This window comes from Schistocerca cancellata, chromosome 8 (assembly GCF_023864275.1).
Source record: "Schistocerca cancellata isolate TAMUIC-IGC-003103 chromosome 8, iqSchCanc2.1, whole genome shotgun sequence".
In the NCBI taxonomy this organism is placed as follows: domain Eukaryota; kingdom Metazoa; phylum Arthropoda; class Insecta; order Orthoptera; family Acrididae; genus Schistocerca; species Schistocerca cancellata.
Window position 1 is genome coordinate 421,370,158 of NC_064633.1, and position 72,089 is coordinate 421,442,246.

A 72,089-nucleotide genomic window follows, 5' to 3' on the forward strand; every position below is an offset into this window, starting at 1 on the left:
AGACCTCGTAGCGGATTATGGTTGACAACAATCGCTTAAAATGGGGGAGGAATCACCCATGAGTTTCAAAGTACTCCCAGCAGGCCACACACCACAGTGACTGTGTATGGGAGGTTAAAAGTAATGGGGAACAGCGGTGGAGCAGCTTCTTATAAGACACATATTTCTGGAGTCGGTGCCAAGTGATGCTTGAGACAGCGAGAAGAGCAACACCACTGGACACTGGATGACTGAACACGAGTGATTTGGAGTCATGATTCGAGCTATGTTTGATTTGGTTAACCAGTAGAACATTACTTGCCATCACGTGTTTCGTCAACAGTGAAGTACCGAGGAGGTGGTATCATGTTTCTCGTGGTCAGGTCTTATTTCACTTACGAAAACACTAATATGAGGGTATAAGACTACATCTCACAGATTTGTGTCCGCGTGCAGTATCGGAACAGTTCAGAGACGGTGATTGCATCAGTATGACACTGCAGCTTGACAGAAAGTTCCAAAGGAGGCGATGGTTTTCAGACAGTAACACTCCTGAGAAGGACTGACCTGCCCAGATCCCAATCTCAGCTCAAAGAAACACCTGTGGGATCAGTTAGAATGTGGACTACACTCCAAAACCTAACATCCAATAGCACTTACTTTCTCTAGTTTCGACTCTTGAGGAATAATTTGGTGCCATTCCTCCACAGATATTCAGAAACCTTATTCCCAGTAGCGTTCAATCTGTCGTAAAGGTAAAAGTCGAGTCAACCCCTATAAATACTCACTAATAAGTGCCCAGATACTTTTGATCAGATAGCATAAATACATGTAGAACAGTTTAATGGCACAATTCTTTTTCGATGTGTGAATAGTTCTGAGAAACGACTTTGATGGTCTGAGGTGTAAAAAGTATTGATTGCTTGGAACCATCAGCTTTTCTGTCTGCGAGAAGCATCAAGACCGTAGAGCATAGCGTCAGTACCATGGGAAGAAGACGAGACGATAGAGAGTACTGAACACATTTCCCGTGGCGAAGATTGTTGAGTGAGCGGGTAATATCAGCAGCCTAGAGGACAAATTTATCACAGCAATTTACTTTGCGTGCAAATGCTTGCAGTTCCATAAGGTTAGTAGGATAGATCAGATGGTTAGTTACAATGATATGCTGCTACATAAATGTATTGCTCAATGCATTAAAAATATGCCCTCCTTTTCGCTCCAAAAAATTTGCTCTCGTTGAGGTTATACTTTTTGTCCTCCTTGCAAAATGTGAAAACGCAGTTCGCAATTTGTGCTCTCATGAGTGACAATATCGTCAGAATAACCTGCGCGTAAAGAAATAGCAGCAGCAAGTTGTTCCAAATATTGGTGGCTTGTTGGTGTACTTGGCATTACAAATGGGAGACATCAAATCAGAATAATGAAAAGCGCGTAACTACCACAATAAAAGTCTAAGTTCTTCATCTAGAGGTAATGATAAGCATTATCAGCAAAATCCACATTTGAGAAATATTTGCCATTGGTATTTTGGATAGTTTTTTTTTCCACAGTGTAGTGTAATAGGCCACAATGAACTGACCATTATTTGTAAATTCGCAGTCACCACACAAGCCCAGTGAGCATTTACATTTCTTGATTACTACTAAAAGTGTATCTCAGTTAGTCAAAGCTATGGATCGATTGGCCCTCAAAGTATGGACTGTTTCACGGCAATTGGAGTGAATTGAGTACAACAAAACTTTGGGATTGTTGATATGTAATCACGGAGGTGATTACTTACTTATGGACAGGATGATAGAACTTGTATGAGGACATGAGAGAATTGTACTAGAGAGAGCCATATGGGGCAAAATCCCTATATTGGAGTGGTAGAGAGAGATGAAACAGAAAACTTATGAGGAAAAAAATGTCATTTCTCGTTCCGTGTCAACGCTAGTCGTTAGACCAGTCGTCGAACCCCTGAATGTCTTCTTGCATTTCGTAACAGTATTACACATTACTTCCAATTTTATTTTGCTTTTGTTCTCAATAATAGTGTCTGAAGATGGCTGAAGTATAAACACGTTATGTGGAATAAGACAGCGAGAAGAATCCTGAAACAAAGGATGCAGTATTATTCATGAAGGTTAATGTGACTGCTGACCTATACCAAGAATTTACTTCCTTCATATCCGAATATACTATTGTACATGACTTGCATTCATGTTTTAGGTTTCCACACCTCAGTAGGTACAAATGGAACTCTTAGAGGATCACTTAAGCCGCGCGGGGTAGCCGTGCGGTCTGTGCACATTGCCACGGTTCGCACGGCTGCCCCCGTCGGAGGTGCGAGTCCTCCCTAGGACATAGGTGTGTGTGTTGTCCTTAGTTTAAGTTAGGTTAAGTAGTGTGTAAGCCTAGGGACTGATGACCTCAGCAGTTTGGTTCCATAGAACATACCACAAATTTCCAGTTTTTCCAGAAGATCAATTTGTTGTCCGTCCGTCCGTCTGTCTGTTCGACTATTATTTTATGCTAACCATTCTGTGAACTACAAATTCTTAGTCAGGCCCTGTGCACTCTTGACTCGTTCCATGGCACAGTAGTTTTGTTTCAGAAAAACAGATACATAAAATAAAAGTCGAATATTGTTAACAAACATAACAAGTATAAGTGAAAGACAGTTTCAGTATTGACGAGAATTGCATTTATTATGAGGATTTCAGGTTTTACATGCTGCAAAATTATATTCTCATTTCGTCGCGGTCACCGTCGCTGATAACAAACGTGTCCACAGGATACCGATCGGCGGGTTCAGTTGTATCAGCGACACACGAAGTATCAATGTGGCATGAGTCTGAAACATACAATTATTTCATCGTTATTACAAGACATCAAAGAAATCTATAGCACCAGAAAAAAAATAGAGCAGAATTTTATTGTTTTTTTTTAACTAACGTGTGAATTATCTCGAATAACACACTGTTTTCCTACTAAAGAAGTAGTTGGTGGTGAATTAACACACTGCAATGCACTCAGAGTGGATTTCTTTAGACTGAGGGTCATTTTAAATTACTAGAGTAATTATTAAATGTCATTGGCTAGCTACGACGAATTGGAATGTGTAAACCTCAGCACCAGTTTCTACACCTACATACATATCCCGGGAGCCACGATACGGTGCATGATGGAAGGTACTTTACACCACTGCTAGTCATTCCCTTCCCTGTTCCACTCTCAAATGGAGGAAGGGAAAAACGGCTATCTATATGCTTCCGCACGAATACTGAGCCCTCTTATCTCGTGTTCGCAGTCCTTGTGTGAGATGTATGTTCATGGCAGTAGGGTCATTTGGCAGTCTGTCGTAAAAGCCTGTCTCCCAAATTTTCTCAGTAGCGAAAAGAAAGTGTTCCTCCCAGGAGTTCCCATTTGAGTTCACGCAGTATTTCCGCAAAACTCACGTCTCGATCGAATATTATAAATCACCTGCAAGTAATAAACCCGGCAGGACGCCTGTGAATTGCTTCGACGTCTTTCTTTAAGCTGACCGAATAAGGTGACGCAGCGGTTAGAACACTGGACTCGCACTCGCAAGGATGACAGTTCAGGCGTCCGGCCACCCAGATTTAAGTTTCACGTGATTTTCCAAAATCGCTTAAGGCAAATGCTGGGATGCTTTCTTTGGAAGGACACGGCCGACTTCCTTCCTAATCGTTCCTTAATGCTAGCTTGTCGCGCGTCTCTAAGGACCCCCTTGTCTACGGGTCGTTAAACACTACTCTTCCTTCCCGTCTTGTCACGGCTCGCGTGGCTCCCCTCGTCGGAGGTTCGAGTCCTCCCTCGGGCATGGGTGTGTGTGTCTTGTCCTTAGTGTAAGTTAGTTTAAGTTAGATTAAGTAATGTATAAGCCTAGGGACCGATGACCTAAGCAGTTTGGTCCCACAGTCCTTACCACAAACTTCCAAACTTATGATCACATAATGCTTGAAACATTATTCGGATCTGACTCAGCACAGCCAAAAAACAATTGTATATTGAAGTTGAGTGAAAATACAAAATAAAATCGATTGATTTTTAAAAATTGTTTACAAAAAAAGGATGAATGCGGTTCAAGCTCCCAAAAATGCTTTGTGATATTATTGACCATGATGAGGATAGTGCAATACGCACAAAACTGGATACAGTGTTTTCTGTCTGGAAATTTTGATGTCAAAGAAGGACCTCAGTCTTCTCAGGAAGTCAAAAGACACATTAATGGAATCACGAGGAAAGTTGGAGAATACCCGCACATTAGCAGCTGTCGTCTGTAACAAATTGAACGTTAATCAGAAACGCTTTTATATTACAAGGGTGTGCTGAAAAGTAGTGCTCCTGCATTTTTTCATTCTGTCCGCAATGTCGGTTGAGGTATTACACGTCATGCATATTACTAGGCCGACTTTCCCGCTTCGATGACGCAAGCTGCAACCTTCTGCTACTAGAAGACTCCGAATTCTAGCGTGTGTAACGTGGCGGTGTGTGACGTAACACTGTCGGTGTGTGAGAAACAGCGTGCTCTGACCGAGTTTGTAACCGAAGAGTTCGTCCACACATGCAGTACCCTACCCTTCAGCGTGACAATGCCAGACCACACATGAGTGCTGCGACATCTGCAACAGCCCGATGTCTTAAGCTCACTGTCATCTGTCATCCACCACACAGTCCCAACTTGGCCCCATCCGATTTTCGTCTGTTTCCAAAACTTAAAGAACGCTTTGGAGCACATTGTTAGTGATGAAGCGGTGCAAGCAGAGGTGAGGTTGTGGCCGCGTCAACGAAGTCAAACATCCTACAGTGACGGTATCAACAAACTGGTCTCTCATTGTGAGAAATGTGTTCTTCACCAGGGTGGCTATGTTGATAAACAAATATGTATACGTGCAGAGAAAAGAAACAGAACGGTGATAAAGTTGGTTTTACTTGAAAAGCATTAATGGTTTTCACTTAAGAAATTCGGAGGAATTAATTTTCAGCACTCTCTCATATATAGATATGACTGCATATTAAAAACTTAATTCACAAGATCTGATGGTTGATCGCAGTTCCACCTGCGATAGATAGATGAAGCAGGAAGAATTTCCACAATTTTTTGAACTGCTAATTATGGGCGGAAAAATTTAGCCACACAAGACCTGTGTGGAGAAGTTGGTCATCGAAATAAGGTGAATCTCTGCGAACGACGTCTCGGTACATTTTTTCGTTGTGAACGCAAAGTTTTCTTTCTGAACTGTGTTGCCAAAAACCTGGAAAGTTTACACCAATCGATTCTGAGAAATAAAATATTATTCGTGGATAATAATTGTGCCACACCCTCTTCTGTCACGTCAAGCGCTACATGCACATACATCTGGTGACCCCTAACAAATCGAGAGGAATTTTTTTCAAGTCGATACCTCCAGTTGAAATTCTTCATCATCGCAATAGAAATCTCTTAGAGGTCCAACGTTGACTTTTAAACAGGCTTTTCAAAATGACATTCACAGTTCCTCCTTCTGAAATAACAGATCTAGACGACCGAATTACGTGATCGCCTGAATAACTGCAAAGTGGCATGTATTTCATTTGATAAGCGTTCTTTCAAATAGAACCTCTCTCACAAAAGTCAGCTTTATAACATGAGAAAACTGTCTTTAAAATCCGCTCAATATAATGTTTTAAACATAAAGTAGATCTACTATTCTATTAGCTTCCATTTTGTAAGGACAGATAATTTGTATATTAAGCGAAACTTCCGAGCTTGCGCCTTGAAAGTTGCAAATGTTAATCTGTAAATCTCGACTGCATCGAGATGAGCAAGCGTTTGTTCACCAATGCAAGCGTCAATGAATATCACAAGAATGAGAACGAAAGTCTTTCTGTTTCAGGGCTCTTCAGCGCGTCGATAAAGCTGAGATTAAATGATGAGGACCCGATCGGGAATCGAAACTGGAACCTTAAATCGAAAATCAGCAACGCTAACCCCCTTACTACGAACTGAAAACTTAGTTGCAAATGTTTTAGTTCTATAGAGAACTGTGGAAGATTCAAGTCATATACAACACCATCGCATAATCTTATTAGTCATAATCGATGTTTTTCGAAAACCTGCAACTCTATCATTAATGATTTAAATTTTCAAGTGCAATTATTTGTATTGGTACAAGCATTCTATACGATGTCTGCGTGTGTGTTGTTCTGTTTCTCTTGCCCTGCTGTCGTCTTTTTGTGGTTTTACTGAAACGGAAAAAATAACTTCGAATTTATTAGGCGCTATTGTGAGAAAATAGTATTTCTTGTGTATCTTCATACAGGTATTGTACCTCTATCATCGGGCAGTTATTCACGCGCATCCAAACGATCACCAGGAAACGATCACTGAAATTTATGACAGCAGACCAAAAGCATAAATGCTTAACTCCGTTTACAAATTTTTTGTTTACGAATAAAAATCCAGGCTTAATGCCCCAATTTTATTCTCGTACCACTTCAAAGATGAATGAAATAGATATTAGTGTCAACAGCGTTGAGGAACAGTTGAAATCATTAAAAATGAACAGTTCCAGGGCCTGATAGAATATGGTCCGATTCCATACTGAATTCGTGGCTGAGTTAACCCCCCCCCCCCCTCTTTTAACCATAAGATACACAAAATACCTCGCACAAAAAAATTTGTCTTGTTGTTGGAAGAAAGGACAGGCCACAATCAGCTGCAGGAAGGGCAGCGGTAGTGATCCACGTTACTGTCGTCCAGTATCCTTACCGTGCATGTATTGTAGAATCTTAGAAGATATTCTGAACTCAAGTGCAATGACATATCTCGAACAAAATGTCCTCCGCCATGCTAACCAGCATGGATTCCGAAAAAAACGATTATTTGAAGCCGGACTTGCACTTTTCCCACATGACACCCTGAAAGCCATGGGTGAAAACAGTCAGGTAGATGCAGTATTTCTTGACTTCCAAGAGGCATGTCTCAGTACCATACCTACGATTATTAGCAAAAGTATGATCGTATGGGGTATCAAGAGAAATTTTATGACTGGATTGGAGATTTCTTGGTGGGCAGGACTCAGCATTTTGCTTTGGATCGTGAATGATCGGCAGATGTTGAAGGAACTTCAGAAGTGTTTAGTTAAAGTTTTTACACAGCCAAGGGACCCTAGACCATAGTGTGTGACATAAATTTCAACTTGATATGTTTATTCATTCTTGAGAAAAGAGGGTCTTAACAGACGGACCAAAAGACAGAGCATCGGGTAACAAATGACAAAAAATTTTCCGCGTAATATAATTGTAGATTTGCAGTTTTCGGATTTTTGCTTTGGTTTCATTGTGAAACCTTGTTTTTTTGTCAAATTCTATGATTCTAGGGCAACGGGAAGAAGGATACGTTTTGATGAGTCTTTGCGAATATCAGAAGATATGGCGGAATGGCGATATCTGTCCATTGCATTGACTTTGCAGCGTCAATTTTTTATATCACCAATGGGCTGTAGACTTTCGTGTGTGTGACATAAATTTGTACTTTGTATGTGTATCTGTTCCTGAGAAAAAAGGGTTTTTAGCAGTCGAAAAGGAAGACAACGAGGTGGTCCTATAGCAGTTGCGTTTTTACCGATTGAGCTATGGCACCTTAAAAAGGAGAGGAAGTCCCTTCCTGACCAGGAAATATGTCACCAATCAGGCAACCAACTGAACCTCATTGTCCCTCAATGGCTAATTGAAGATGTAGAAGGATAAAGAATAATTACGTAGCTGGAGATGCCTGGCCACGTGGCTCACCTTTGAAGCAGCAGACTCCCGGCGCAGAGCAGCGGCCGACGCCGCCGGCGCAGCGCATCTCGGGGCTGTCCAGGGGGCAGGGCGCCGTGGAGCGGCAGACGGCGGTGTCCGCGGGGCTGGCCAGCCGGCAGCCCATGCGGGGGCCGCAGCAGATGTGTGGGCCCAGGCACACGCCCTGCCCTCCGGGGCCGCACGGCGCGCACCTCTGCAACACCAGCAGGCCACGCTGTAACCGCGCTGCAGTCAGCCCGCCAAGAGTGTGGAGGTGTACGAGTTCCCTCCTCCCAACCCGCCTGCCCCTATCTCTGCTGCAACCACTTAAGCAGCTCAGCCTGTCACGACGGAGACACAAGAGTACCTGTGGAGCGGGCAGGGTAGCCGCGTGGTCTCAGGCGCCTTGCCACGGTTCGCGCGGCTCCACCTGTCGGAGGTTCGAGTTCTCCATTGGGGAATGGGTGTGTATTCTCCTTAGCGTAATTTAGTTTAAGTTAGATTAAGTAGTGTGTAACCCCATGGACCGAGACCTTAGCAGTCCCCATAGGAACTTACCACAAATTTCCACAGAACCTGTCTACTAAAGTACAAGAAGTCAAGTTGGGTTTCCGCAATCCCGACTTTCACGGACCCCGTTCAGCGTGCCGCAGCTGCCAATAGGTTGCGCTATCAATGCAACGTGACTAGCCGGGATATGTTCGCGTAGGTAACTTCGCTGCAGCTCATTTATCATAACGGTGGGAGCAGGAATATGAACAAACCAAACTTAAAGAAGGCTGAGGAGGTAGTAAGTACAGGGAAATATATGTCAGTCACGAAGCAGGGCCCAAGTCCAGGAGGGGAAAAGTTTTCGTGCGTTTCAGCTAAATCAATATGTGTCTCGCAATGCAGATTGTGTAAAAAGTTACTTAACACGCATTCTGGAACCTCGAGTATGTTAAGCGATGTTTGTAAATTTTACCAGCACTTTCCTCACTCCATAATTATTTTGAAAGAGGAAAAGACGCAGTGGCTGACAAGCGTGTTGAAATGTATGCTAAGGTCATGAGGCCATTTAGTATTATACACGGTGATACAAAAAGGTACGGCCAAACTTTCAGGAAACATTCCTCACACACAAAGAAAGAAAATATGTTATGTGTACATGTGTCCAGAAACGCTTACTTTCCATGTTAGAGCTCATTTTATTACTTCTCTTCAAATCACATTAATCATGGAATGGAAACATACAGCAACACAACGTACCGGCGTGACTTAAAACACTTTGTTACAGGAAATGTTCAAAATGTCCTCCGTTAGCGAGGATACATGCATCCACCCTCCGTCGCATGGAATCCCTGATGCGCTGATGCAGCCCTGGAGAATGGCGTATTGTATCACAGCCGTCCACAATACGAGCACGAAGAGTCTCTACATTTGGTACCGCGGTTGCGTAGACAACAGCTTTCAAATGCCCCCATAAATGAAAGTCAAGAGGGTTGAGGTCTGGAGAGCGTGGAGGCCATGGAATTGGTCCGCCTCTACCAATCCATCAGTCACCGAATCTGTTGTTGAGAAGCATATGGACACTTCGACTGAAATGTGCAGGAGCTCCATCGTGCATGAACCACATGTTGTGTCGTACTTGTAAAGACACATGTTCTAGCAGCACAGATAGAGTATCCCGTATGAAATCATGATAACGTGCTCCATTGAGCGTAGGTGGAAGAACATGGGGCCCAATCAAGACATCACCAACAATGCCTGCCCAAACGTTCACAGAAAATCTGTGTTGATGACGTGATTGCACAATTGCGTGCGGATTCTCGTCAGCCCACACATGTTGACTGTGAAAATTTACAATTTGATCACGTTGGAATGAAGCCTCATCGGTAAAGACAACATTTGCACTGAAATGAGGATTGACACATTGTTGGATGAACCATTCGCAGAAGTGTACCCGTGGAGGCCAATCAGCTGCTGATAGTGCCTGCACACGCTGTACATGGTACGGAAACAACTGGTTCTCCCGTAGCACTTTCCACACAGTGACATGGTCAACGTTACCTTGTACAGCAGCAACTTCTCTGACGCTGACATTAGGGTTATCGTCAACTGCACGAAGAACTGCCTCGTCCATTGCAGGTGTCCTCGTCGTTCTATGTCTTCCCCAGTCGCTAGTCATAGGCTGGAATGTTCCGTGCTCCCTAAGACACCGATCAATTGCTTCGAACGTCTTCGTGTCGGGACACCTTCGTTCTGGAAATCTGTCTCGATACAAACGTATCGCGCCACGGCTATTGCCCCGTGCTAATCCATACATCAAATGGGCACCTGCCAACCCCGCATTTGTAAACATTGCACTGACTGCAAAACCACGTTCGTGATGAACACTAACCTGTCGATGCTACGTACTGATGTACTTGATGCTAGTACTGTAGAGCAATGAGTCGCATGTCAACATAAGCACCGAAGTCAACATTCCCTTCCTTCAATTGGGCCAACTGGCGGTGAATCGAGGAAGTACAGTACATACTGACGAAATGGAAATTAAGCGTTTCCGGACACATGTCCACATAACATCTTTTCTTTATTTGTGTGTGAGGAATGTTTCCTCTTAGTTTGGCCGTACCTTTTTGTAACACCCTGTATAGGCAAGCATTCATTGAAATATCAAAAATATCACTCCGTGGATATCAAAAACCACATTCTGGTGGTATGCAACGTAGAAAGAAGAAACTTTAGTATGAAAGAAAAGCTTCTTCTTTCAGATATGTAGCTTTCAAATCAACATAAAATGGAAAACGAACTCCATTTTGCTAAAATGCATTCGGGGAATTTAGAATTAACCTTTTTTCAGCGAACCCGGAATATACATTCTGGAAAAAGTAATTAAAATTGCTATAACTGGGGTTAGCCAAAGGCCTTGCCGCAGTGGTAGCTTCGGTTCCTGTCAACTGAGCGAAGTTAAGCACTCTCGAACTGGGATAGCACTTGGATGGGTGACCATCCAGTCTACTGAGCGGTGTTGGCAAGCGGGGTGCACTGAGCCCTTGTGGGGCAAACTGAGGAGCTATTTGATAGAGAAGGAGCAGCTCCGGTCTCGTAAACTGACGTACGGCCTGGAGAGCAACCCCTCTACATCCGCATCCAGTGACGCCTGTGCGCTGAGGATGACACAGCAGCCGGTCGGTACCGTTGAGTTTCAAGGCCTGTTTGGGCGGATTTATCTCTTTTTTTTTTTAGCTGGCTGAGGCACACTGAGGTCACAGAAACTAGGCTTCCAAAGCTTTACTTCATTTGGCCTACCAGTGTAATAGACATCTTCAGGTTCTTAGGAATTTCAACTTTCAGAAATGGTTCTGCTTACTACAGAAAACATGCATTAGAGATGACCAGATGATGCTTCGAATTGAGAATAGCCAGTAGAACTCGAAAGAAAGTGAAGTTTCACACATTTGTTCATTTCGAAATAAATAAATAAAGCCGAAATACGCTGAAAAGGAAGAAAAGGACAAATAAAATTCACCATTTTCTGGCTTACAATGACCCAAAATGAACATATATTTCATTGAGCGTCATGTTGTGCTAATTGGGTACGAAAAGACTTTTCTTTAATGCCGAAGTCTGCTCATAACACTGTAATGAAGGCGTACAGAATAAACTACTACGCAGCGTAGCACAGTCAGAAGATGAGCGGGCAAACTACCCGTTCTGCTGACAATGTGCAGCAACGTGCCTGCCTGGCTAATAGACAAACATGGGCAGGTTAAAAGCGGAATGTGGACACTTTTGGAAGAGTTTGAAGAGTGGGGACCGAATATTCTATCAACTGCCAGTGTGCCGGCCACACTATAAGCGTGGGTCCACGCACGCGCTTTGGCTTTTGGTCTCACATGTCGGCACTTCTGCAAGAAGAGTAGCCCACACTATAACCATGTAGCACATACACTACTGCTTTCTGCTACAGCCATTCTGTGAAGAGAGGTGGTGGGATTATTCTGCCAGCTGCAATGTGCAGGGTACAATAGTTATCTAAGTCCCAGCACAAAAAGCTCACCTCTGAATATATAATTGATCAAATTACATTAAAACTAAACTCCACTCGAACAGGCCAAGAAGGCCCAACAGTACCGACCGTCCGCCGTGACTTCCTCAGCCCACAGACGTCACTGGATGCGGATATGGAGCGGCATGTGGTCAGCACACCGCTCTACAGGTCGTATGTCAGTTTACGAGACCGAAGCCGCTACTTCTCGGTTAACTAGCTCCTCAGTCTGCCTCACAAGGGCTGAGCACCCGTCCTTGCCAACAGCGCTCGGCAGACCTGATGGTCACCCATCCAAGTCCTAACCCAGCCCCAGCGCTTACATTCGGTGATCTGAGGGGAACCGTGTTACCACAATGGCAACCTCGTTGGCTGATCATATTCCAATGTCTGACAAAAAAAAATGAGCACCCAGAAGACATGGTCAGTTGTCAGTGTAACTTCATACATGTACACACCATCATCAGGTACATAAATGATTAGAGTTGCAATTCTCTCTGACCAGTAGAACCATCGCCAGAGCACATTAGTTTTGTTCGCGTTTAGTGTTGCTGTATAAGGGACATGTTGTTGTATAAGGGACATGTTCAGAGTGGTCACGGTGACGGCCACGGAGATGCCGCGTACTCGTCTGAGACAGCATTATCAGCACCCAACATGTTTGAAAGGGGCCTCATTGTCGGTCTCCATTTGCCTGCCTGTTGCCTTATCTTAATGAGAACAATCTAAAATTAGCACTACACGCATCACATACTGACGATAGGTAAATTTCTATATATGTATATAATGCTCACTATGCAAGTTAGAATCAGACTGAAGTTTGTCATTAAGACTAGACACTTTCAGTGCGGTCTCAGTAGATCAGGCTTGAGGATGAATCAGTCGGTTCGAAATTACTCGAGAAAATATATCGGCCGCAACTGTGATAGATCTGTAATCAACTCTTCATTAAATAAAAAGTTTTCTTTAAGAGGCATTCTGCCATTGTTAGTAAGTCCAACTTTTATTGCTGAACTAGCAATCACTTAAACGTTTAAGTTCACATTATATAAATGTTCAAAATCATGATTGTATATAGAAGGAGTTATTAAACTTCTAAGCAACTATTCAAACTGGAGCCGCGTGGTTTGAGGCACCATGTCACGGAGTGCGCCCCTCCCCCCCCCCCCCCCCCCCCCCGTCAGAGATTCGAGTCGTCCCTTGGGCATGGGTGTGTATGTGTTGTTCTTTCTTACAATAATTTAGTTTATGTTAGCTTAAGCAGTGTGTACGTCTAGGGACCGATGACCTCAGCAGTTTGGTCCCTTAGGAATTCACACACACTTGAATATTTCAAACTGAAAAATATTCGTGCTTTTACTCAGCATACACTAATCACGCACATGAGACAGTACCATATTTGTACACTCGCGATTTCCACAAATTATTATAACATGATATGTATTTTCTGTTGCAATTATGAAAGACCATCAGTTGTACAATGGAATGATGCTAATAAAAATTTGTTGCCATACTGGGACTCGAACCGAGATTGCCGGATATCTTAGTATTAGGAGCACGATTTATAGATAAACCCAAACTTCCCCAACTTGTCAACCCTGTGTCTAGCCTGAGTCGTTCACGGGTAGCCTAATGGTAATCGCTCCCCGTAAGCGAGAAACCCCGATTCAAGTCCCGGTCTGGCACAATTTTTCATTGTCGTCATTCCATTATACAGCATTATACAGCTTGCCTATATTCGCAACTGCGAATGCATTTCATGTATTTCATTACGGCTGCAGTAGCTACAGTGCCTGTTCCATCAGGAACATTGCATCATAATTCTGAACGTAATTATTGTAACTTCTGGAATAGTCACTCGTGGACTGAAATATAACCACGCGATGCTCTTTTTTTTCATTCCAGACTGCAACCAGTGACATCCTACCGCTAATGTCAATGGTGTATTATGGTATCTCTCTACTGAGCCCAATGCTAACAACACAAAGGAACCTCTCACTAGCTCGTACCGCATGTCCAATTCAAGTCTCCCCATTCTACGCAGTTCACCATTGTTGCTGAGTAACAGTCACGAAGTTCGACATAGGTAAAAGCAGCAGGCGTTTCTGAGACCTGCCAGAACACCAAGATGGCGTACCTACTGAAGAAGTACACTTGGATCAGAAACTAAAGGCTATCGATATTGGTCACCCTTACAAGGCCTCCCCATACTGCTGAAGAGCACAGACTCACCAAACCCGAACAGGGGGAGATGACTTAACAATAAATATATCTTGAAGAGAATTTGGAGAGAGTTGATAAATTTTTTAACTGTGTAAATAGCGGGAAGTTTTACGGTGGAAACAGTAGACAGCGCAGCGAGTGAGAACATGGACGCCTTACGTGTTGCAGACCGGCCCTCTTGCCCCCACGAGGACAGTTGGTGATGAGACAGGCGGCCGCGATGCTGACAGCTACGGTGAGCAGTACTGCTTGCTGGAACCTCATGGCTGCTGTGAGCCGGACGAGTCGCGTCTTCCGCTTTTATACCCCCACAGCCGTCCGGGACTGGAATACTAACGATGCCCACCGTCCAGGCCATCTTGTCCTCGCTGCTTTCAACCCCCTCCCACATTCCCTGTTTCTTTTCACCTCTGGACTGCAATACAACCACTCATGCTCCAACGCTCTTCATCCTTTCATCTGTCCCTTAGTTTCTTTGCTGCTAAGCATCTTTCTGCCACACACACACACGCGCGCGAGCGCGCGCGCGTATGTGTGTATGTGTGTGTGTGTGTGTGTGTGTGTGTGTGTGTATGTGTGTGTGTAAAAGTAGAATGATGCTTAGAAGCAAAGAGACTAAGCGGCAGAAGACCCCAATTACCCTATTAAACAAAAAGAAACAATAAAAGAGCTCGGCATAATCTTTGATGGGCACTTAAATTGAGAAAAACAAAATCTTGCAAAACGCAAGAAATCGCTCTGTAGCCTGCATATAACCGAAAAATATATGAAAGCTATTGTCTCCCGAAAGTTAACGGACGTTATTCCAATCTCTAGTCTGCCAGATCTTTACTACAGCACTGAAGTTCTCAAGGCGCAAATAGTGAAAACTCGAGACGATTCTAGTTAACTATGAATACTTACATAAGACCTTAGCGTAACATTGAGTTGTTGGATGATAGTCCAATGGAGGGGAGTGCAATCTGGGTACAGCCATTTTATTCGTTACTGAATTCTCTCGAATTTGTAGCAGTCAATGTCCGCGACTCCATTGAACTGCAGATTTATCATTGCTGACTTTTATGAGAAAAACTGCTATTCTATCTAAATCTGCATAGATACTCCGCAAGCCACCAAACGGTGCCTGGCGGAGGGTACTCTGTATTATCACTAGTCGTTTCCCTTCCTGTACCACCCGCAGATGGAGCTAGGTAAGAACGATTGTTTATTTCCAGCCGAACGAGCCCGGCCTTGTCGTATTTTATCTTCGTCGTCCGTTCGCTAAAAATATGTTGGCGCCAGCAGCATCGTTCTGGAGTCAGTTTCAAATGCTGCTTCTATAAATTTTCTCAGTAGTGCTGCCTGAGAAGCACGTCGCCTTCTGTCCAGGGATTGCCATTTAAGTTCCCGAAGCATCTCCGTAACACTTGCGTGTTGCTGGAACCTACCGGTAACAAGTCTAGCAGCCCGCCTCTGAATTGCTTCGGTGCCGTCCTTTAACCTGACCTAGTGCGAATTCCAAACACTCGTGCAGTACTGAAGAATAGGTCGCACTAGCGTGCTATATGCGGCCCCCTTTGCGGTTGAACTATACTTTCCTAAATTTCTCCCAACGAAAACAAAGTTGACCATTCACATTCCCTACCGCAAACACTGTGTGTCTTGGGTATCGTTAGAGGACACTGTCTTCATAGGAAATTAGAGCGAATTCTTGGTGCAGCTGAAGTTTCGGCATTGATCAGCAGTCAAGGTAAACGCGAGCTGTACAAAACCGTGCCGAAATTATTATATATCTTCAGTCATTTTCCGTTGTTTCTCGTTAGCCTTACCGAGCTGAAGAAAGCAGCCTGTCTAACACCTTAGCGCACACATTCCATCACCAGTTTTCAACACGTAAACATGGCAGTAATATAGGTGCGTCATCCGTTCGCAATACCCGTTAAGGACGGCCCTCCCTTTAATGCACAACGGAATCACGATAGTAGTTTACCATTTCTCCAGGTGCAAAACAGCAACACATGCAGTCACAGAGCTAGGAATTCGGCATTTCAGTTGGCGCTCTGCACAGTAATGTGATGTACTGGAGACACGAGGAATCTCTTGGTGCAGTCCTAGGCCGCTGAAAGATGATTCCACCCACGAATTTGAGGAAGGTGTTGAGAGTTTTCGCACATTTATCCAGCTGTAATGTGGCCCGAGAATAGGCTTTGCCTATCCAACCGAAAAAAAGTAGCTTTCAAAACACATTTTGTTCAGCTTCAGTCGATAGTAATGAAACAGAAACTACAAAAGTAAACAATAAAACCATTAGCTTTGACAGCTCCGAAGCTTTGCAAGCTATACTATCCATCAGAGTTGAATTATCCTTTTTGAAGTTTATTTCATGTTTCTCCACTTTGAGGGGCGTTAATTTGGCTTTTTTGTTGAAAACCAGCAGTATTTTCTAAGTCATTCTGATCTTTATTCCTGCTTCAGGTTTTCAATTTTGCTTCTCATTGCATGCAGGCAGAATCAGCTTTCATCGCTGAAAAGCACGGAGTGCCATTCCATCTTCTAGGTGATCCATTCACGACGCCAGTCGAGGCGTGCACGTTGATGCCGTGGTGTGAGTAGGTCTAGAGGTATACGTGGCCGAAATCCCTCTGCTTAAAACCGGTTCGCAACAGCTGGTGTTGACACGTCTGCGGTCACAAGCCCTTCTATCCGTGCTGTGGTAGCTGTATGATCTGGCACTGCTGCCCTATACGACGATCCTAGCGGGCGTCTACGCTGCGTAGACGTCCAGTACCTCCAGAACCTCCTCTAATGACCACTGACACCAGCATCGTTGCAGTACGTCCAGGTTGTGTGGCAGTTCTGCGAAAGAACCATCCCGCCACTCAGAAGCCCACAGTTTGATCCCTTTCAAACTTGCTCAGTTGCAAGGAGCACGAATGCGTCTCCGTGGCATGGTGGCCTGGCTTGCTTGAAACGTTTGCATTACACTGAGCCTTCTGGCTGTGAACATTCCCTATTAAAGGCTAGATACAGATGGTGCTCTGGTAGCTATGCCACTACACCATCTATTGGCGGGTGACGTTGAAACCATTATCAGTACATCCACTACCCCCAAGGTGGCATACACCGTCATTGGGTAAAAATCGGCGTCGTCTTTCCAAATGTACTAAATTTTTTCCAGCATTGTATTTTGGCATTTGAAAGAAGAAGTTTATCATCCTGTAAGAAGTTTTCGCCGCAACGAGAAAAGCCTTTCATTTAATGATTGCCACCAGAGCTTGCTTATCATATCCGTGCCACTCCCTCCCTTATTTCTTGATAATGCAAAACGAGTTGTCCTTCCTCACTGTCCGACTCCGTCGCTCAGTGGTCAGTGTGGCTGACTGCTATGGGGAGGTCCTGTCTTCAGTTGCCGGTGCGGCCAGGTAATGTTCCTTGGTGGCAGAACTGGAATGGGTCGCTCTCCGCCTCGTGATGCTATTTGAGGAGCTACTTGAGCGAGTACTAGCGGCTCCTAGGTCTGGGAACCCGACAACGGCCGGGACAGCGGTGTGCTGACCCCATGGCACTCAATATTGAATTCTAATGACGTCATACGGCGTAGTGTGACACGGCAGTCCGGCGGTGCTGAATGAACCAAGAAGACCAATACGTGGAGCTTAAGATTTAAGTGCCGCGCTAACTTAAATTTAATACGAAGGGCCTTCAATAAATGATACAACACATTTTCTTTTTGAAAGCAGGTTGGATTTATAAAATGGTTCAAATGGCTCTGAGCACTGTGGGACTCAACTGCTGTGGTCATAAGTCCCCTAGAACTTAGAACTACTTAAACCTAACTAACCTAAGGACATCACACACATCCATGCCCGAGGCAGGAATCGAATCCGCGACCGTAGCGGTCGTGCGGTTCCAGACTGTAGCCCCTTTAACCGCTCGGCCACTCCGGCCGGCGTTTGGATTTATACAGGATTCCAATATACCATATTGTAAGTAGGCTGTTTAGGTTTCTATGTTGGTAACGCCATGTAGCGCTCTGTATGAAAATCACTGGCTGTGCTTGGTGCAGTCTGTGGCTGGTTGGCATTGTTGTAATATTCGCAATTGTAGTGTTGGGCAACTGGATGTGAACAGCGCGTAGCGTTGCGCAGTTGCGCAGTGGTGGATGTGGGGAGGCAGATGGCAGAGTTTTGAGAGCATATGATCTGGACGTGTGTCCATCTGAGACAGAAAATTTGTAAGACTGGATGTCAAAATGGCTCTGAGCACTATGGGACTTAACATCTGTGGTCATCAGTCCCTTAGAACTTAGAACTACTTAAACCTAACTAACCTAAGGACATCACACACTTCCATGCCCGAGGCAGTATTCGAACCTGCGGCCGTAGCAGTCGCGCGGTTCCGGACTGAGCGCCTAGAACCGCTAGACCACTGCGGCCGGCTACTGGATGTCATGAACTTATATATATATTATGACTTTGTACACTATTAAGGTAAATACATTGTTTTTCTCTATAAAAGTCTTTCATTTGTAAAGTATGCCTATCAGTAGTTAGTGCCTTCAGTAGTTAGAATCTTTTATTTAGCTGGCAGTATTGGTGCTCGCTGTATTGCAGTAGTTCTAGTAACGAAGATTTTTGTGAGGTAACTGATTCATGAAAGGTATAGATTATTGTTAGTCACGGTCATTCTTTTGTAGAGATTATTGAAAGTAAGATTGCGTTGCTCTAAAAATATTGTGTGTCAGTTTAGTGTTGATCAGAATAAGTAAAGAGCGAAATGTCTGAGTACGTTCAGTTCAGCTCAGCTGTCTGAAAATCAAATAACGTAAGGGATTTATCAGCACAATCATTCATAAATGTTTCTAAGGAAACGTTTCATAATATTATTCCCCGCTCTTTTGCTTTTTTTAATTCATCGGTCTTCTGACTGGTTTGATCCATTTCACCACGAATTCCTCTCCTGTGGTAACCTCTTCATCTCAGATTAACACTAGCAACCTACGTCCTAAATTATTTGCTTGATATATTCCAATCTCTCTCTTCTTCCACAGTTTTTACCCTCTGCAGCTCCCCCTAGTACCATGGAAATTATTCTCTGATGTCTTAACAGATGTCCTGTTGCCTTGACCGTTCTTATTGTCAGTATTTTCTACATATTTTTATCGCCTCCGTCTCTGTGCAGAAACTCCTCGTTCCTTACCTTATCCGTCCACCTAATTTTCCAACACCTGTAGCAGTAAGGCGTACTAACGATAATTTACATGAAAGGAGCAGGTTAGAAGAGTCGGAAGAAAGAGACTTGGCAGAATCAGGGAAAGGCTATGCAGGCTAAAGAGGACGGGGAATAGAGGAGAAAGTACTAGTAGAGTACAGATGGAAATGTGGATGAGAAATGCAGAGAGCATTTCGTGACGGTACAGAACTATACGCACTATCCTGACGGCGATACTTCGCAACACCCGAAAATGTGGGTGGCTATGTTTCATGATTCTTTATCGACTCCTTGGGGGCACAAGCTAAGAGCTATGTTTGTGAGTATTTATTTACGCGATGAAGCCCGTGCTGTAATGCAAGAAAAGATAGACAGATGCGTCACTTTCGAGGAATTTTAGAGGCTGTTTCTTGAGGAGCACTGGTCAAGCTCGATACAGAGCAGGCAAACTAAATATTCTGATGATGCCCCACATCAGCGGGTGCAATGACAAGGATTCGGTGCGCTATTTCAGCGAGATGCTGAAGGAAGGAATTCCTGCAATTGCTTAAGGAGCTGAATAGAGAAAGTAATTATGGTAACGATCAAGAGGAACAGTTGAATAATACGCGAAATAGTAATGAGAGAAACGATAGTAATCGGAATGGGTATCGCAGAAGCTATGGGGGGGAGGTACCAGAGTAATGTCAGTTGACATCAAGGAAACAGTGGAAGTGGACGGTACAGGACATATAATAATGGTGGTGAACGACGGCAATACAACGATAGTAGAGGTAATGGTGGTGGAAATGATGGGAGGCCGGCCACGGAGTAGAAGCGAACAGAGGTAACGAGGACAGGAGAAACAGAATTTGACAACTATACGACGGGGCCGTCAACGACAGAAATGTGGTATAGAATAGTTTTATAACAGACTGCGGCGAAATTAGGGAGACGTTACTGGAATGGAATGACGCAAAAGAAAACACGAAACAGACGATCATTAGCATAGAAATTAATAATGTGATAATTCCGTTTGTAGTGGACTCGTGGAGTCTGACGAGCGCAATGAAATAAGATGTATTTATAGCGTGCAGCGCAACCAAAGCGAGGCCATTGTTACCACTACAAAAGACCATAGTGAGAGGGGCTATGGGACACAAGTGTGTGGAGGTAAAAAGGCAGGCACGGATAGTGTTCGAATACGTGGGACAGACGTTCCATGTTGTGGTATTGATAATTCCCACATTATCGCTTGAGGGAATCCTGGGGATGGATTTTTTTTTAGTAGACACAAGGTGCACATAGGCATTGAAAGGAATAGAGTAACTTTACAAAATCAAGACATAGAAGTTCAGATACCTTTCGATGAATGTAAAGAGGTAGGGCTTTGCTTCACAATAAGAGGGTTGGAGATGAGAAGAGATGGGAAAATGTGGTCCTAGGATAAACACAAAGATAAAGTAAATAGCAGTTTACGGATTGAGGATATAAGAGAAGAAGAGATAGATGTCAAAATCGTTCACGTGAAGGGGACCTTGGAGTACAGAGAGCTTAGGGAAATTCTTAGAAAACGCTCCAGGATCTTTCAGCAAACAACTTGGAACATACGTGGTTTCGTGTATAAATTCAGCGTGAGACACTTTAAGGCGCAGGTATATTCAATTCCACTGGTGTACAAAGAGCGTGTGGAAAAGAGATTAAAAACATGCTGGAACAGGAGATAATCGAACCAGCGGTTAGTCCGTACAACAGTCCTCTTGTATGTATTCAGAAAAACGACAAGAGCATCCGGTTGGCGCTGGATTCACGTAGGATTAACAAAATCATAGTATCGGAAATAGACCGGCCAGGAACACTTGAGGAGTTGTTGCAGCGTTCCCACCGGAAAAGCGTGTCGATTTGCGGAGCAGCTTCTGGCAGGTGAAGTTGAACCCCGCACCGCATATCGTAAGTATACGGCATTCTTGTGCTATGGAAAGTGCTTCCAATTCCGCCAGCTTCCGTTCGACCTGAACGTATCGTCAGCAGCATTCATTAGGGCACTAGACACGGTGATTCCGGAACAGACTAGACACAAAGTAACGATATACATCGATGATGTACTTATAGCGGAGAAGAATTGGGTCGAACATAACAGAACGCTGGAAATTTTATTAGATGCTTTTGCTAAGTCTGGAGTCACTGTGAGCCTGCGTAAGTCAGAGTTTGGCAAGAAGCAGATACATTCCTTAGAGCACGTCATATCTCCAGAGGGGATTAGGCCGAACCCGGGTAAATTATACGCGATAACTTTCCGGTACCGAAGACAAAGCGACAATTACGTGGTTATCTGGGTTTAATCAATTTCTACAAGCGGTTTATTCAAATAAAAGGAATGACAACGCCCGACTATACTACTTGAGTGGAAAGAAGGCTTTTTGGTCCTGGGATGCTGTGGCGCAGGGCGAATTTGATTCATTACAAATTGCACTGTTAGAGGCTTCTCTACTAGGACATCCTTATTTGGATAAGGAGTTCTGTTTGGCGACCGATAGCTCACGTTGCGGGCTGGGAGTGACCCTGTTCCAAGAAATCGAGCGAGGAGAAACTATCATACAGCAACCAATTGCTTTTGCCAATCGATTACCGAGCAAAGCTGAGAAAAACTATTCGGTTACTGCGCTTGAGGCTTTGGCGATCGTGTGGCGATCTAGTAAGTTCCGGTACTACTTGTACGGGCGGCTTACTAAGATGTACACTGATCATAAAGCGGTCGTGTTTCTGTCGTCCGCCAAACTGACACACAGACGATTGATGAGATGGGCACCGTACCTGCAGGATTTCGTATTACATATATCTGGTAAGGAAAATGTAGTGGCAGATGCTCTGTCTCGCAACCCATTAGGGAACCACAAGACCGAGGATACAGACTTTAGGGAAAGCTGGATTGATTTAATGTATATGCGTGAAGTGCCATTTGAAAATTGTATTAGAGATGCTATAGGGGAAATAAGAATTTTCCAACTGAGAGACTTTGTTTGGAGGATGGTTTGAGATAAGCTAGTTCCTCAAAATTACCAAAAGCTCGATCAACTTTACAGAATAAAGGACAATATTTTGTTTTCTAGAAGAGACCGTTAACAGTGTCAACGAAACGTCCCATCCTTCCAGTCGCACCGAGTAGATTGAGAGATCTAGCAGCGACGAAGACGAACGTTTTTGGGCCACTGCCTATGTCGAAAGAAGGTCTTAGGTACGTGCTAGTAACGATTGAGCTAGCGTCAAAGTATGTCACATTGACGCCATTAAAGAGGGCCACGGCAAGAACTGTAGCTATTGGAGTAGAAAGAGATTTCATCAATAAAGTAGGAGGGGGGGGGGTCGAAAAAATGATCTCTGATGATGGACCTCAGTATAGATCTATAGTTTAGCAGACAATGTGTGGAGGCGAAGGATTAAACCAATTTCATATCACGCTATCACACGGCGAGCAATCCATGTGAACGTGTTATTAAGGAGTTACGGCAGTTGTGCAGGATTTACTGTAATCGAAATCACAAGACCTGGAGTGTCTATTTAAGAGAGTTTGAAGAGATTTTGAAAGAGATGCCAAGTGGTGTAACAGTGATGGCGCCAGTTACTGTCATGTATAATCAAGCAGCACCAGATGTTTTTAGAGATATTGTAAGGTACCTAGAAGGCACAATTACCAGGCATAGGGAAATAGTTAGACGCGCTATTGAAGGGATTAAAAAAAGGGCTGAAGAAAGAGAAAAGAGGCAAAAGGGAAAATTAGAGAAATAGAGTTATCGAGGGGAGATAATGTGTTAATTACAGCGCACAGATTGTCGAAGAAACATCGGTTTCAAACAAACAAATTCTTTAACCTGTTTTGCGGGCCATTTCGAGTAAGGTGAGTTATCCATAAGAATGCAGTGGAAGTTGAAACTTTAAGAAGTACACAATCAAGGGGAACACACCATATATGTAATGTAAAAATATGCAACAGTTAGTGAAATATAGAACTAAGAGAAGAACAGACTGACAATAGTAATTATGGCTGAGTTGAATTAATGTAAAATATAAAGCGAAGTATGTAGGCCAAAGGACGACTAATCGTGTATCAAGTGAGCTGTAAATACAGGTGATGGTATGTTGTAGGACTGAAATAAAGATATTTTTGATGGGAATAAATCGTGTTAATTTTATATGTTTCATTTTGATGCCGCGATGATGCGAGTCTTTGAGGATACGTTTTGAGGCCGCGATAAGGAGAGCTTTATTATACTGTGTATGTGCAAGTTGGTGTAGGCTATACGTTTATTGGAATGTAGAGTCACCTGGGGAGATTTTCTGAATAATTAAAAATGTAAAGTGGGGAAAGAGATTAGTAAACTGATAACGTAACCACGAATTTCTGTTGCAACAAAGTAAGTAGTTCATCCTGAGTGTGTGTATTTTGTGTGTGTAATTTTGGAAGGGTTTTCGTATTTCAAAGGGTGAATTTGTGTCGGGAGTAGGCAGCAGTACAGTAGTGGCTATCAAAGTGAATGGTCAAATAGGCGCGGAAGTTATATATAATAATTTTGGTTTTCGGTGGAATAATTTTGATTAGAGATAGCTACTGCTTCGTGACAATCGGAACTGCGAACGACTCGATCCTTGCCTTTCTCCTGTGCGTATGTTGGTGCAGTAATTGTGTGTGCATGTTGATTAATGGGCACAGTTGTGGAATATCCTTTTCTTCCGATCCAAAAGTGGTCACCTGTGTTATTAAGAGATACCATCCTGTAGGGGACCTTAGTTTTAGTAAAAAGTCAGATGCGTTAACGATAAATAAAGATACAAAGTCAGATGCGTTAAATTTTACATTGTTAATAACACCGTCAGATGCGTTTAAATTACATTGGGGAATCTGATGCAAATTTCATGCTGTGTAAAGATCAGCCGCGTTAATATTTTTTTTAAAGAAGTGAATTTCTTTGTTCTTATAAATAACTGAAATGCTCAATGAATAAACCAATTTGTTCTATAAAAATTCAAATTCGAGTCGGAACATTCTTTCTATAAGAATAGACAAAACTTTCACTATTTTTTTATTATCTGTTGAAAAAGAAATTTTATTTAATAATTTTACTAAATGGTTGAATGTCAATCATTGGGCCAAGCAGAATTCACATAGCTTTCAAATTTGGGCATTTATGCAAAGGTCCTGATAATAAATCGATTGCACATAGTGTTAAACTGAAGCAGCAGTGGGTACCTTGCAAATGTAATCAGACAGTGTTTAATAAGAATTTATGAGTCGAAGCTCTCATATTATAAGAAGGCACTTGAAACAAAGAAACCTTTTGTAGACTTTCTTTCATGTAATCAGACTTTACCAACACGGTGGGAGCTAACAAAGTCATCAAGGTCTTTTAGCATCACGTCTCCTAATCTAATTATATCAGCAATGCCTGATTTAATTCAGCTACTCTCCATTACCTTTGTTTTAATTTTCTTGATCTTTATCTTATCACCTCTTTTCGACACACTGTCCATTCTATTCAACTGCTCTTGTGACTCTTTTACAACCTCGAATAAGTTTCGACTACAATACGTTATCACACTGTTGCCCACCTTGTACAATTCTTATCAACTGTGTTTGCTTCTAATTCATGTTATGTTACTGTTCCGACAGAACACACAAAACACTATCTCTATTGATTCATAGCTACTTCTCTGTTGTTTCTTACAAGATTTACGTGTATGATCTACTGGCGTTAGTCTGGCTATTGTTAAAGTCAGTTGTAATATACAAAAACAGAAAGTTGAATGCTGCCAATGCCGTGCTAAGGTCAGCAACAACATACAAGTCATTGATGAAAGCAAAACATTCGAATCCAAGTCTCTAGCAATATACACCTTTAAATTGTTCCTTAAACAGGTTGACTCAGAAGAGAACCGTATGAGGAACGCAAGAGCTTCGTGGTAGGCACAAGCCACTGCTGACGCTGCTCTGTGGCTAGCATTTACAGTACACAGTAAAGGATGGGCCCAGAAGATATGTCGATCACTACAGTGTTCGTGGCTAACGTAAACCATGTTCCAACCATAGTTTCCCCCTGGTGAAAGAGCAACTTGAGCAAGGGGGAGGGGGCAGTGGGTGGCCAATGTCAGGGTATGAGGCACTGTGGGGACAGCACATCCGTTGGTACTCTCGACATACCACATGAATGGCAACTCCGCCTCATGGATATTAACTATGGGCAGCCCTCCCAAAAGCATTTTAGAGACCGAGGACGAAAACTGATAACAGAGACAGAGTGGGGTGGTTTCAATACCCGATGCAGAATTGCAGCACCATCCAGAGTTGGTGCATGTGAACTATTTTGACTTGATTTCTTCCACTCACCAATGTAGAACAGTAAAGAATTAGAAACGGCGTTAAAGTTGACTCTGTAGACACCTCGCCTGTTAGCATTGAACATTTGCTGTTTGAAAGCCAAGATCACTCGTCCCTCCTCACTACTATAATTTAAGTGGGGAGGCACGACATCGATTTGTACTAGGATTCTGGGAGATATATTGTGCTCTAAAATTACGACATACTTCGAAGAAAACGATCTATTGTCAAGTATCAAGCACGGATTTAGATTATTTTTTTCATACTACTGACTTTTTATTCACGCTAATTAAGTCGACAGGGGATTCATGTTGATTCCATATTTCTAGATTTTCAGAAGGCTGCTGGCACAATCCCTCAGAAGTAATATCTAATAAAAAAAAATTCTGTCAGACTGGATTCTTAATTTTTTCTCATACAGTTCACAGTTCGTAGCAATTGACAGGAAGTCATCTAATGACACCGAAGTGATAACTGAGGTTCCTCAAGGAAGTGCCCTAGGCCCTCTGTTGTTCTTAATTTGTGTAACCTATTTAGGAAACCTATTTAGATTGTTTGCAGATGAGTCTGTTGTTTACACTCTTGCAGATTCCTCAGAAGGGCAAAGGAATAGCAAAATGATTTAGACAATGTACCTGTGTGTTGCAATAAAGTGTCATTTAACCGGAAATAAAAGAAGGTGTGGGATTCTCCACAAGAATAATAAGCATTAGATTTTGCTTAGGTGATGAATAACATACATTTAGAAGTTGTAGATTCAATAAGTACCTTGGGATCACTATTACAAACAAAATCGAGCCATCATATAGAAAATGTGCGGACCAAAGACGGCTTTATTTGGTAGAACACCTAGGAACTGAAACAAGTCTACTTAAGGCACTGCTTACACAATCCTTGTCCCTCGTCTTCTGGAGTACTGCTGTGTACTATGAGCTCCCTAACAGAAAGAACCATCGGACGACAACGATATGGTTCAAATAAGGTTTAATGATATATATATATATATATATATATATATATATATATGTGTGTGTGTGTGTGTATATATGTATGTATATATATGTATATACACTCCTGGAAATTGAAATAAGAACACCGTGAATTCATTGTCCCAGGAAGGGGAAACTTTATTGACACATTCCTGGGGTCAGATACATCACATGATCACACTGACAGAACCACAGGCACATAGACACAGGCAACAGAGCATGCACAATGTCGGCACTAGTACAGTGTATATCCACCTTTCGCAGCAATGCAGGCTGCTATTCTCCCATGGAGACGATCGTAGAGATGCTGGATGTAGTCCTGTGGAACGGCTTGCCATGCCATTTCCACCTGGCGCCTCAGTTGGACCAGCGTTCGTGCTGGACGTGCAGACCGCGTGAGACGACGCTTCATCCAGTCCCAAACATGCTCAATGGGGGACAGATCCGGAGATCTTGCTGGCCAGGGTAGTTGACTTACACCTTCTAGAGCACGTTGGGTGGCACGGGATACATGCGGACGTGCATTGTCCTGTTGGAACAGCAAGTTCCCTTGCCGGTCTAGGAATGGTAGAACGATGGGTTCGATGACGGTTTGGATGTACCGTGCACTATTCAGTGTCCCCTCGACGATCACCAGTGGTGTACGGCCAGTGTAGGAGATCGCTCCCCACACCATGATGCCGGGTGTTGGCCCTGTGTGCCTCGGTCATATGCAGTCCTGATTGTGGCGCTCACCTGCACGGCGCCAAACACGCATACGACCATCATTGGCACCAAGGCAGAAGCGACTCTCATCGCTGAAGACGACACGTCTCCATTCGTCCCTCCATTCACGCCTGTCGCGACACCACTGGAGGCGGGCTGCACGATGTTGGGGCGTGAGCGGAAGACGGCCTAACGGTGTGCGGGACCGTAGCCCAGCTTCATGGAGACGGTTGCGAATGGTCCTCGCCGATACCCCAGGAGCAACAGTGTCCCTAATTTGCTGGGAAGTGGCGGTGCGGTCCCCTACGGCACTGCGTAGGATCCTACGGTCTTGGCGTGCATCCGTGCGTCGCTGCGGTCTGGTCCCAGGTCGACGGGCACGTGCACCTTCCGCCGACCACAGGCGACAACATCGATGTACTGTGGAGACCTCACGCCCCACGTGTTGAGCAATTCGGCGGTACGTCCACCCGGCCTCCCACATGCCCACTATACGCCCTCGCTCAAAGTCCGTCAACTGCACATACGGTTCACGTCCACGCTGTCGCGGCATGCTACCAGTGTTAAAGACTGCGATGGAGCTCCGTATGCCACGGCAAACTGGCTGACACTGACAGCGGCGGTGCACAAATGCTGCGCAGCTAGCGCCATTCGACGGCCAACACCGCGGCTCCTGGTGTGTCCGCTGTGCCGTGCGTGTGATCATTGCTTGTACAGCCCTCTCGCAGTGTCCGGAGCAAGTATGGTGGGTCTGACACACCGGTGTCAATGTGTTCTTTTTTCTTCTTATTTCAATTTCCAGGAGTATATATATATATATATATATATATATATATATATATATATATATATATATATATATATATATATATATATATGAATGGATGGAAATGGGGATGAAATGGCTTTAAATATTTCTGTTATTTACTCTTTCAGTACGAACTTTGTTGTAGAACCCCTTATTTACGTGTGGTAATAAAAATTCATTTAGACAGAATTAAGCACATTTAAAATTACGTGAACCTTAGCAACCCTCTCATGCTGATAAATTCATACTAACTGAATAATAACATTTATGACTTTGAAAATTGTATAAATTAAATTTTTTCACGTATTTCGGCCTTGGCACACATTTTCTGAATGCAGTGGTTTTTTAAATATTTACTGTATTCTTTCCCGGCGTTAGCTATGGAACACAAGACTGTCTCTGTTAGCATAAAATGGTTAAATATTGCCAAGCCGACCTGAACGTTTAATTATCATTGACAAAACACACTTCACTACACGTTTAAGTTATTTGCTTTAGAAATTGAAAGAACCAACAGATTAACAACTTCAACGTTAATTATCCGCCTATGAATGCACAAATGTAAAACCAGTAATAAATTCCGTCAGTCTCAGGATCGCTGTAAAAGAAAAATATTTCGTAATTCACTGCTAATTTTACCTGCTCCCGATTTACGGGTTCGGTTAATTTTATAGCGGAACAATTTTTTAAATGTGCCGCCGCTGCAAATCGTTCGGTCGCGGCACAGCCCAGCAGCACCAACGATAATCGCTAAAAGTGCTGAAAATTCTTTAAAGAAATATTATAAATGACATGGGCATGCTAATTTACATTAGTAACACACAATTTCGATAAATTATAATGTATTTAGACCATAACAATAATTAAAATTACACACCTTTATAATTTCTCCTCTAATGGCGGCTAAAGATAGATACAGACAAAAGAAGTCTACTCATTCATATAATGCTACGTCACAGGTTCCTCTCTCTCTCAGCTCTCGACAAATAATGCACATTATGTAGTGCTTTTTATGCTACTGCTGATTTTCAATATCTCTTTGTAATCTTACAACATTATTTTCCTCTGTGGCTATATTTCACATTTTTTCATCGCAGATATTAACATATTTCGTAATTACATTATGAGTATAGAAATATTACAATCATAAATACATCTAGAATATTATTACAGAAAATATTACAATAATAACGAACGTCCTATATACAAAATTAAATAATATTTTTTGTTTAACAATTACAGTACATACGAATTGCTTCATAGCGGCGTACATAGTACAATTAAACGTCATTTCATTTTATTAATAGTGTGTGTGCTGCCAGGGAACGTTACAAAGGGCAGCTCGCTTCGCACTATCGGGAAATAGGGAATGTGTCACAGATTATGATACACGAGTTGGTGTGGGAATCGTTAAAAACAAAGGCATTTCTCGCTGCAGGAAGATGTTTTTATACGTTTCAATCACTAACTTTCTCCTCCGAATGCGAAAACATTTTATTGACCCTCACGGATACAGGGAGTAAAGAGTAAGAGAAATCAGAGCTTCCACGAAACAAATTATTTTACTTAGAACGAAGTTTAGCTCTTCAGTGAAGTGCCATGCTTTTACACTTGAGGGAGCTAGTTACATTTACGTAAAGCTAGACACTGAAATATGTCATCTATGACAAAGCTTTTAGTAATTTTAGATTTGTATAATGTCTAACCGTGATCCACAATTGTTTGGACTATTATTTAGGCAATCGTATTATTTCGAACAGTTTAGTAGCTGCTTAAATGGGTCTTTTTCCTAACCACTTTTGACATACACTGCATGTCTTGTCTTAGGTGTTGCTGCAATGACTTCGAAACATCCAACAAACCACAGTGCGTGTCTTCAGTAGTAGGAGCAGGAATTGTATAACCTTATCTTTTGATTTTGTCAACTGAAAAAAAACATACTATTTGCTAAAGAACATGATCGATAGTCCTGAGTGACAAAAGGTGAGAGTTGTTTCTATATATACATTTAAAAACATTAACAAGGATATTCCTGAAATTTAATTTCTTGACTTCAATGAAAAAATGAATCAAGCAAACACAGTTTCCTACAACTCAAATTAACCACGAATTACGGCAAAGCGATTATCTCAGTAGATGAACAAAACTTAAGAAACTAAATAATCACTTTTCTATAGGCTGAAGGCATTTCCTCTGCCTCTTCTTTTACGTCACATTAATATTGCTAAACAAACATTTATACTGCCAATAATAATTTTTTATTCAACAACATGACTATGCATAATTACTTGAAAAAAAGGAACTAATTAGCTTCAAGTAATACGAACACATGTTATTACAAATCATCTTGACAGGAATATTGTCCATAACCTTGTGGTGCAGGCAGTTATGACATAGATCTGGACTCGAAAAACTCGTGCATCGTGCATCCACGGCAGGTACATATCTGAGACGACTTACTTTTGTGAATGCAACAACTCGATGTCTCCATATTTTACTGCACAAAATTAACTGCTTATCGTGCACACTAGCCGTTAACTGCACTGCATCACTGAAGACTGACTGCTTGTCTCTTCGTGTGCTGGGCGCCAGGAACCAAAGTAAAACACGTAGGACATCCCCTTACGAATGCACCGGCAGCTCAGTTTTACATGCTGCTATCGGTGTGAATAACGCACTACCTAATTTGTTGGCTTGACTCGTTGTGATATCTCAGGGGCTGATGGTGCACCGTCGTTTTAAAACCAGATCGTGTAACATAGAAATAATTCCTAAACAATTTTTAGTAAAGAAAAATGTTAGCGAAAAATGTAAGTAAATAACAAAACGACTGGATAAGTCCCGTAAGATTAATGATGCTGTTGAAGTCAGATAGTTATAGTTTAAACCAAATAAACGTTTACAACGTACTATTCACAGGTATGTGAATTGTGGCTCACATGAACTGCAGATTCAAAATGAAAACAAGCAATATTTAATTATGAAGTTTGAGCAGAGCATTAAGTAGAGAAACACTAGCGAGCAAAGTTCTTTAAACTGTACAGTAATTTACGATAATTAACAGAATAGATTCAGAGTTAGAATTCAAAGTTTGTCACTATCAGTTGTGACAAGAATCGAAGTTCGTTCTCCTGAATAACCACTGTCAAAAAGTACAAGTCCTCAACAAAAGAATACAAATATCAACTGCAACAAACAGTTATAATCCACTGAAGTACTAAAGTCTATGGCTCGCAGCTGCTGTAACCAAACTATTGTTATTTGGGGAGACAGTGAAATTTTGCTGCGGCGAAAATTTTCAACATCGAAAAGCGATTATTTGATTTAAACAAAAAACCTCAATAATTTGTTGTTATTCTTGTGTTCCATAGACATCAAGAATCGTGTGATCATGGGGGTGTTTCTTACTGATCACATTGGCCTCCACTACTCAAAGAATTACTTTTAGAGTAATGCAAATGTTTACTGCTAGAACAGTTTGCACTTTAGTAATTAGTTCTGCAGTGACACTTATATAGTTCAGTTGATTTCTTATACGTATCGTAGTTCGGTGTAACTCGGAGTAATCTGCTTCGTGTTGCTGCTGCTGCTGAAATAGTCGTTGCCTCGGTCCATTTCTACTGCTAACTGTATCAAGTTCCGTGAATTCCACGAAATACGAGGGTTGTTTTTTAAGTAACGGCCGTCCGCGCGTATACTCCCGTAGTTCGCGCGGATGCCGCAACAAGCCACAGCGCCACTTGCCAGCATCCTTCCCGTTCACACTGATGCAAGTTGCAGCTCTGTAGCTGACGTGTACGCATCGCTGTGCTACTTTATAATACAGTTGGGCATCACGATTCTTTTTCCCGATTCGATTCCTACGATTCAATCTCACATTGCGAATCGATTCCTACGATTCGTTCACGATTCTTTCACGATTCATTCTAGTCTGCGATGGCACGATTCTTACGGAATGCAAAAAGTTCTACATCTTACTCACAGATGGCAGGACATGTCTGAAATTGTCAATGAGGTTAGAATCGGACTGTGTCATGATAACATATGCCAGAAATAGTTTATTTCTGAGTAAACATGCATATGACGTTACAAGTGTGATTCTCGATTTATACGTGTAATGCCTTAATTGATGAAATGTCACGTCTGATTTGATTGCATCTACTGTTTTATTTCAGTATGCCAGGAAAGAGGAATCGATTTTATGCGAAAGGTGGTGCAAAATTACGTGGTATGCCAGTTTGGTTGTGTGGCTTGAACGTATCTAACTACAGACGTCTGTTTTGTAGTAACAAAATCTAGCAGTGAGGCAGACGTGATTTGGCTCATTTCATCCTAAGTTTTTCTGTGCTAAGATGCCTTTCCAAGTCCACATCACCCTTGTAATTCATAACGCAGCTGACAGCCCTCCCACACAGCAAATTTAGCTTAACTTTCATTTCTTCTAAATACAAAGCATAGTTATTTTGCTTTTAATTTGTCTGAGAACTTGCCTGTCATTACTATTTACCTGAGAAGACGACATACTTCTAAACAGTAGGATTCAATCGTATACAACAACATTACTTCACTAAAATTTAATATGAATCTGAACAGGATAACATTCGAAACTCGAACTTGAAATTATTCATTAAAAAGCTTTTGTTTAAAGACGGTATTACACGGCGATACGCCAAGAAAGGTATTGGATAGAGAGCCTATATTCTCTCTATATAGGCTCTGTAATATTAGTCTAGTGCGACAGCCATTTAGTGGCAGCACTGGTTGAACTAACAGAATTAGCAAATTAGCAGTGAAGTAATTTCGCTGTATACGATTGTATCCTACACTTTAGAAGTATGTCGTCTTCTCACATAAATAGTAGTGGCAGAAGCAAGTTCTCAGACAAATTAAAAGCAAAATACCTATGCTTTGTATTTCGACGAAACAAAAGTTAAGCTAAATTTGCAGTGTGTGAGGGCTGACAGCTGCTTTATTATGAAATATAAGGTGCTGTGGAATTGGAAAGAGCACAGAAAAACGTAGGATGATACGAATCCGCGCATGTGCACTATATAGGAATAACTCGAACATGCGCACAAGGGGGTACTGCAGTCAGCTTTCTGCTTATTTGTTTATGGTTTACTGTTGCTATTAACCTCTGTGTCCAGATCCCAACTTCAAGTTTTTATATTGAAGATTTTGTCCATTCTTCAAATTTTTATAAATATAACAACTAAACAATTTTTTTTCAGCAGACTTTCTTTACTCAAGCTATTTTCGAAAGAGATTCTTTGTACTTTGATTGCTTCTTATTCTAGAAATAGAATGGATCAAACAAGCATTAATCGTCTTAATTCAGCCATATTGCGAGGAAAGGTGTTTGTATTCCTCCCACGACCCACTGTATCGTGATAAGATACGCCACCAATCGTTTATTTCTGAGTAATCATGCATATGACTTTACAAGTGTCATTTTCGATTTGTATGGGTAATGTGTTAAAATTGACGAAAGGTCACGTCTGATTTGATTGCATATTTTGCTTTATTTTAGTACGCCAGGAAAGAGAAACTGACAGAAGTCGGTGAGATGGTCCGATCACGACATGAATGAATAAACTGTGTGGACTTAACTTCTTCATTGATAGTATGATATGAGTCACATCACGTCTGCCTTTGTCCCTTCTTCCCAGTCATGGTTTTAACCCAACAACGTCTGGCTTTTCGTCGACGTCATCCTGCCCTAATCTTAAGGGTTACAGGCCAGCATCTCGAATATCAATGCGTCCTCCATGGGCGAAATGCTGTATAAATGTAAATTTCGATAAATATAAGCTTGTGCAACTTAAGTGCCATAAAATAAAACGAATAGTTGAGACCATAAGACAGAACACTAATACTGTAGCATAATTCGGTGATAGCTATATGAGAGAACAATTACTCAATAAAAAATGACAATAAAAATATAACGACTACTTAATAAATATGAACTTTAAGCTCTCAGAAAATTTAATTAAAATGAACGGTTTCACAAGAAATCAGATGGTTCCCTAAGAGTTTCGCATGGTGTTGTCATCTGCACGTATTCGCGTGAGGACTATCATCCGTGCATCGTCTGATCGGGCAACGTGAACTGGTCTGCAGTTTCCGATGTTTACGTTTAGGGAGCTGATGCGTAGGTGAACGCGATAGGCGTATCGTGCGACGTGCAATACGGTCTTAAGAGCGCGAAAGAGACAGTGGTAGACATATTACAATATCTCAAACAGCGATATCTTAACCTCGACTATGAATGAAAGATTTATCCAGGCACACCATTGGTAGCGAATCTCATGAAAAACATGCAACCAAGAGTTTGCAATCTATACCTCAATTCAATTACGCTATACTTAACTTCGTTACATGATTAAATACATCTTTGTTTCCACAAAGGAGGATATTTCTAAAAAACAAAAACTCCGCCGAACATTAAAAAAGGAACAAAAAAGTCGAACATGTTCGGAAAAAGCCGGACGGTTGGTAACGCTGTAAACGCGTAATGATTTAATGGCAAGGTGTTACAACTTTACTGAGTTCATAACAATCGACATTTATCCTAGGGTTGGATCAAATAAATTATACATGATTTTAAAAGTGCTGCAAATAATTGGAAACTACTGTAAACATACTATAATTCGTTGAAAAAGAAAATATTTGCGTAAGGACTGAAAGAATATAAGTTACATGTTCTTTATTTTTCTTCGTTTGTTGGCTCTCCCGAAAAGGGCAGAAAACAGGAATGTTTATATACTTTCATCTCTTGAGTTACTTGCGTCGTCGTAAACAGAAGTGATTGTCGTCTTCTTTGTATATGTGCATGTTAAAGTGTTAGTGTTTGTCACTAAAATGGATCGTGATAAGCGAAAAAAAAGTGTTATCTGGAAATATTTTCTAGAAATTAACCCTGGTCGTGCTAAATGCGAAATATGTTCTAGTATTTATTCCTTCAAAGCTGGAACGACTTCCAATTTAGCAAGACACTTGAGAACACAGCATCCTACTGCTGTTCTCACACCCGAAGGTCCTCAGTTGGTTATTGAAGACGAAGTGGAGAGTGTTACTGAAATAAGAACATCATTATTTTCAACGTCTGCCATAGTGCCCTCAACATCGTATTCTATACCCTCGACGTCGACCAAAGAACCGATTCAGCCACCAACCAAAAAACAGAGAACAGGACAGAGCACAATCAGTGATTTCGTCACGAGACCCCTACCAGTGTCGAAGGTCAAAATTTTGGACGGAATTGTTCTGAAATTAATTGTGAAGCAGTTTCACCCATTCAGAATAGTTGAACAGCTAGAATTTAGAGAACTGATACACAATCTAAATCCAAATTATGTATTACCTTCGAGAAAGACTCTCTCGAACGCACTGTTGGATTCAATGTACAATAGCATGAAAGAGAAAGTAAAAGCAAACATGTCTCAAGCTGTTGCGTGTTGTGTTACTACAGACAGTTGGACTTCGGCTGCTGGCGAAAATTATGTCGCAATAACTGTGCACTATTTAGATGAAACCCCTAAATTATGCAGCACGTTACTTGATTGTTTTGCGTTCAATGAAAAACACACTGCCGAAAATATCTCCCACGAAATAAGGAGGGTTTGTCACGAGTGGGAAATTGACAATAAAATTGTCGCAATTGTGACTGACAATGCCACTAATATGATTTCAGCTGCGAGATATTTGCAGTGGCAAAGTATTCCATGTTTCGCTCACACCCTAAATCTGGTTGTGCAAAATGCAATAGCTGAAATAAAAGAGCTGCAAATAAAAGTGAAAACAGCAGTGGAATATTTTAAACGCAGTCCCCATGCACTTTCAAAATTAAAGGAAGTACAAAAACAAATGGGTCTTCCAGAGCAGACTGTAAAACAAGACGTTCCAACAAGGTGGAATTCAACCCTGGCAATGTTTGGAAGTGTAGTGAAGAGCAGGGATGCTATTGTTGCAACTTTAGCAATAATGAATCCTGCAATAGTAATTGCTAAGGAAGACTTTGAAATGCTCGAAGAAATGTGCAAAATTTTAAAGCCTTTTTTACATATCACTGAGGATGTGAGTTCTGAAAAACAAGTAACAATATCTAAACTAATTCTATTTTCTCAGTGCTTGAGAAAACATTTTGAGAAATACGATACTGCCAACAAACCTAGACAGGTATTATCTGTTATTAGAAAAATCAAGGACGAACTTGACAGACGTTTCAAAGATACTGAAGATAGAGCTATGTTGGCCGAAGCTACCTTGCTTGATCCCAGATTTAAAAAGCAAGCGTTTCTGTCAACAAATTCGTACAACAAAGCAAAACAGTCTGTTATACAAAAAGCTGCAGTATTAAGAATATCCAGCGATGATGAGGCAAAACAGCCTGAGGAACAGGAACAATCAGCAGACACAGAGGAAGATTTATTTTGGGAAGATTTTGACTCCAGTGTTCAACGCTCTTCGAGTCAAACTATTACACCCATGACGTCTACAATAATACAATTCGACAAGTATATCGAAATTCAGCCTTTAGGAAGAAAGGCAGATCCTTTTAGATGGTGGAGTGAACATAAGATATACTACCCGAGACTCTACCAGCTCATGTTAAGACGCTTGTGTGTGGTGGGAAGCTCTGTTCCGTGTGAGCGTGTTTTTTCAAGGGCTGAAAATACTCTCACTGACTTACGACGACGTCTAACTTCGAGGAAATTAAGAAAGATAATGTTTTTGAACTATAATTTATAAACTGCGTGTGTGTAGAACTTTTACGCGAACTGAGCCTGAACTGTATATGTTTGTGACAATACTTGCTTTGAACTGTGTTTAGACAAGAAACATAGATACAGTTACGCAAGTAATCAGTAATCCAATGCTGTAATGTGCATATAACTCTTGTTATTACCATAATGTGTGGAAGACCGAGCTTAGCTCTGTTTCTTTTTGTGTAAAATCGAGTTTTTTCGGGAAACACACCAATATAGATAAACTTGAAAATCAAAATCCATATCAAAATATAAAATTTTATCCAAACTGTTAAAGCCGTTCCCAAGAATCACGAAATTCGCGTTTTTAGTTAAAAAAATTCTTTTGTGTAAAATCGCGTGGTATAAGGAAAGACACCTATATACAGATAAACATAAAAACCAAAACCCTAGCTACATTCAATACGTACTAACAAAGTTTTACGAATGGAACTATGTGGGATATATATATTGTAAAATTGACTTTTTACGAAAGAATGGAACTATGCAAGTGAACTCAAAAAGCAAAAACCAGTCTAAATACAAAATTTCATTCAAATCGTTAGGGCCGTTTTCGAGATACGCGAAATGTAATACATAATCCAAGTGCTATTGCTCGTGTGTAAAGAAGGTGTGTGTGTTTTGCATTGCATCTGCAACAAATAAGAGGTACGTATTTATTCATCATACTTGGATTTTTTTTATTTTAATCGTTTGTATTGGGAGCTGTGTACTCGCTGTATATCGTTTCTGTCACCTCTAGCTCGTGTATTACTCGCGCAAACTAAGCTGACGTCGGCGCGGTGGCTGATGGTAGCGATAGTAAATGGGAAATGCCTTTACGCTCGTTCCCGTCAGCCACCGCCAAGTGTCAGCTTGGTTTTCACGAGTAATATTACGGCCCACGAACTTCGTTTGTTCGTTCCGAGGTTCCTTTGTTAGACGCATCGTCCTCTTGACTGCCATCTGGCGGTCGTAATCATTCGGCACGACTCGGCATGATTCGGAAGTTGCCTTCGAATCATACCGTGCTAAGAATCGATGAATCGTTGGAACTTGGAATCGTCACGACTCGGAAACACGCAATCGTTCTTACGATTCTTTTGAACGACGATTCGTCCGTATCACGATTCGATTCTTACGATTCTTTATTTAGAGTCGTTCAAATGAACGACTCATTCACGAATCGCCACAACTCTACTTTATAATGTTTACGATTATTGAATCGCCCGCCGCGTGTGAGATACGGTCAGTGATACGTTTTTTGACCGCGAGAAGCCTAGCACCTGCAGAAATTCCTCGTCAGTTAACAGAAGTTTATGGCTTGAATGCAATGAGTTAAGGTAAAGTGCGTCAATGGGTTAGAGAGTTTAAAAATGGCCGTCAAAACGTCCATGACGAAGAACGCTCAGGCCGGCCCTCTGTGATCACTGATGATTTGGTGGCTGCAGTCGAGACAAAGATTCGTGAGGACAGAAGATTCACAATTTCCACTCTTTCTTTGAAATTTCCACAATTTTCAAGATCGGTTTTGTACAAAATTGTGTCTGAAAACCTAAACTTTAAGAAACTGTGTTCTCGGTGGGTACCCAGACTCCTCACAGAGGACCACAAAGAGAAGAGATTTGCCACTTCATTGGACTTTTTGATTCGTTACGAGGAAGAAGGGGATGACATGTTAAGTCAAATTGTCACTGGAGATGAAACATGGGTTTCCCATATCACTCCCGAAAGCAAGCGACAATCGATGGAATGGCGACACACAACCTCACCCGCCAAGGTCAAAGCCAAACAGACGCTGTCAAAGCGCAAGATTATGGCAACTGTGTTCTGCGACCGGAGCGGTGTTTTGCTCGTGGACTTTATGCCACGAGGAACGATAATCAACTCAGATGCCTACTGTTCAACTCTAAAGAAGCTCCGCAGAGCAATTCAAAACAAAAGGCACGGCATACTGACAAAAGGAGTTTTGCTCCTGCACGATAACGCTAGGCCTCACACCTCTCAAAAGACTCGGGATTTGATTGATTCTTTTGGCTGGGAAGTTTTGGACCATGCACCATACAGCCCTGACCTTGCTCCTAGCGATTTTCACCTTTTCCGGTACCTGAAACACCATCTTGGCTGGCAGCGCATCAATGACGACGATGAAGTGAAAGCGGCCGTGAACTCTTGGCTGCCGGAGCAGGCGGCCGAATTCTTTGAAGAGGGAATTAAAAACTTAGTTGTACGGTATGACAAGTGCTTAAATAAACAAGGCAACTATGTAGAAAAATAGGTAAAAGGGTGTAGAATCAGAAAATAAAAGTTCTTTTAAAAAAGTATTTGTATCCTTTTTTTAAATAAAAATGGCCCTTACTTAAAAAACAACCCTCGTAATAAAGGTACCAAGTCGTTTTATAGAGATTTATTTATGACACGCTGCACCATTTCTTCTTAGTGGGAGCTCACTCCACATAACAGGCTACATAGACGAAAGACTGCATTACGTAATTACATTATTGCTTAGAAGTGCGACAGTGGTTGCATCTCAAAGCTGTCTCCAACTGTCCATTCTTGAGCCTAATGCTCCTCCTATTTATACGTTTTTTTGACAATCAAGTCAACCAAACTACAGTACAAATTTATTAAATTAACAATTCAAAGTTTAACATTTTTATGATTAACTATCCACAAAACCTTGCTTATCTTATGCTGAAACTGGCGTATACAATAAAAAAGACTTTTACATAGGATGTACATCATAATATATAAAATACTGAAAGATAACAATGCTCAATGCTAACCTAAGTTTTCTTAATTATGGCATCATTTGTGAATGCAAAATGTTGCGAACATATATTGGACAATCGTGACCTACTACTAACCATATGGAATAACAAAGCTTATGATATTTAATGTATTACGCGAATTTACTTATTAGATACCATTCGAATTACGGAACTTTCAGAACAGGAATGCAAAATAAAAAGTTTGTTTTATTTCACTGCTCAGCCACAAAGTCTCCTCATCAGATTCACCAGTACTGACCTCTGACAAAAGGCTCCGAAAGACAGACACCGACAAAGGCCTTCTGACGACATATCCCACAACTCGCTCTTAAATAGTTTCTGTGACATAACACGCTACTGAATTCAAGACAGACATTCCAATAATGACCACTGTTCAAATTTAAAGCTAAGTACACATATGCATAAAATACTAAATTACAGAGAAAACTATTGCACTTATTTTGCAACCTCTCATTGAAATATCCAAATAATATTAATCAAGTTATTAACGAAGTTTACGTACCATACCTACATTTACAACATGACAATACATACATAAAACTATAGATATATATGAAACAGCAAATTGTGAACACTCATCGATAAGGAATATTACGTAACTTTCCGGTACACTCAAGCCGCCTCTAGATTACATATAACTATGGGGGATTTATAGAACTGCGCGTTAACTTTTAAACCTTCTCTGTATAACGAATAACCACTCCGGAGTTACAACTTTTTTTTTATTCACTCGATGAATAGTTTCGGGCGAGACCAATTTTTGAATCATCGTAACACAGTCAAAAACGAAATTTGCGAAGACTTGAAAACCATGTGAAAAATATTCCACGTTCAGTTACAGTGCATACAGTTGCAAATTTTCTGGTGTATTGATTTCTCTGTATCATGTTTGTACGGTCTGTAACGTAATTTCGACCAAATATTTCATAATTATCTTTAGTTAATCTGTAGTTAATAGTTTCAAAGGATAAGACATAAAAATACGTTAGATACAGATTAATCATGTAGATCTAGGTGTGGTGGAAACTTGTGAGCTGTAAACGGTGGATCGCTGTACGTGACTGAGGCCGGGATCTTAATTAAAGCGTTAACGGTTGCTTCTGCGGAGTTAGGTTGCATATTATTAATACAGGGAAAATTGAACAATGCATCCACCACAACCAATCGAATGGATTTCACAAAATGGTCAACGAAATCCCAGTGAATTCGTTCTCATGTTCGTTTTGGGGTTGTTCATGGTGAGAATGTAGCTCTGGTGCTGCCATATACTACACACATGACTAGTTGCTAGGCATCTACTGCCGTATTTGGAAAACACACGTTTCTGGTCTAGGTTCTTCGTCTGGGTCATTCCCCAAAGACTTACGTACCGCATCTCCGCATCTTAAGAATCTCCAGTTGCAGAGTTTGGTGGATGATCGTATAGTATTGATCGCTATTGATGCTCAGAAGCGAAAGTTCACCCACAGCTGAAAACAAGTGGTATTGTTTGAGAAATGTCCAGATTGGCGCCTTTTTTGTTGTTGTAATGTTTCGTGATTAGCTATGGTGAGTAGCTTCATCTGTGGTCCAAGCGGTGACTGTAGAATTATGGTAGCCAACAGATAGTTATCCAGTTGAAAACACATTATTTCTACTTTGAGGAATCGTGGGTCTATCACTATTTATCAACGTAACAAGGTACTTGCATTGGTTTATTTCCCAACGTGCTCAAAATGGAATGGTAAGTGGCCTGGTTAGCGATAGCAAAGTTTGCTAAACGATCATAACTTAAAGTACATGGCTGAAGCTTCATCGCGGGCTGCTCCTTTCTGTTGTACTTATAACCGCTGAATTGTTCCAACACCGTAAGAAAGATTGTCACATAGAGAGGGAATGCTACAACACCAGTTACAGTCTTGGTAATATCAACCCTATTCAGAAAACTCTTTCACAGGACTGTATAGTTCACGCGCTATTGTCGTGGATAATTCGGACTCACTTTCACAGTCAAATAAGTCTATCAAGCGCTTTCTCGAGCGCAATACCAATTTATTCCTATTGCGACAGCCTCTTAATTAGTTTTAAATATCACAATGATACGATCATCGTTAGTGTGTATTATACAGTACGATATTTTCACAGCCGATTCTCTTAATAGAAATTATAATTGGATCAAGACCCTACGCTGTCGCCGGCTGCGGTGGCCGAGCGGTTCTCGGCTCTTCAGTCCGGAACCGCGGGACTGCTACGGTCGCAGTTCGAATCCTGCCTCGGGCATGGATGTGTGTGATATCCTTAGGTTAATTAGGTTTAAGTAGTTCTAAGTTCTAGGGGACTGATGACATCAGATGTTAAGTCCCATATTGCTCAGAGCCATTTGAACCCTACGCTGTCGACAGGCGTTGATATACATCAACGAAGACAGTTGAAAATGTGTGCCCAAACCGGGACTCGAACCCAGGATGTCCTGCTTACGTGGCAGACGCTCTATCCATCTGAGTCACCGAGGGCACAGAGGATAGTGCGACTGCAGGAACTTATCCCTTACACGCTCCTATGAGACCCACATTCCCAACTTAAGTCCACACACTACGTTCGTAGTGCCCCTACCCATTACACTCATTACTAGCGGCAGGCAATCTGACCGAGTCCTGTAAGAGATCGAGCAATACGTGTGCTTCCGCACAGAAGGAGAAGTTCATTGGCCGGTTAGCCTTAACTATATGAAGATGGTATCTGTTCTTTCGGACATGTTCGAAAGAATAGATACCATATTCATCTAATAATAGAGTCTTCTGTTCAAACACATGGCCCAGTCAGCGCGGCGTGGCAGATATATACGAATATGTTACTACACGCGCTAAACGTTGCACTAAAACGTATTGTTCCAACTATTACGTAGCACATACGTACACACACTACAAATATTATTACCTATTATTACCTTTTTACTTTTAAATAAAGCTTTTAAAATGACGTTCTGACCAATACTCCCAACGAGCGAGCCAGGTTTCACAGTGTCTATCTCGAGGGAAACAAGCAGTCTCTGGATTTTCTCGGTAACCGCCATCTATCGCATGCCGAAGGCACAAAGACGACGCCATCGGCGGATTGTCGATATCAACGTGCAACGATGTGTCACTTATAAAATGAAACCAAGAATGAAACCCGTGTTACAGTCTATCAAATGCTTTGACAGAGGTGCTCAAGCAAGGACCAAGTTATTCCATGTGGTTGGTGATAGGCTGAAACTTATTTCCATGAAGGCTGAGTAATAGTATCCGGACACCCCGAAGTAACGCGAAGTTGACCACTACGCGTCACGGGAGACGGACCTACCAGTATTAAAAGAGATGGGGTGGGGGTGGCAAGTGTTGTTAGCAGAGAAGCAGAACCAACAGAACAGGTCGGTCAGGACTAGTGATTGGATGTCACCTAGGTAACAGATCCAACAGAGACACCTCAATCCATCTAAGAGTGCCCAAGCCGATTGTTGGTGATGTGAAGGAGCAGCCTGAGGTAAAACAAGACTAGATACCATGTTCTGACCGTCGAGCATTCATAGCGGATGATGATCGTCAACAATCGCTTTAAATGAGGGAAGGAATCACTCATGAGTTCCAAAATGCTCCCAGCAGTTCAATGACTGTGCGTAGGAAGTTAAAAGTAATGGGGTACAGCGGTCGAGCAGCTGCTTATAAGACCTCCTTTTTTGGAGTCGCTGCCAAGTGACGCTTAAGACGATGTAAAGAGCAACGCCACTGGACACTGGATGGCTGAAAACAAGTGATTTGGAGTCATGATTCGTGATATGTTCGGTTTGGCGATACAGTAGAACATCACTTGCCATCACGTGTTGCGTCAGCAGTGAAGTACCGAGGAGGTAGTATCTTGTTTTTCGTGGTCAGGCTGTGGTCCTCTTTTTTCTCTTAAGAAAACACTAAATATGTAAGTATAAGGCTATTTTTCATAGCTTTCTGTCAGCGTGCAGTGGAGGAACAGTTCAGAGTCGCTGATCGCATCAGTATGACAATGCAGCTTGCCAGAAAGTACCAAGTGAGGTGAACGTTTGCTGACAGTAACACTCCTGAGATGGACTAACCTGCCCAGAGTCCCAAACTCAGCTCAAAGTAACACCTATGGGATCAGCTAGAACGTGGACTCCGCTCCAATCCCTAACATCCAATAGGACATACTTTCTCTAGTTTCGGCTCTCGAGGAATAATGTGTTGTCATTCCTCCACAGGTATTCAGACACCTTATTCCCAGTAGCCTTCAAGCTGTCATAAAGGCAAAGGTTCGAGTCATCCCCTATAAACATTCACTAATAAGTGTCCAGATACTTTTGATGAGATAGCATAAATATATGTAGAACATTTTAATGGCACAATGTGTGAATAGTGAATAATTCCGAAAAATGGTTGTGATGGTCTGAGATGTAAAAACTATTGATTGCTTGGAATCATCTGCCTTTCTGTCTGCAAGAACTTCATCAAGACCGTACAGAATAGCTTCAGTACCATGGGAAGAGGACGAGACGAGGGAGAGTACTGAACACACTTGCCGTGGCGAAGATTGTTGAGTGAGTGGCTAATGTCATCAGCCTAGAGAACAAATTTATCACAGCAATTTACTTCGCTTGCAAATGCTTGCAGTTCCATGAGGTTACCAGGATAGATCAGATGGTCAGTTAAAATGATTTGCTGCTACATAAATGTATTGCTCAATGCATTCAAAATATGCCCTCCTTTTGCTCAAAAAATTTGCTCTTGTTGAGGTTATACTTCAGTCCTTTTTGAACGTGAAAACACAGTTTGCAAATTATGCTCTCATAAGTGACAATATCGTCAGGATAATCTACGCGTAAAGAAATAGCAGCAGCTAGTTGTCTCAAATATCGGAGGACGACGGTTCAATCCCGCTTCCGGCCATCCTGATTTAGGTTTTCTGTGATTTCCCTAAATCGCTCCAGGCAAATGCCGGGATGGTTCCTTTCAAAGGGCACGGCCGACTTCCTTCCCCGTCCTTCCCTCATCCGATGAGACCGATGACCTCGCTGTCTGGTCTCCTTCCCCAAACCAACCAACCAACCAACCAACCAAATATCGGAGGCTTGTTCGAGTACTTGGCATTACAAATGCCAAACTGAGCAATATTTGTAAATTCGCAATCACCACAGAAGCCCAGTGAGCATTTACATTTCTTGATTACTACTAAAAGTGTATCTCATTATTCAAAGCTATGGAACGATTGGCCCTCAAAGTATGGACTCGATCCAGCTAGTATTTCACAGCTGTTTCACTGCAATGGGAGTGATTTCAGTACACCAAAACTTTGGAATTGTTGATATGTAATCACTGAGGTGGATCTCTTCGCTTACTTATGGACAGGATGATAGAACATGTATGAGAACATGAGATAGTCATAAAGGGCAAAATCCTAATATTGGAGTGGTAGAGAGAGTCGCTGCGTCGCCCATCAGATGAAACAGAAAACGTATGAGCAAAAAACTGGCATTTCTCGTTCAGTGTCAACGCTAGTCATTAGATCAGTCATCGAACCTCAGCATGTCTTCTTGCATTTCGTTAGGGTATTACACATTTCTTCTCATTTTATGTTCCTTTGTTCTCAATAATAGTGTCGGAGAAGGCTGTAATATAAGCACGTTACGTGGAATAACACATGAACAAGTATTCTTAAACAAACGATGCAGAATTATTCATGAAGGTTAATATGATTGTTGACTTATACCAAGAATATACTTCCTTCATATCCGAATATACTATTGTACATTACTTGCATTCATGTTTTAGGTTTTCAAACCTCCGTCGGTACAAATGGAACTCAGACGATCTCTTTGTTGTCCGTCCGTCTATCCGTTCGACTGTTATTTTCTTAAGCATTCTTTGAACTACAAATTTTTAGTCTGTGCCCTGTTCACTCTTGACTCATTCCATGGCACAGTACTTATGTTTCAGAAAAACAAATACATAAACTAAAAGTCGAATATTGACAAAAAACATAACAAGTATAAATAAAAGACACTTTCAAAGTTTATCAGAATTGCATTTATTATCAGAATTTCAAATTTTACATGCTGCATAATTATACTCTCATCTCGACACGGTCACCGTCGCTGATAACAAACGTGTCCACAATATACCGATCGGCGGATTCAGTCGTGTCAGCGACACACGAAGTATCAATGTGGCATGAGTCTGAAACATACAATTATTTCATCGTTATTACAAGACATCAAAGAAATCTATAGCACCAGAAAAAACAAATAGAGCAGAATTTTATTGTTTTTTTTTTAACGAACGGCTGAATTATCTTCAATAACACGCTTTTTCCTAGTGAACAAGGTTGGTGGTGAATTAACACACTGTAATGCATTGTAGGTGGATTTCTTTAAATTGAGGGTCATTTTAAATTATTGGAGTAATTGTAAAGTGGCATCGACCAGCTATCATGAACTGGCATGTGTAAAACTCAGCACAAACACCTACATACATATCCCAGGAGCCACCATACGGTGCATGATGGACGGTACCTTACACCACTGCTAGTCATTCCCTTCCCTGTTCCACTCTCAAATGGAGGAAGGGAAAAACGACTATCTATATGCTTCCGCACGAATACTGAGACATCTTATCTCGTGTTCGCAGTCCTTGTGTGAGATGTATCTTCGTGCCAGTAGCATCGTTCTGCATTCTGTCATATATGCCTGTCTCCTAAATTTTCTAAGTAGTGAAAATAAAGTCTTCCTCTCAGGAGTTCCTATTTGAGTTCACGGAGCATTTCCGCAAAACTCACGTCTCGATCGAATGTAATAAATTACCTACAGGTAATAAATCCGGCAGCATGCCTGTGAATTGCTTCGACGTCTTTCTTTAAGCTGGCCGAGTGAGGTGACGCAGCGGTTAGAACACTGGACTCGCATTCGCAAGGATGACAGTTCAGATCTGCGTCCAGCCACCCAGATTTAAGTTTCACGTCATTTTCCTAAATCGCTTAAGACAAATGCTGGGATGGTTTCTTTGAAAGGACACGACCGACTTCCTTCCTAATCCTTCCTTAATGCAAGCTTGTCCTCCGTCTCTAGGGACCTCCTTGTCGACGGGTTGTTAAAAACTACTCTTCATTCTTTTACTTCCTTTCACATATTGAAACGTTGATGTGAATGTCGAAATCTGCAGTAGCTGATTTTATGATCACATAATTCTGGAAGCATTATTCGGATCTGACACAGCACAGCCAAAAAACGGTTGTATATTGAATATGAGTAAAAAATACAAGAGAAAATCGACACATTTTAAAATTGTTTTCAAAAATGGATGAATGCGGTTCAAGCTGCAAAAAATACTTTGTGATATTATTGACCATGATGAGGGGCAGTACTATAAGCACAAAACTGTTTACAGTGTTTTCTGTCTGGAAATTTTGATGTCAAAGAAGGACCTCATGCTTCTCAAGACGTCACAAGACACATTAATGGAATCACGAGAAAAGTTGAACAATACCAGCACATTAGCAGCTGTGACGTCTGTAACAAACTGAATGTTAATCACGAAACGCTTCTACATTGCATGACACCCCGAATGACAATGGATCAAAACAGTCAGGTAGAAGCAGTATTTCTTGACTTCCAAAATGCATTTGCCTCAGTACCACACCTATGCTTATTATCAAAAGTATGATCGTATGGGGTATCAAGCAAACTTTGTGACTGGATTGGAGATTTCTTTGTGGGCAAGACTCAGCACAATACGTTGGATCGTGAATCATCGGCAGATGTTGAAGGAAAGTCAGAAGTGCTCCGAAGAACGGTGTCGGGATTCTTGCTGTTTATATTGAATATTAATGACCTTGCAGACAATGACGCTAACGTCAGACTTTTCGGTGACAATGCCGTTATTTGTAATGAGGTACTGTCTGAAAGAAGCTGCGTAGATATTCAATCACATATTGATATGATTTCAAAGTGGTGCAAAGATAGGAAACTTGGTTTAAATGTTCAGAAATGTAAAACTGTACACTTCACAAAGCGAATAAACGTACTATTCTATGACAATAGTATCAGTGAGACACAGTTGGAATCAGTCAACTCATACAAATCCTTGGGGGTAACACTTTATAGCGATACGAAATGTAATGAGACATAGGCTCAATCGTGGGTAAAGGAGGCGATACAATACTGGCGAAATGCAATCAGTTTGCATAGGAGATTGCTTACAAATCATTTGTGGGACCCATTCGAGTATATTGATCAAGCGTGTTGGACCCTTACTAAATAGGACTAACGGGGGATATCGAACGTATGCAGAGAAAGACAGGACGGATGGTCACAGCCTTGTTTGATCGTTGAGAGAGCTTCACAGAGGTCCTGAAGGAACTGGACTGATATAGTATCGAAGGTAGACGTAAACTATCGCGAGAAGGCCTATATACAAAGTTTCAAAACTGGCTATAAATGATAACTCTAGGAATGTGCTACAGTCCCCTGCGTATCGCTCACATAGGAATCTTGAGAACAAGATGAGACTAATTACAGCATGTAGGGAGTCGTTTCAACAATCATTCTTCCCCTGCTCCATATGCGAAGGGAACTGGAAGAAACCCTAAAAGCTGTAACAATGGGACGTTCCCTCGGCCACGCACTTCACAGTGTTTTGCAGGGTGTAGATGCAGATGTAAAATTAAATTTTCTCTCCCGCTTAGCTATAAAAATTCTTATTTTTTTCTTCCGAATCGAAATTATGCCCTAAAATTGTTCAATGGGTTTATTTCACTAAATTGGTATGCGTATTTGATTTTAAACTAATTTCTAATAACGGTACTAACAAAGCAAATAGGTTGCTGAATTTTTACTTATTTTTTTAAACACCTCTGAAATATTAGATCCACAAAGCATTCAGTATTAGGTACTGAAAGGTTACCGATCCCTGCTCTAAAAAAAATAGGCAGGTGCAAGTAGAACTGGAGCCCTGACGGTTCCGTATGTGTATACAGACAGCTTACCCGTTCCGCAAATCGAGAATCTCGACCATTTTTGAATGTTATCGACACTGATACGTGCAAGATATCTATCCCAGGGACTCCAAGACTTTAGAGAATGTTTTAATTTCAAATCTGACGTCGGGTAACAAATGTCAAAAAGACATATTTTTTCATTTGATATAATTACAAATCATCAATTTTCGGGCGTTTTCCTTTTCTTTTACTGTGAAATCTTACTTCTCCAAGAACTTCATGATTCTAGGTAAATGGGAAGTACCTAATAGGCTCTGATGAGTAAGGCTGCGAGTATCAAAATATGAGACATACATGGCTTTATCTTTTGATTGTGTTTCAACTTTTGACACTGCCTAGGGACCGTAGTCTCTATCATATGACATAAATATCAGCGAGATGCGTCTAAACTTTCCTAATAAAAAGGAGTCTCAACAGAGGGACGGACGGACAGACAGATAACAAATGAGAAAAACATTTCGTGTGACGTGACTACAAATTTACAGTTTTCAGTTTCTTCCATCGGTTGGCACTTCGGAAGCTTCCTTTTTTGCCATATTTCATGACTCTAGACCAACAGCAAGTACTGGTGAGTGACTTCCCGAGTGTGAAAATATGTGACATAAATGGCCGTATTTTTTAGTAGCGTTGACTTAGAAGCTTAAATGTTTTACACTGAGAAGGGACCGTAGACCTTAATGTGTGACATAAATTTCAACGTGATACGTGTATTCATTCCTGAGAAAAGAGGGTCTTAACAGACGGAAGAACAGACAGAGAGGCAGACAGCAAATGACAAAAAATGTTTTCCGTGTAATATAATTGGAGATTTGCAGTTTTTGGTTTTTTGTTTTGGTTTTATTGTGGAACCCTGCTTTTTTGTCAAATTTTATGATTCTAGGTCAACGGGAAGGAGGATAGGTTTTGATGAGTGAGTTTGCGATTATCAGAATATGTGACATAAATGGCGATATCTGTCCATTGCATTGAATTTGCAGCGTCAATTTTTTATATCGCCAAGGAACTGTAGACCTTCGTGTGTGACATAAATTTGAACCTTATATGTTTATCCGTTCCTGAGAAAAAAGAGCATGTAACAGTCGAACAGGAAGACAGATAGGCTGGCAACGAAGTTATCTTGTAACAGTTGCGTTTTTCCTGATTGAAGTATGGCACCTTAGAAAGGAGAGGACATCACTTCATGACCAGGAAATACGTCACTATTTTAGCGAATTCCATGACACCAGTCAAGCGACAAGCTGAACCTCATTGTCCCTCAACGGCTAATTTAAGATGTAGAAAGATAAATAATTACTTAGCTGGAGGTGCCTGGCCACGTGGCTCACCTTTGAAGCAGCAGACTCCCGGCGCAGAGCAGCGGCCGACGCCGCCGGCGCAGCGCATCTCGGGGCTGTCCAGGGGGCAGGGCGCCGTGGAGCGGCAGACGGCGGTGTCCGCGGGGCTGGCCAGCCGGCAGCCCATGCGGGGGCCGCAGCAGATGTGTGGGCCCAGGCACACGCCCTGCCCTCCGGGGCCGCACGGCGCGCACCTCTGCAACACCAGCAGGCCAGGCTGTAACCGCGCTGCAGCCAGCCCGCCAAGAGTGTGGAGGTGTACAAGTTCCCTCCTTCCAGCCCGCCTGCCCCTATCTTCGCTGCAACCACTTAAGCAGCTCAACTTGTCGCGACGAAGACACAAGAGTATCTGTGGACCTCTCGGGGTAGGCGCGCGGTATGGGGCGCCTTGCCACGGTTCGCGCGGCTCCACCTGTCGTAGGTTCGAGTTCTCCATTGGGGAATGGGTGTGTATTCTCCTTAGCTTAATTTAGTTTAAGTTAGATGAAGTAGTGTGTAAGCCTAGGGACCGATGACCTCAGCAGTTTGGTCCCATAAGGTCTTACCACAAATTTCCAGAGTACCTGTGTACTGAAGCACAGCAGGTGAACTTGGGTTTCAGCAAGCCCGAGCTTCACGGACCCCGTTCAGCCTGCTGCAGCTGACAACAGGTTGCACTGTCAGTGCAACTTGACTAGCCGGGATATGTTTGCGTAGGTAACTTCAGAAATGGTTCAAACTGTTCTGGGCTCAATGGGGCTTAAAATCTAAGGTCAACAGTCCCCTAGAACTTACAATAATTTAAACCTAACTAACCTAAGGACGTCACACACATCCATTCCCGAGGCAGGATTCGAACCTGCGACCGTAGCAGTCGCGCGGTTCCGAACCGAAGCGCCTAGAAACGCTCGGTCACAGCGGCCGGCAGTAGGTAACTTCGCTACAGATCATTTATCACAACGGTGGGAGCAGGAAAAGGAACAAACCAAACTTAAAGAAGGCTGAGAAGAAATTTAGAGTTGGGAAATACATAACAGTCAAGAAGCAGAGCTCAAGTCCAGGAGGTGAAAAGCTTTCGTGCGTTTATGCAGCAGTTTCAACTTAATCAGTAAATTTTACCAGCAGTTTCCTCACTCCATAAATATTGTGAAAGAGGACAAAGACGCAGCGGCTGACAAGTGGGTAGAAATGTATGCTAAGGGCATGAGGCCATTCAGTAGTATATAGGCAAGTATTGATTGAAATATCACTCCGTGGATATCAAAAAACACATTCTGGTGGTATGCAACGTAGTGCGAAGAAAGTTTAGTATGAAAGAAAAGCTTCTTCTTTCAGATACGTAGCTTTCAAATCAACATCAAATGAGAAACGAACTCCGTGTTTGCTAAAATGCATTCGGGGAATTTAGAATGAACTGTTTTTCAGCGTACCCGGAATATACATTATGGAAAAAGTAATTAAAATTGCTGTAACTGAGGTTAGCCAATGGCCCTGCCGCAGTGTTAGCTGCGGTTCCAGTCAACTCACCGAAGATAGGCGCTCTCGAACTGGGATAGCACTTGGATGAGTGACCATCCGGTCTGCTCAGCGCTGTTGGCATGCGGGATGCACTCAGCCCTTGTGAGGCAAACTGAGGAACTATTTCATAGAGAAGGAGCGGCTCCAGTCTCGTAAAATGACGTACGGCCAGGAGATCGGTGTGCGGACCACATACCCCTCCACATACGCATCCAGTGACGCCTGTGGGCTGAGGATGACACAGCAGCCGGTCGGTACCGTTGGGTCTTCAAGATCTGTTCGGCTGAAACACACTATGGTTACAGAAACTAGACTTCCAGAACTTTACTTCAGTTGGTCTTCCAGTGTAATAGACATCTTCAGGTTCTTGGGAGCAAGGAATTTCGACTTTCAGAGATGGTTCTGCTTACTACAGAAAACATGCATTATAAATTACCTGATGATGGTTCGAATTGAGAATAGCCAGTAGTACTCGAAAAAGAGCGAAGTTTCAGAGATTTGCTCATATCGAAATAAATAAATAACCCCGAAATACGTCGAAAAGGAAGAAAACGAGAAATTAAATTCACCATTATCTGGCCTACTATGACCCAAAATGAACATATATTTCATTGAGCTTCATCTTGTGCTAATCGAGTACGAAAAGACTTTTTATTAATGCCGAATTCTGCAACAGTAGTCTACGTCCCAGCACAAAAACCTCATCTCTGAACATATAACTGACCGTACTACACTAAACTGCACCCGATCAGACCAAGAAGGCGTAACAGCACCGACCGGGCGCCGTGTCATCCTCAGCCCACAGACGTAACTGGTTGCAGATATGGAGGGGCATGTGGACAGCACATTGCTCTTCCAGCCATATGTCAGTTTATGAGACCAGAGCCGCTACTTCTCAACCAAGTAGCTCCTCAGTTTGCCTCACCATGGCTGAGCACCCCACTTGCCAACAGCGCTTGGCAGACCGGATGGTCACCCATCCAAGCGCTATCCCAGACCGACAGCGCTTAACTTCGGTGATCTGAGAGGAAACAGTGTTACCACAACGGCAACGCCGTTGGCTGATCATATTACACTGTCTGACACAGAAGACATGGTCAGTTGTCAGTGTGACTTCATACATGTACACACCATCACTGGGTATATAAATGATTAGAGTTACAATTCTCTCCGAGCAGTAGAATGCTCACCCGAGTAAATTAGCGTCGTTCGCGTTTTTGTGTTGTTGCAGGGTCTGACAGGGTGTATAAGGGGCGTGAACATTTTCAGAGTGATCACAGTGACGGACACGGAGATGCTGCGCGCTCATGTGAGACAGCGTTATCATCACCCGACAAGTTTGAAAGGGACCTATTTGTCGGTCTCCATTTGCCTGCCTGATGCCTTATCTTAGTGACAACCATCTAAAAATTAGCAGCACACGCATCAGGTAGTGATAATGCTCACTGTACAAGTCAGAATCAGGCTGAAGTTTGTCATTAAGACTGGACACTTTCAGTGCGATCTCAGTAGGTCAGGCTCGAGGATGAATCAGTCGGTTCGAAATTACTCGACAAAATATATGTGCTACAACTGTGATAGATTTGTAATACACGCTTCTTTAAATAAAATGGTTGCTTGTCCTACACCAAGAAAATTTTGAAATTGTAAAATTGTGACATTTGTCGGTTATATCCTTTTGCACTTTCGCAAATTTTCTGAAAGAACTATTCCTCGCCAAGCTATCGATTCTTATCCAGTTGCTAAACTCAAACTGTGTTCAAAATGTCCAAATTGAATTTTATTTCCTAGTGGCGAGGTCTTTTAAAATTATAAGTCACTTAAAACAGATGGTTTATTAATATTTCTTCTGAGCAAGCTAAGTGTCCCCTAAGAGGCATTCTACCATTGTTAGTAAGTCCAACTTTCATTGCTGGACTAGCAATCACTTGAGCGCTTAAGTTCATATTACATAAATGTCCAAAATCACGATCGTATATAGAAGGAGTCATTAAACTTCTAAGCAACTTTTCAAACTGGAGCCACGCTTAGTGGCCGCGCGGTTTGGGGCGCCATGCACGGATTGCGTGGACCCTCCCGCCGGAGATCCGAGTCCTCCCTCAGTTATTGGTGTGTGTATTGTCCTTAGCATAATTTAGTTTAAGTTAGCTTAAGTAGTGTGTAAGTCTAGGGACGATGATCCCAGCAGTTTGGTCACTTAGGAATTCACGTACATTTGAACATTTGAAACTGGAAAATATTCGTGCTTTTACTCAGCATGCTGTAATAACACACATGAGACACTATCACTTTAGCACACTAGCGATTTCGACAAATTATTATAACATGATATGATTTCGCTGCTGCGATTACGAACGACCATCAGTAGTACAACGGAATGATGCCAGTGAAAATTTGTTCCATATTGGGACTCGAACCCGGATTGGCAGTTTATCTTACCATTAGGGAATCCGAGCACGATTTATAGATAAACCCAAACTTCCCCATGTTGTCAACCCTGAGTCTAGCCGTGAGTCGTTAACGGGGTGCCTAATGGTAAGACAGTCGCTCCCCATAAGCGAGAAATCCGAATTCGAGTCCCAATCCGGCACAATTTTTCATTGTCGTCATCATACAGGTGATGGTTGCCCTTATTCGCAACTGCGAATACATTTCGTGTATTTCATAACAGTTGCAGTCGCTCCACTGTCTGTTCCATCAGGAACATTGCATCGTACTTCTGAACAACACAGGCACTGCAATAACGTAATTATTGTTAACTTCTGAAGTAGTCTCTCGTGGACTGCAATACAACAACCCGATGCTCTTTTTTTACATTCCAGACTGCAACTAGCGACGCCCTGCCGCTAATGTCAGTGGTGTATTTAGGTATCTCTCTACTGAGCCCAATGCTAACAACACAAAGGAACCTCTCACTAGCTCGTATCGCATGTCCAATTCAAGTCTCCCCATTCTACGCAGTTCCCCATTGTTGCTGAGTAACAGTCACGAAGTTCGACATAGGTAAAAGCAGCAGGCGTTTCTGAGACCTGCCAGAGCTCCAAGATAGCGTACCTATACTGGAGAAGTACACTTGGACCAGAAACTAAAGTCTATTGATGTCGTTAACCTTTACAATACCTTCCATATTGCTGAAGAGGACAGACTTACCAAACCCAGAGGGAGATGACTTAACAGAACGTGAAAATAATTTAGCGATAGTTGATAAATCTGTTAATTGTGTAAATAGCGGTAAGTTTTAAGGTGGAAGCAGTAGACGGCGCAGCGAGTGAGAACACGGACGCCTTACGTGTTGCAGACCGGCCCTCTTGCCCCCACGGGGACAGTTGGTGATGAGACAGGCGGCCGCGATGCTGACAGCTACGGTGAGCAGTACTGCCTGCTGGAACCTCATGGCTGCTGTGTGCCGGTCGAGTCGCGTCCTCCGCTTTTATACCCCACAGCCGTCCGGGACTGGAATACTAACGATGCCCACCGTCCAGGCCATCTTGTTCTCACTGCTTCCAATCCCCTCCCACATCCCCTGTTTCTTTTCACCTCTGGCCTGCAATACAACCACTCATGCTCCAACCCTCTTCATCCTTTCATCTGTCCCTTAATCTCTTTGCTTCTAAGCATCTTTCTACCACACACACACACACACACACACACACACACACACACACACGCACGTGTTTGTATGTGTGTGTGTGTGTGTGTGTGTGTGTGTGTTTGCGTGTGCGTGTGCGTAAATGCAGAATAATGCTTAGAAGCAAAGGAACTAAGCGGCAGCTGACACCCAATTACCCTATTAAAAAAAGAAACAGTAAAAGAGCTCGTCATAATCTTTAATGGTCATTTAAATCGAAAAAAAGCTCTTGCAGAACGCGAGAAATCGTTCTGTTGCTTAAATGTAACCCAAACAAATATGAAATCTATTTGCTTCCGAAAGTAAACGGACATTAGTCCAGTCTCTAGTCCTGCCAGATCGTTAACACAGCAGTGCAGTTCTCGAGCCGCAAAAAGTGAAAACTAGACGACTCTAGCTAACTGTGAATGCTTACGTAACACCTTAGAGTAACATTCAGTTGTTGGATGATGTCAGTCCTTCATGTATTCAGTTAAGGATTTTTTTCAAGTACTGTTTTCTTCACCGGTGTCATAGTCCAAACGAGGACAATCAGGGTACAGCCACTTCGTTACTGAATTCTCTCGAATTTGTAGCAGTCAATGTCCGCGATTCCAATGAACTGCAGACTTCTATGAGAAAAACTGCAATTCTATCTAAATCTACATATCTACATACATACTCCACAGGTCACCTAACGGTGGGTGGCGGAGGGTACTCTGTATCATTAATAGTCGTTTCCCTTCTTGTTCCACTCGCAGATAGAGCTAGGGAAAACTGATTGTTTATATCCAGCCGTATGAGCCCTAATTTTTGGTATTTTATCTTTGTGGTCCTTTCGCTAAAAGTATATTGGCGGCAGCAGCATCGTTCTGGAGTCAGTTTCAAATGCTGCTTCTCTAAATTTTCTCAGTAGTGTTGCCTGAGAAGAACGTCGCCTTCCGTCCAGGTATTGCCATTTGAGTTCCCGAAGCATCTCCGTAACACTTGCGTGTTGCTGGAACCTACCGGTAACAAGTCTAGCAGCCCGCCTCTGAATTGCTTCGGTGTCGTCCTTTAACCTGACCTAGTGCGAATTCCAAACACTCGTTCGGTACTGAAAAATAGGTCGCGCTAGCATGTTATATGCGGCCTCCCTTGCAGATAAACTATACTTTACTAAATTTCTCCGTACAAAATGAAGTTGGCCATTCGCTTTCCCTACCGCAGTCACTGTATTCATTGGGTCTTCTTAGAGGACACTATCTTCGTGTGAAATTAGAGCGAATTCTTGGTGCAGCTGAAGCAGTCATGATAAACGCGACCTTTACAAAACCATGCCGAAATAATGTCTTCAGCTTTTTCCGTTGTTTTCTCGTCAGCCTTGCCGAGCTGCAGAAAGAAACCTGTCTAACACCGTAGCGCATAGATTCTGTCGCCAATATTCATCACGTAAACATGGCAGTAATAAGTGCGTCATCCGTCCACAATTCCCATTAAGGACGCCCCCTCTCCTTGATACACAACGGAATCACAATAGTAGTTTACCATTTATCCAGGTGCAACACAGCAACACATGCAGTCACAAAGCTAGGTATTCGGCATTCCAGTGGGCACTCTGCACAGTAATGTGGTGCACTAGAGACACGAAGAATATCTTGGTTCAGTCCTCGGCTGCAAAAAGCTGATTCCACCCACGAATTTCGAATGTGAGGAAGGTGTTGAGAGGTTTCGCACATTTATCCAGCTGTAATGTGGCCCTAGAATAGGCTTTATCTATCCAACCGAAAAAATGTAGTTATTTTGCTCAGCTTCAGTCGATAGTAATGAAACAGAAACTACAAAAGTAAACAATAGATCCATTAGCTTTGACAGCTCCGAAGCTTTGCAAGCTATACTATCCATCAGAGTTGAATTAGCCTTTTTGAAGTTTATTTCATGTTTCTCCACTTTGAGGGGCGTTAATTTGGCTTTTTTGTTGAAAACCAGCAGTATTTTCTAAGTCATTCTGATCTTTATTCCTGCTTCAGGTTTTCTATTTTGCTTCTCCTTGCATGCAGGCAGATCAGCTTTCATCGCTGAAAACCACGGAGTGCCATTCCATCTTCTAGGTGATCCATTCACGACGCCAGTCGAGGCGTGCACGTTGATGCCGTGGTGTGAGTAGGTCTAGAGGTATACGTGGCCGAAATCCCTCTGCTTAAAACCGGTTCGCAACAGCTGGTGTTGACACGTCTGCGGTCACAAGCCCTTCTATCCGTGCTGTGGTAGCTGTATGATCTGGCACTGCTGCCCTATACGACGATCCTAGCGGGCGTCTACGCTGCGTAGACGTCCAGTACCTCCAGAACCTCCTCTAATGACCACTGACACCAGCATCGTTGCAGTACGTCCAGGTTGTGTGGCAGTTCTGCGAAAGAACCATCCCGCCACTCAGAAGCCCACAGTTTGATCCCTTTCAAACTTGCTCAGTTGCAAGGAGCACGAATGCGTCACCGTGGTTTGCTGGCCTGGCTTGCTTGAAACGTTTGCATTACACTGAGCCTTCTGGCTGTGAAAATTCCCTATTAAAGGCTAGATACAGATGATGCTCTTGTAGCTATGCCACTACACCATCTAGTGGCGGATGACATTGAAACCATTATCAGTACATCCACTACCCCCAAGGTGGCATACACCGTCACTGGATCAAAATCGACGTCTTCTTCCCAAGTATACTCATTTTCTTCCGGCATTGTATTTTGGCATTTGAAAGAGGAAGTTGGTCATCCTGTAAACAGATTTCGCCGCAACGAGAAACGTCTTTCATTTAATGATTGCCACTCCAGCTTGCTTATCATATCCGTGCCACTCCCTCCCTTATTTCTTGATAATTCAAAACGAGTTGTCCTTCCTCACTGTCCGACTCCGTCGCTCAGTGGTCAGTGTGGCTGACTGCTATGGGGAGGTCCTGCCTTCAGTTGCCGGTGCAGCCAGGTAATGTTCCTTGGTGGCAGGACTGGAATGGGTCGCTCTCCGCCTCGTGATGCTATTTGAGGAGCTACTTGAGCGAGTACTAGCGGCTCCTAGGTCTGGGAACACGACAACGGCCGGGACAGCGGTGTGCTGACCCCATGGCACTCCATATTGCATTCCAATGACGTTATATGGCAGAGTATGACACGGCAGCCCCTTGGTACTGAAAGAACCAAGGAGACCAATAGGTGGAGCTTAATATTTAAGTGCCGCACTAACTTAAAATTAATTCGAAGTCCCTTCAATAAATGATACAACACATTTTCTTTTTGAAAGCAGGTTGGATTTATTCAGGATTCCAATATACCATATTATTCCCCGCTCTTTTGCCTTTTTGAAGTCATCAGTCTTCTGACTGGTTTGATCAGGGCTACCACGAATCCCTCTCATGTGACAACCTCTTCATCTCAGAGTAGTACTTGCAACCTACGTCCTAAATTATTTGCCTGATGTATTCCAAAAAATGGTCCAAATGGCTCTGAGCACTATGGGACTCAACTGCTGTGGTCATAAGTCCCCTAGAACTTAGAACTACTTAAACCTAACTAACCTAAGGACAGCACACAACAACCAGCCATCACGAGGCAGAGAAAATCCCTGACCCCGCCGGGAATCGAACCCGGGAACCCAGGCGTGGGAAGCGAGAACGCTACCGCACGACCACGAGATGCGGGCTGATGTATTCCAATCTCTCTATTCTTTCACAGTTTTTACCCTCCGCAGCCCCCCTAGTACCATGGAAATTATTCCCTGATGTCTTAACAGGTGTCCTGTCACCCTGACCGTTCTTATTGTCAGTATTTTCTACATATTCTTATCCCCTCCGTCTCTGTGCAGAAACTCCTCGTTCCTTACCTTATCCGTCCACCTAATTTTGCAACACCTGTAGCAGTAAGGCGTACTAACGACAATTTACATGAAAGGAGCACGTTAGAAGAGTCGGAAGAAAGAGACTTGGCAGAATTAGGGGAGAGGCTATGCAGGCTAAAGAGCATGGGCTATAGAGGAGAAAGTACTAGCAGAGTACAGATGGGCAATGTGGATGAGAAATGCAGAAAGCCTTTCGTGACGGTACAGAACTATACGCACTATTCTGACGCCGATGCTTCGCAACACCCAAAAATGTGTGTGGCTACATTTCATGATTCTTTATCGACTTCTTGGGGGCACAAGCTAAGACTTAAGTTTGTGTGTAATTATTTACGCGATTAGACCCGTGCTATAATGCAAGAAAAGATAGACAGATGCGTCACTTTCGAGGAATTTTGTAGGCTGTTTCTTGAGGATCACTGGTCAAGCTCGATACAGAGCCAGGCAAACTAAATATCCTGATGATGCCCCACATCAGTGAGTGCAATGACACTATTCCAGCGAGATGCTGAAGAGAAGCAGATACTTATATACTCCAAATGAGGCCCCGGAATTAATTAGAATATGCTTAACGCAATTGCCTGGGAGAATAAGGCGTGACGTAGTAATTACCGGCAGAGGGATGCAGAATTCGACGGAATTCCTGCAATTGCTTAAGGAGCTGAATAGAGAAAGTACTTATGGTAACAATCAAGGGGAACAGTTGAGTAATAGGCGAAATATTAATGAGAGAAACGATAGTAATCGGAATGGGTATCGCAGAAACGATGGGGGGGAGTTACCAGAGTAATAGCAGTTGGCATCATGAAAACAATGGGAGTGGACGGTACAGGACATATAATAATGGTGGTGAATGACGGCAATACAACGATAGTAGAGGTAATGGTGGTGGAAATGACGGGAGGCCAGCCAGGGAATAGAAGCGAACAGAGGTAATGAGGGCAGGAGAAACAGAATTTGCCAATTATGCGACGGGGCTGTCAACGACAGAAATGAGGTATGGAATAGTTTTATAATAGACTACGGCGAAATTAGGGAGACGTTGCTGGAATAGAATGACGCAAAAGAAAACGCGAGACAGACGATCATTAGCATAGAAATTAATAATGTGATAATTCCGTTTGTAGTGGACTCGTGGAGTCAGACGAGCGCAATGAAAGAAGATGTATTTATAGCGTGCAGCGCAACCAAAACGTGGCCAATGTTACCACTACAAAACACTATAGTGAGCGGGGCTATGTGACACAAGTGTGTGGAGGTAAAAAGGCAAGCACAGATAGAGTTCGAATATGTGGGACAGACGTTCAATGTTGTGGTATTGATAATTCCCACATTATCTCTTGAGGGAATCCTGGGGATCGATTTTTTTAGTAGACATAAGGTGCACATAGACACATGGACGGAATAGAGTAACTTCATAAAATCAAGTCATAGACGTTCAGATATCATTCGATGAATGTAAAGGGGTAGGGCTTTGCTTCACAATAAGTTTAGGGTTCGAGATGAGAAGATATGGGAAAATGTGGTCCTAGGACAACCATGAAGAGAAAGTAAATAGCAGTTTACGGATTGAGGATATATGAGAAGAAAAGATAGATGTCAAAGCTGTTCACATGAAGGGGACCTTGGAGTACAGAGAGCTTAGGGAAATTCTTAGAAGACGCTCCAGGATCTTTCAGCAAACAACTTGGAACATACCTGGGTTCGTGTATAAATTCACCGTGAAACCGCACCAGCACTTTAAGACGCAGGTATATTCAATTCCACTGTTGCACAAAGAGCTGGTGGAAAAGAGTCCTCTTGTATGTATTGAGAAAAACGTCAAGAGCATCCGGTTGGTGTTGGATTCACGTAGGGTTAACAAAATCATAGTATCGGAAATAGATCGGCCAGGAACACTTGAGGAGTTGTTACAGCGTTTCCATCGGATAAGCGTGCTAAGCTCTGTCGATTGGCGGAGCAGCTTCTGGCAGGTGAAGTTGGACCCCGCACCGCATATCGTAAGTATACGGAATTCTTGTGCTATGGAAAGTGCTTCCAATTCCGCCAGCTTCCGTTCGACTGGAACGTATCGTCAGCGGCACTCATTAGGGCACTAGACACGGTAATTCCGGAACAGATTAGACACAAAGTAACGTCATACATCGATGATGTACTCATAGCGGAAAAGAATTGGGTCGAATATAACAGAACGCTGGAAATTTTATTAGATGTTTTTGCTAAGTCTGGAGTCACTGTGAGCCTGCGTAAGTCAGAGTTTGGCAAGAATCAGTCATATATCTTAGGGCATGTCATACCTCCAGAGGGGTTTAGGCCGAACCCGGATAAATTATACGCGATTGGGGATTTTCCGGTACCGAAGACAAAGCGATAAATACGTGGTTATCTGGGTTTATTCCATTTCTACAAACGGTTTATTCAAATAAAAGGAATGACTACGCCACGACTGTACTACTTGAGTGGAAAGAAGGCTTTTTCGTCCTGGGATGCTGTGACGCAGGACGAATTTGATTTTCATTACAAATGTCACTGTTAGAGGCTTCTCTACTAGGACATCCATATTTGGATAATGAGTTCTGTTTGGCGACCGATAGCTCACGTTGCGAGCTGGGTGTGACCCTATTCCAAGAAATCGAACGAGGAGGAACTATCATACAGCAACCAATTGCCTTTGGCGGCCGAGTACCGAGCAAAGCTGAAAAAACTATTCGGTTACTGCGCTTGAGGCTTCGGCGATCGTATGGGGATTTATTAAGTTCCGGTACTACTTGTACGGGCGGCTTACTAAGATCTACACTGATCATAAAGCGGTCGTGTTCCTGTCGCCGCCAAACTGACACACAGACGGTTGATGAGATGGGCACCGTACCTGCAGGATTTCGTAGTACATATACCTGGTAAGGAAAATGTAGTGGCAGATGCTCTGTCTCGCAACCCATTAGGGAACCACAAGACTGAGGATACAGACATTAGGGAAAACTGGATTGAATTAATGTATATGCGTGAAGTGCCATTTGAAAATTGTATTAGAGACGCTATAGGGGAAATAGGAATTTTCCAACTGAGAGACTTTGTTTGGAGGATGGTTAGAGATAATCTAGTGCAGAAAAATAACCAAAAGCTCGATCAATTTTACAGGATAAAGGACAATTTTTTTTTTAGAAGAGAAAAGTCAGACATTTGGGTCATTTGTGTACCAGATGTACTTGTAAACAAGGTAATATGGAACGTGCGCTTTTGCTACGGACATTACGGATCTAGAAAATGTATTTTACGTCTTAGGGACTCGTTGTATTTCATGAACATGGAGAGGAGACTTAGACTGGTTCTTAAGAAGTGTGTTACTTGCCAGAAAGCAAAACCGTTAACAGTCTCAACGAAACCTCCCATCCACCCAGTCGTAAAGAATAGATTGAGAGAACTAGCAGCGACGAACATTTTTGGGCCACTGCCTATGTCGATAGAAGGGTTGAGGTACGTGCTAGTAACGATTGAGATAGTGTAAAAGTATGTCACATTACGCCATTAAAGAAGGCCACGGTAAGAATTGTAGCTATGGGAGTAGAAAGAGATTTCATCAATAAAGAAGGGGGGGGGTTGAAAAACGATCTCTGATAATGGACCTCAGTAGAGATCTATAGTTTAGCAGAGAATGTGCGGAGGCAAAGGATCAGACCAATTTCATATCACGCTATCACCCGGCGAGCAATCCATGTGTACGGATTATTAAGGAGTTAGGGCAGTTGTGCAGGATTTACTGTAATCGAAATCACAGGACCTGGAGTGTCTATTTAAGAGAGTTTGAGGAGATTTTGAAAGAGATGCCAAGTGGTCCAACAGTGATGGCGCCAGTTACTGTCATGTATATTCAAGCAGCACCAGATGTTTCTAGAGATATTGTACCTAGAAAGCACAATTACAAGGCATAGTGAAATAGTTAGACGCTCTATTGAAGGGATTAAAAAAAGGGCTGAAGAAAGAGAAAAGGGGCAAATGGGAAAATTAGAGAAATAGAGTTGTCGAGGGAAGATAATGCGTTAATTACAGCGCACAGATTGTCGAAGAAACATCGGTTTCAAACAAACAAATTCTTTAACCTGTTTTGCGGGCCATTTCGAGTAAGGAGAGTTTCCATAAGAATGCAGTGGAAGTTGAAACTTTAAGAAGTAGACGTTCAAGGCGAACTCACCATATGTATAACAGTTAGTGAAATATAGCACTAAGAGAAGAACAGACTGACAATAGTAATTATGGCTGAGGTGAATTAATGTAAAAAATAAAGCGAAGTATGTAGGCCAAAGGACGACTAATCGTGAATCAAGTCAGCTGAAAATACATGTGATGGTTAGTTGTAGGATTGAAATAATGATATTTTTATGTGAATTAATCGTGCTAATTTTATATGTATTATTTTGATGCCTCGATGATGCGAGTCTTTGAGGATAAGTTTTGAGGCCGCGTTGAGACGAGCTTTATTATATTGTGTATGTGCAAGTTGGTGTAGGCAATACTGAGCCGTTAGGTAGTTTTATGGTGTTGCTATGAGCATGTTAGATTTTGTTAGTAATGAATATGGCAGAACGGAACCAAACGGACAGTGAACGAGAGGAGTGAAAAGTAATAATGAGGTCTACATATGACGGGAGATAGAGAACGGAAAAGCGGAGGCAATGAAAGACTAAAACTGAAGAATTCTTGAGTCAGTCGTAAAAATGATTAATTAAAAACATACAGAAAAAGGAGACAACATGTTGCAATATTTGAATGTTTGTATTAATTATTTTGTTTCTACACGTATGTTCCAGGAGGTAGAGATGTTTATGTGTACAGAAACTTGAGGTCTACAAGTAATAAAGAAGGAAGACATCGAGAAGAGCGATCCATATAGGTTGAGTGAAATGAATATTAGAAGGTGCCAAGTTATAAGAGCACAGGTGGTATAATTTTTTTGTTATTTGTGCAAATGAGGAGTGAGAACAGTCTAATGCTGTGAATCTGTGTGAACAACTGCGTACAACATATGTGAGTGATCTCGAATGGCTACATGATAGCAGAGAATGTGACTGGGAATCTTGGAATTATGAGGCCAAACAAGTAGATAGATGACTGTATACATGATGCACAAATGCTGAGTAATGTGTGAACCAGGAGATTAGCTTGAATCCCCTAACCTGAACATTAAATCCTTGACCCAACCTGAACGTAAGTGACAGATTCAAAGTGACAGGAATATTTTCCGTGTGGTATTATCATCTACATTAATAGAGTGACAACAGTGACATGTCACTGAAGATGTTCTTTTGTTGGTCACATAAAACTTTGTAGTGTTAGAACTTTTGGGGGCCGATGTGTAAGATAGGGAGACGTCACTGTGGATAATTTTAGTTATATGTAAACTTGTGATTTAAACTGAAAGAAACATTTACTATGTAGTATTACATGAATGTCACTGAAGATGTTTTTTTGTCACATAAAAACTTGTAGTATTAAAAATTTTATAGGTTGATGTGTAAGATAGGGGAGAAGTCACTGAGGATAATTTTAGGCACATGCAAATTTGTGATTTAAACTGAAAGAAATATTCACTGTGTGGTATTGCATGAATGGGATGACAACAGTGACAAGTCACTGAAGATTTTTTTGTCATGTAAAAACTTGTGGTATTAAACATTTTGGGGGTTGATGTATAAGATAAGGAGAAGTCGTTGATGATAATTTTTAGTCACGTGTAAATTTGTTATTTAAACAGAAAGAAATATTTACTGTGAGGTATTGCATTAACGTTGTGACAACAGTGACAAGTCACTAGAGAAGTTTTTTGTCACGAAAAAAATTTGTAGTAATAGAACTTTTGGGGGTTAAGGTGTAAATTGATAATTATGGGCTTCTTAGTGCGTAAGTAAGACTGTAAGATAGGGAGAATACTAAGAATTGTCGGCTTGTGCAGATAACAGAGAAATGTCACAACCGGAGGTAAACTTGGGGTGTGCCATGGCACAGACAGTGACGGTGCGTGGCAGTACAACAGGAGGCACAAGCGAGCGTGGCAGAGCAAGGACAATGGGCGCTTACTGCCATAATACACACGTCAAAGCTCAGCAGCATCACAGAGACACGTGGAGTATTTAGATGGAACTATAGTAACTAGTGGATAGAGTGTTTTGTGTGGAGATCAAGACTGAGTGCAAAATAAGAAAAAACATAGACGCCAAGGTGGGTCGGAACTTTAGGGAAACAGTAGGATGCATGTGAAAATGTTCTGTTGAGAGTGATTATATATAAATGTTTGCTAAGTGTAGCGATGGACAAACTATCAATTCAGGACTTGAAGTCTGCGATGTCAACGAAATAATTCCTTGTACGTTTTCAGTATTTTGATGTTATTTTGAATTGAGGGTTGTATTTTGGAGTAAGAGGCGTATTTTGGATTAAGGGGAATACAAAGAGTGGTGGACATCTCACTAAAGTCAATCTTCATAAAGTGTTTTGTTTTTCTGAATTTTGTTGAAGTGAGATGTCATGCGAAGTTACAGTGGGCTATACAAAGTGAGAGATGTTTAGTGGAGTGTACATGTATAAATGTTAAGAATTAGGAGTTGAAAGAGTAAATGCAATATGACACTAAAAGGACACTCAACTAGTGCGAGTGTACATGAAAATAATGTTTTTCAATATGCATTGTGTTTTGGGTTAGAAATTCGTAAGAGCAAATGCAATATGACACTAAAAGGACATTCAACTGGAGCCAGTGTACATGAAAATAATATTTTTCAATAAGTATTTTGTTTTGTGTTAGAAATTCGTAATAGTAAAAGCAATATGACATTGTAAGGGTCACTCAACTATTACCAGTGCACATAAAAATAATGCGGTGTAACATATCCTTTGTGTAATTAACCTTCTAATTTGTCATAACTGTTAAGAGCTGTAATTATTTTTCTGACATTGTGGAAACATCCATATGAGTGAGATGGACAGTTAATCTCAGGCAGCAATTAGGTAACTTCTGATAATATGGGTTGACGGACAAGCTTATAACGTCCTTTACGTCGACAACCTTGTATTCAATTATTATTTTTATATTTTGTTAACAATTTAAACAGTGGGCCAGCACAAAGATTAGGGTCTTCTCTGTGCTATGTCATATATAACAAATTTTCACATCATATTTTTAAAAAATGTGCAAGAATGCTCTCGCATGGCAAGTCCATTCCCTGGCCCTTTTTGTTAACGGAAGTGGTTGGTGATGAGGGGTGGCTGTTGTCTTTGTCAATGGCAACTCTTATTTAGATTTCTAACAATCTAACAATACATAATGCAATTGATCGTCGTGTTCTTCTGAGAACACGAGTTTGATTGAAATAACATCATTTTTAGGTCGTAATAATATCATTTAATTTACTAAGCACAGACTTACTGTCGGTGTCTGTAAACCAACACCAAGTTATAAAAGAATGAGTGCCCACTGTTTCCTATATTTCCTTATCCTACTGAGTCCACAGCAGGAGGGAGAAAGTAATGAAAGGATGAAAATATCTGCAGGAAGAATGTTTGCGGAGATAATACGGTTCGAACGAAATTTGGGTGTACGATATGGAACAACTAGTCAATAGGTAGCGATTATAGAAGCTCTGGAACTTCAGCCTTTGGCCGTAGCGAGGTGTAGGATGGTTGGATAGTCTGCATAACTTACGTTTCAGTCTTTGGGAGGAAAAGCGCAGGATCTTTCTCATTGTGTAGAAGGGAGGTTTTACCGGCAACTTTAAAGTGGGGAAATTCTGAGTCGCTGATTGGTTGGGAGCCGGCCCCACCATGAGCGGTCAGGCGAGCAGAATGGTAGCGTGGGTCCGAGTCGTGGGATGCTGCTGAAGACTTGAACGAGAGGACGCTTTTCTTAGATGGGTCGAGCCATGCTGGATTTAAGTGTGGGAAATGTGCCTCATTTATGATAAACGGTTTCGCAGAAGGTAAACAACCTTCTTTTGCAACTAGACATAAAGTAATATTAATATTTTGGGGGGACGATTATACTTAGGTAGATAATGTGCAGTAGTAGGTGACGTAAAATTGTTGATTCCCTTTGTGATAGTAATTTGCAACTTTGGGGTTTCATAACAATTTTACGGTGAATAATTTAATCTAATTTGTTTGAGCAAGCAAGTTAATAGGAAAAATTAAATATTTAAGTGTGTGGGGCAATTTATTTAGTATTGCACCTGGCACTCACCATGTGGGGCTGATCAACAATTTTATAACTAGTGGATGCACGAGTGCTAGGGACCTATAGCACGTAAGTTGGAAGTGTGCTATTACCGGAAATATGCGTGTGAAATTAAGTACTGTTATAAATTTTCATTTTTCTTTCTTATCTGCAATCTTGAAAGATTTTAGTAACGTGAATCCTTTGTTAAGGACACGTGGTATCTCGTGTGAAAGCGTGTGTCGAAATTTAGCAAACCAACAGAAGATAGTGCTTGCTTATTAATGCTTATTGGAATGTAGAGTCACGTGGAGAGATTTTCTGAGTAAACCGGGGAAAGAGATTAGTAAACTGACAACGCTGCCACGAATTTTTGTTGCTACAAAGTAAGTAGTTCATCCTGAGTGTGTGTAAATTTGGAAGGGTTTTCGTATTTCATAGGGTGAATTTGTGTCGGGAGTAGGCAAAAGTACAGTAGTGGCTATCAAAGTGAATCATCAAATAGGCGCAGAAGTTATATATAATAATTCTGGTTTTCGGTGGAATAATTTTGAGTAGAGATAGTTACTGCTTCGTGACAATCGGAACTGCTAACGACTGGATCCTTGCCTTTCTCCTGTGCATACGTTGGTGCAGTAATTGTGTGTTCATGTTGATTAAAGGGTACAGTTGTGGAATATCCTTTTCTTCCGATTCAAAAGTGGGCACCTGTGTTATTAAGAGATACCATCCTGTACGGGACCTTAGTTTTACTAAAAAGTCAGATGCGTTAACGATAAATAAACATACAAAGTCAGATGCGTTAAATTTTACATTGTCAATAAGAAAGTCAGATGCGTTTAAATTACATTGGGGAATCTGATGCAAATTTCATGCTATGTGAAGATCAGCTGCGTTAATATTTCTTTAAAGAAGTGAATTTCTTTGTTCTTATAAATATCTGAAATGCTCAACGAATAAACCAATTTATTCTATAAAAATTCAAAGTTGAGTCGGAACATTCGTTCTATAAGAATAGACAAACCTTTCATTATTTTGAGATTGAGATTTCCACTCTGCAGCGGATTGTGCGCTGATATGAAACTTCCTCGCAGAGTAAAACTGTATGCCGGACTGAGACTCGAAATCGGGACCTTTGCCTTTCGCGGGCAAGTGCTCTACCAACTGAGCCACCCAAGCACGACTCACGCCCCGTCCTCACAGCTTTATTGAGCACTTGCCCGCGAAAGGCAAAGGTCCCGAGTTCGAGTCACGGTCCGGCACACAGTTTTAATCTGCCAGGAATTTTGTTTCATTATTTTGTTTTATTACGTGTTGAAAAAGAAATGTTATTTAACAATTTTACTAAATATTTGAATGTCAATCATTGGGCCAGACTGAATTATCATAGCCTTCAAGTTTGGGCATTTACGTAAAAGTCCCGATAATAAATCCATTGCACATAGTGTTAAACTGAAGCAGCAGTGGGTACCTCGCAAATATAATCATACAGTGTTTAATAAGAATTTATGAGTCAAAGCTCTCATGTTATAAGAAGGCACCTGAAACAAGGAAACCTTTTGTAGCCTTTGTTTCATGTAATCAGATTTTACCAACATGGTGGGAGCTAACAATGTCATCGAGGTCTTTTAGCATCACGTCTCCTAATCTAATTATATCAGCAATTCCTGACTTGATTCAGCAACTCTCCATTACCTTTGTTTTAATTTTGTTGATCTTAATCTTATAACCTCTTCTCGACATACTGTCCATTCTATTCAACTGCTCTTGTGAGTCTTTTACAACGTCGAAAAAGTTGTTTCGACTGCAGTATGTTATGGCACTGTTGCTCACCCTGTTAGTCTTCTTATCAACTGTGTTTGCTTCTAATTCATGTTATGTTACTCTTCCCACAGAACACACAGAACACCATCTCTATTGCTTCATAGCTACTTCTCTGTGGTTTCTTGCAAGATTTATGTGTATGATCTATCGGCGGTAGTTTGCCAGCTGTTAAAGTCAATTGTAATATACAAAAACAGACAATATACAAAAACTAGTCAATGATGAAAACAAAACATTCGAATCTAAGTCTCTACAAATATATGCCTTTAAATTGTTCCTTAAACAGGTTGACATAGAAGAGAACCGTATGAGGAACGCAAGAGCTTCGTGGTAGGCACAAGCAACTGCTGACGCTGCTCTGTGGCTAGCATTTACAGTACACAGTAAAGGAGGGGCCCAGAAGATATGTCAATTACTACAGTGTTCGTGGCTAACGTAAACCATGTTCCACCCTATGTTGCTCCCTGGCGAAAGAGCAACTTGAGCAAGGGGGAGTGGGCAGTGAGTGGCCAATGTCAGGGTATGAGGCACTGTGGGGACAGCACATCCGTTGGTACTCTCGACATACCACATGAATGGCAACTCCGTCTCATGGATTTTAACTATGGGCAGCCCTCCCGAAGGCATTTTAGAGACCGAGAGCGAAAACTGATAACAGAGACAGAGTGGGCAGGTTTCAGTACCCGATGCAGAATTGCAGCGCCATCCAGAGTTGATGCATGTGAAGAAGTACTTTGACTTGATTTCTTCCACTCAACAATGTAGGACAGTAAAGAATTAGAAACGGCTTTAAAGTTGACTCTGTCGACACCTCGCCTGTTCGTATTCAACATTTGCTGTTTGAAAGCCAAGATCACTCGTCCCGCCTCACTATTGTAAAGTAAGTGACGAGGCACGACATCGATTTGTAGTATGATTCTGGGAGATATATTATGTACTAAAATTACGACATACCGCGAAGAAAACGATCTATTGTCAAAGTATCAAGGACGCATTTAGAATATTTTTTTCATACTACTGACTTTTTATTCACGCTAATTCAGTCGACAGGGGTTTCATGTTGATTCCATATTTCTAGATTTTCAGAAGGCTTCTGTCACCATCCCTCACAAGTAATCTCTAATCAAAAAAAATTCTGAGAGACCGGATTCTTAATTTTTTCTCAGAAAGTTCACAGTTCGTAGCAATTGACAGGAAGTCATGTGATGAGACCGAAGTGATAACTGAGGTTCCGCAAGGAAGTGCCCTAGGCCCTCTGTTGTTCTTAATTTGTGTAACCTATTTAGGAAACCTATTTACATTGTTTGCAGATGAGTCTGTTGTTTACTCTCTTGCAGATTCTTGACAAGGTACAGAGGAATAGCAAAATGATTTAGACAATGTATCAGTGTGTTACAATAAAGTGGCATTTAACCGAAAATAAAGGAAGGTGTGGGATTCTCCACAAGAATAGATTTTGCTTAGGTGATGAATAACACACATTTAGAAGTTGTAGATTCAATAAGTACCTTGGGATCACTATTACAAACAAAATCGGGCCATCATATAGAAAATGTGTGAACCAAAGACGGCGTTATTTGGTAGAACACTTAGGAACTGACACAAATCTACTAAAGGCACTGCTTACACAACCCTTGTTCCTCGTCTTCTGGAGTACTGCTGTGTACTATGAGCTCCTTATCAGACAGAACCATCGGACGACAACGAAAAGGTTCAAATAAGGGCAACTCGCTTCGCACTATCGATAAATAGGGAAAGTGTCACAGATTATGATAAACGAATTGGTGTGGGAATCGTTAAAACAAAGGCATTTCTCGTTGCAGGAAGATCTTTTCGCGACGTTTCAATCACTAACTTTCTCCTCCGAATGCGAAAACATTTTATTGACCCTCACGGATACAGGAAGTAAAGAGTAAGAGAAGTCAGAGCTTCCACGAAACAAATTATTTAACTTAGAACGAAGTTTAGCTCTTCAGTGAAGTGCCATGCTTTTACACTTGAGTGAGCTAGATACATTTACGTTACGCTAGACATTGAAATATGTCATCTATGACAAACCTTATAGTAATTTTAGATTTGTATAATGTCTAACCACGATCTAAATTTGTTTGGACTATTATTAAGGCAAATCGTATTATTTCCAAGAGTTTAGTAGTTGCTTAAATTGGTCTTTTTTTTAACCACTTTTGTCATACACTGCACTTCTTGTCTTAGTCGTTGCTGCAATGACTTCGAAACAGACAATAAACCACAGTGCGTGTCTTCAGTAGTAGGAGCAGGAATGGTATAACCAAGCAAACACTGTTTCCTACAACTCAAATTAACCACGAATTATGGCAAAGCGATTATCTCAGTACATGAGCAAAACTTAAGAAACCAAACAATCACTTTCCTATAGGCTCAAGGGCTTTCCTCTGTCTCTTCTTTTACGTCACATTAATATTGCTGAACAAACATTTATACTGTCAATAATAATTTTTTATTTAACAACATGACTATGCATAATTACTTGAAAGAAAGGAACTAGTTAGCTTCAAGTAATACGAACACATGTTATTACAAATCATCTTGACATGGATGTTGTCCATAACCTTGTGGTGCAGGCTGTTATGACATAGATCTGGACACGAAAAACTCGTGCATCCACGGCAGGTACGTATCTGAGACGACTTACTTTTGTGAATGCAACAACTCGATGTCTCCATATTTTACTGCACAAAATTAACTGCTTATCGTGCACACTAGCCGTTAACTGCACTGCATCACTGAAGACTGACTGCTTGTCTCTTCGTGTGCTGGGCGCCAGGAACCAAAGTAAAACACGTAGGACATCCCCTTACGAATGCACCGGCAGCTCAGTTTTACATGCTGCTATCGGTGTGAATAACGCACTACCTAGTTTGTTGGCTTGACTCGTTGTGATATATGAGGGGCTGGTGGTGCACCGTCGTTTCAAAACCAGATCGTGTAACATAGAAATAATTCCTAAACAATTTTTAGTAAAGAAAAATGTTAGCGAAAAATGTAAGTAAATAACAAAATGACTGGATAAGTCCCGTCTGATTAATGATGCTGTTCAAGCCAGATAGTTATAGTTTAAACCAAATAAATGTTTACAACATACTATTCACAGATATGTGAATTGCGGCTCACATGAACTGCA

General features: G+C 41.8%; 1 protein-coding gene across 1 annotated transcript; it reads right to left on the reverse strand.

Moving 5' to 3' along the window:
* Positions 1-2,705: 2,705 nt before the first annotated feature.
* On the reverse strand, positions 2,706-54,825 carry LOC126095607 (oxytocin-neurophysin 1-like). Its single transcript, XM_049910376.1, has 3 exons — positions 54,721-54,825; positions 7,762-7,966; positions 2,706-2,818 (listed from the first exon to the last, which is right to left on the reverse strand). Exons 1-3 carry the CDS (start codon positions 54,823-54,825, stop codon positions 2,706-2,708), a joined length of 423 nt encoding a protein of 140 aa, XP_049766333.1.
* Between the last annotated feature and the right edge of the window lie 17,264 nt (positions 54,826-72,089).

Excerpts from the sequence above, each read along its gene's own strand:
- LOC126095607 (XM_049910376.1), bottom strand. The coding sequence starts at position 54,825 with ATGAGGTTCCAGCAGGCAGTACTGCTCACCGTAGCTGTCAGCATCGCG. Across the intron at positions 7,967-54,720 it reads AGAGGGCCGGTCTGCAACAC|AGGTGCGCGCCGTGCGGCCC; the intron begins GTAAGGCGTCCG and ends CTGGTGTTGCAG. Across the intron at positions 2,819-7,761 it reads GGGAGTCTGCTGCTTCAAAG|ACTCATGCCACATTGATACT; the intron begins GTGAGCCACGTG and ends TGTATGTTTCAG.